Consider the following 72,089-nt stretch of genomic DNA (forward strand, 5'->3'; position numbering starts at 1 on the left):
GTTGCAGCCTGAGCCAGCTGAGAAGCCACGGGTTTCATCGAACTGTTATTAATAACTGTGTGTTGTCATTGTTAGTACACTGTCCCACCCTGTGCATGACTCCTCCAAGATGAAATCTCTGCACTGAGGCTTTGGAGCTTATCATTCTATCATTTTGTCACTGCCTGAAGGTGTCAGTCTGTGAAGAAAGTAGAATACAAACCTACCTCATTAGGGTGTTGAGAATTAGTTAGGCAATGGCCAGTGACTAGCTGTCCTCAGTATGAAAGTGCATTTAAGCAAGCATGTTCTATGTCTGTTCTAATTACATCCCATGTGTGAGCAAGGTGACTAAGACCCAAGAGCTTTGCCAGGGCTTTGAGTGTGCTGCAAAGCCTGTCATCTCTACATATGAAGTGCCACCAGGAGGCATTAAAATGTCAACACCCTTTGAGGGCCTTAACTCATTAAAACAGCTGCAAAAGCATCCTCTAAGTATAGATCATTACAGTCTAAGCTTAGCACAAATAGGGGCCTCTAGAGAGTTCCAGAATATTCCAGGAGTGCAAAGAACTGGGGTTTTAAATGGTGGATGCCATGATGAGAGGGTGCTGGTGGAGAATCTGAGTTTGCCCAGCACTCCAACCCCCAAACACAGCAGTAGATCATCTTGACACTTCCCAGCTCTAATTTACTTCCTCCTCATTTTATTTCACGGCATTCCCAATTATGCAGCTGCCAGGAAAGGAAGCAAAGGAATTTCAATACAGAAAAGACCAGGCCACTTCTTTGTGGACAAGATGTTTTGCACAGGGATCAGTGGGTCATATCTCCTGCTGGTTCTGAGACACTTCCAGAACAACCTAGCAAGGTCAAGCAGCAGTACCAGCCCTCTGGCTTGGCTCTTTCTTCAATGGCCACAGGTTTCTCAGCTGTCTGGGAGACCCATCCATAACAGGCCATCTTATTTGGTAAATGTTTCCCTACTTACTGAAGACTGTTCATTATTGATGACTAGAAAGGAACTCCTGCCTCCCGTGGCAGAAGTTGATACATTTGCTTTGTATAATTGCTGTGTGTAGTTATCCATGTGGTCGTTCTGCTAAAATAAATTGCCTTCTTCCCATAAGAGTCTCCCCCAGTGTCATAGGAGAGCTGGGGGGAACTTGGCTGCAGAGACTGAACTCTTTGCTAACACCACAGGCGGGTCCAGAAGCAGCAGGCAAATGGCAAGTTGGAGATGAATAGTGTTTTTAATGGCTGCGGGGAGCTATGTCTATAAACTGCCCCACTGAATGGCACCATGAAGTGAGCTTTAATTTATCTAGACTGCTGTCAGTGCAGGATCTTCTGAGAATGTCTCTCCAGTTCCTCTAACACACAAAACATGATCTTCCTTCAAAGGGAGGTGGTTACAGTGGTAGGGAAAAGAAGCAAACAGGGTAGTTGGGTAAGAAGAAACCTTACCTAGATGCAGGTGTTCTACCACACAGAAAAAGGGATTCTGTGTTGGACCTAGTGGCAGAAGTTGAACTCTAGAGTGAAATGATCAAGACAGCCTGCCCCATTCTGTCTCTAATTAATAAGAATTCACACTCCACTGGTGAGATCAATCCCTTATCAACCAAGAAAGCAAGTTCAGAAATACTGCTATTGATGAAGGTTCTCTGTATGCCATCAGGACAGAACCCTGTAAAAGGCAAGCGGTGTCAAAACTAAATGAAGAGATAACTCCAGACCTGTGATTTCCAGTTCCTACAGGGTCTAACAAAGGGAGTGTGTCTTATAAGAAGCAGACTTTGCCCACACACGAGTGACTAACAGAAAATATAGAGCAAGAGCAAACAGGCAACAAAGAAAGTTGAGCCATGCTTCAGTAAAACGAGGTAGAATGCCTTTTGAATTAGGTTTATTCTTTTTAGAACTAGGCATAGTAATTAGTGATCACAGGAAATGTATGTTTGCTATCTTAATAGAGCATTATCTTAGATTCCTCTGTCTCTCTGTCTCTGTCTCTGATCTGCAGTTCAAATCTGAAATAAGTTTGATTGTTTGACTTATGTTATCCAAGTCACTTGTTTAGATAGTTATGGATTACCTGCAGTTTTCAAAGCAGTTTTATCCATTGATAGCACTTGGAGGGTGTGAACAAGGTCAAGTAATTAACTCATATGGGGCAGGGTAGGTAATTGAAATTGAAACAGCACTGGTGGATGCCTCTGATCCCAGCTCTCTGGTGGCTGAACAGGAGGATCAGAAAGGTAGTCTCCAAAGTGAGACCTTTTCAAAGAAGAATGGGGGAAAGGAAAAGAAATAAAACTGTGTGTGCTCACATCACACACTTAGTGACAGCAATGAACAGGAAAAAATTCCTCAGGAAGAAATATACAGAGGAATAAAATATATTCAAAAATGTATAGTAAATAGGCAAGATACCAATTCCCAGGAAGATATAAATAAAGCTGCTAACCCAACGGCCATTTCTGCCAGGGCAACAAGTAGGCTGACAATGAATCCACACCTCCTCTGCTCCTCCAGATCTAGTGCCCTCAGTTTTCTCCCCAGATCTATAGCAGGGAACCTATGGCTGTTTCCATTTCCTCTCTGACCCCATCCCCAACAGATGACAAAGATCCTCTTCTCCAAACTCCCTTCCCCAAACTCATCCCAGTATCCCAGTCTCCAACACCAGCAGACATTCACTGTGAACACACAGCTGAGTAGACCAGGGAAACAGGTAAGGCTTCACCACTCCCTCCTCTCCTCCAAATCTAACCCCCAGCCTTAAACCTAGCTCTGCAACAGATCACCATATGTAGCCTTCCTTCCCCTCTGTCCACATCTCCTGTAGATGCCTCTGACTTTCCCTGGCTAACCCTCCTCTCCTTACTTGTTACTCTACGCCAGCCCCCAAGTCCAGAAGGCACTCCCTTCTGTCTCATCTCCAGGGCTCTGGAGTACACCCTCTGGAGTGACCTCTCTTTACTATCTCCCCCATTCCAAGGAGATACAAATAAGCAGGTCCTCCTCTCTCCTGTGAACCCCTTCAGATGCCTAGCTGAAATCCATTTCCAAGTGTCAGCTCCCAATACCCAGAAACACATTTTGCCTGGGACCTCCAATGGCTACAACTATCAGGTCCAGAGAAAATTTCCTACCAAGCAACACACAGGGATCAGACTCTCTGAAAACCCAAACAGGAAACAGAAACCCAGGAACAAAACACCCACCCAGCAAAGACAAATCCAGAAATCATCACCTAGATCTATAATCATTAGATACCAGCATAAAAACACAATCAAAACAGCCAAAGCATTATGTCTCCACAAGAGACCAGCTATCCTAGTACAGTAGGTCTGGAATCTTCCAACATAGCTGAAACACACAGACACACAGACACACAGACACACACACACACACACACACACACACACACACACACACACACACACACACGGAGGGGGGGATGTTAAGTCACCCCTATGGAGATGATAGAGGTCCTTAAGGAGGAATTAGTAAATCCCTTAAAGAAATCCACGAGAGCACAAACAGTACAATGAAATGAATAAAACTGTTCAAGACCTGAAAATGGAAATAGAATCAATAAAGAAAATCCAAACAGAGAATTCTGGAAATGAAAAATTTATGAATATGAACAGGAACTACAGAGGCTAGTTTCACAAAAAGAATAAGAGATGTAAGAGAGAATCTCAGGCATTGGAGATACAATAGTATAAATGAATACATCAGTCAAAGAAAATATTAAATTTAAAAATTCCTGAAGCAAAATATTCAGGAAATCTGAAACACTTTGAAAAGACCAAACCTAAGAATAATAGAAATAGAGATAGAGAAGAATCCCAGCTCAAAGGCCCAGAAACTATTTTCAACAAAATCATAGAAGAAAAATTTCCTAACCCTAAAAGGGAGATGCATATAAAGGAACAAGAAGCATGCAGAATAGACTGGACCAAAAAAGGAAGGTCCCTGGGCACATAATAATCAAAACACTAAAGTACATTAAAAAGAAAGAATATCAAAAGCTGTAAGAGAAAAAAATCAAGTAACATATAAAGACAGGCCTATAAGAATTATACCTAACTTCTCAATGGAGACTTTAAAACCCAGAAGTGACTGGACAGATGTGCTGCAAACTCTGAGACCACAGATGCCAGTCCAGAATACTGTACCCAACAAAATGTTTAATCACCATAGATGGAGAAATAAGATATTCCATGATCAAACCAAATTCAGACAATATCTACAAATCCAGCCCTACAGAAGATGCTAAAAGGAAAATCCAACCTAAGGAAGCAACTACAACCATGAAAATACAGGGAATAAGTAATCTCAGACTAGCAAAATCAAAAGAAGGGAGCACGTACACACACCACCACCATCACCACCACCACCACCACCACCACCACCACCACCACCACCACCACCATCACCACCACCACCATCACCACCACCACCAAAAACAAAATAGCAGAAATCAACAATCACTGTTCATTTATATCTCTCAATATCAATGGACTCAATTCCCTCAACAAAAGGACACAGACTAACAGAATGAATGCAAAAAACAGGATCCACCCTTTTGCTGCATACAAGAAACACACCTCAGCATCAAAATTAGACATATGTCTATTTAAAAAAATATAAAGAGAAAAAGATATTCCAAGAAAATGGAGCCAAGAAGCAAGCTGGTGCAGTCATTTTTAATATCTAACAAAATTGACTTCAAACCAAAATTAATGAAACGAAATATGGAGGGAAACTACATATTCATCTAAGGAGAAATCCACCAAGATGACATTTCAATTCCTAACAACTATGCCCCAAACACAAAGGCACCCACTTCTGTAAAAGAAACATTACTAAAGCTTAAATCACAAAATGACCCTCATACACTTCAATGCCCCACTCCTACCAGTAGACATGTCATCCAGATAAAAACCAAGGAGAGAAATACTGAAGCTAACAAATATTATCCAGATATTATCAACCAAATTAACCTAACAGATATCTACAGAACATTTCACCCAAACACAAAAGAATACACCTTGTTCTCTGCACTAATGGGACTTTTTTCAAAATTGACACAATTAGTTTTCAAAATTTGGACACAAAATTTAAATAACTCCCAGCTTCTTGTCAGAACACCACAGATTAAAGCTGGATATTAACAACAACAGGAGAGAAAAAGAAAAAAAGCCAGGTTCAGGTGGCTCACGTCTTTAATTCCAGCACTGGGGAGGCAGAGGCAGAGGCAGGCAGATCTCTGTGAGTTCGAGGCCAGCCTGGTCTACAGAGTGAGTGCCAGGATAGGCTCCAAAATTACACAGAGAAACCCTGTCTTGAAAAACAAAAAACAAAAAAAAAGAAAGAAGGAAAGAAAAAAAAGAAAAGAAATAACAAAAAGCTTGCAAATGCCTGGAAACTGAGAAACTCTTTCTTGAATTTTTAAAAAGTTAAAAAGTATCAAGACATAAAAAGGAAAGAAATTAGACATTTTCTAGAATTCAATGAAAATGAATACACAGCCTTCCCAAACTTATGGAACACAATGAAAGCAGTTCAAAGAGGAAAGTTCATAGACCTAAATGCCTACATAAAACAGACACAAACACACAAAACAAAAAGCTGAAGTGAACTCATACTAGCAACAGCACACCTGTAAGCTCTAGAACAAAAAGAAGTAAGCACACCCAAGAGAAGTGGACATCAAGAAACAAATGCAGAGCTGAAATCAATAATGTAGAAACAAAGAGAATACAAAGAATTAACGAAACAAAAGTTGATTTCTTTGAGAAAATCAACAAGATAGAAAAACCCTTACCCAAACTAACTTAAAGACAGAGAAAGAATATCCAAATTAACAAAATCAGAAACTAAGAGGGGTACCTACCAGATATTGAGGAAATCCAAAGAATTATTAGGTCATACTTCAAAAACCTGTATTCCACAAAATTGGAAAATCTGAAAGAAATGGATAAATTTCTTGATAGGTACCACTTAATAAATTTAAGTCAAGATTGGATAAGCAATTTAAGTAGATCCTATAATCCCCAATGAAATAAAAGCAATCATTAGAAGTCTCCCAACCAAAAAAAAAAAAAAAAAAAAAAAGCCCAGAATCCTACCCTACCAGATTTTAAAAGAAAAGTTAATGCCAGTACTCTTCAAATTATTTCATAAAATACAAACAGAAGGGGCATTGCCTAATTTGTTTTCTGAAGCCACAGTTACTCTGATATCCAAGTTATATAAAGACTCAACAAAGAAAGAGAGTTACAGATCATTTTCCTGTATGAGCATAGATGCAAAAGTACTCAATAAAATATCTGCAAACTATGTCCAAGAACACATCAAAAAGATCATGATCAAACAGACTTCATCCCCAAGGTGTAAGGATAGTTCAATATACAAAAATCAATAAATGTAATTCACTATGTATACACAAACTTAAGGGGAAAAGTCAAATGACCATCTCATTAGATGCAGAAAAAGTCTTTGACAACACCCCTTCCATAAAAGTCTTAGAGATTATGGATATAAGCAGACATACCTAAACACAATAACAGTAGTTTGTAGCAAGCCTACAGCAACATCAAATCAAATGAAGAGAAACTCAAAGCAATTCCACTAAAATCAGGAACAAGACAAGGGTGTCCAATCTCTCCATACTTATTCAATATAGCGCTTGAAGACAACTGAAAGAGATCAAGGGTATACAGATTGGAAAGCAAGAACTCAAAGTATCTTTATTTGCAGATGAAATGACAGTACACATGACTTCCACTGGGGAACTCCTACAGCTGGTAAACACTTTCAGCAAAGTAGCTATATATAAAATTAACTCACAAAAACCAGTACTTCCTTCCTCTATACAAATGACAGGCTGAGAAAGAAATCAAGGAAACAGTGCCTTTCACAATAGCCTCAAAAAATATAAAATATCTTGGGGCAACTCTACCCAAGCAAGTAAAAGACTTCAATAATTGTCTTAGCTTTGAAGAGATACCACTACCATGGCAACTCTTATAAAGGAAAACATTTAATTGGGGCTGGCTTACAGTTTCAGAGGCTTAGTCCATTATCATCATGATGTAACATGGTGGCATGCAAGCACACATAATTCTGGAGAAGGAGCTGAGAGTTTTACATCCAGATCATCAGGCAGCAGGAAGAGAAAATGACACTGGACCTGTCTTGAGCATCTGAAATCTCAAGGCTCACTCCCAGTAACACATGTCCTCCAACAAGGCCTCACCTACTCCAACAAGGCCACACCACCTAATAGAGTGTGGTGGTTTGAATAGGAATGGCCCCCAATAGACTCATGTGTTTGAATGATTTGCCTATAAGGAGTGGCTCTATTAGGAGGTGTGCCCTGCTGGAGGAAGTGCGTCATATGCTAGGCCTAGTGTGGCACACAGTTCACTTCCAGTTCCATGCAAATTAAGATGTAGAACTCTCAACTACCTCTCCAGCATCATGTCTGCCTGCAGGCTGACGTGTCCTGCCATGGTGATGACGATGGACTAAATCTCTGAAACTGTAATCTAGCCCCCTGATTAAATGTTTTCTTTTATAAGAGTTGCTGTGGTCATGATGGCTCTTCACAGTAAGAGAAAGAAAAACTATAACATAGCGCCATTCCCTATGGGCCTATGGGGACCATTTTCATTCAAATACCCACATTACACTCTGTGGCCCCCAAAGACTTGTAAATTCAAAATGTATTTAGTCGAACTTCAAAAGTGCCATAGTCTATCAGTCTTAACCGTTTAAAAGTCCAAAGTCTTTTTGTAGATTCATGACTCTCTTTTACTTATAACCACTATAAAATCCAAATTTTAAAAAAGATCACAAACTTCCAACATATAATGGCACAAGGCATTTCAAAAGGGAGGAAAGGGAGCATAGTGAGGAAATACTGTACCAAAGAAGACCGAAAACCAACTGGGCAAACTCCTAACACTGCATCCCCATGTGTGATGTCAAAATACTCTTCAGATCTCCAACTCCTTTCAGCTTTGTTGACTGCAACACACTTATTTCTCTTGGACTTGTTCCACTCTCTGTTAGTAGCTTTCCTTGACAGGTATCCCATGAGTCTGGCATTTCCAACATTTTGGAGTCTCCAAGTCAATCCATGCTTCAATTTCACAGCTTCATGCAATGGCCCCTATAGGCCTCCATTCAGGGATACCCCTGATACAGGCCTGGACCCAGAGACTTTTCCCAACCACAGAGGGAGATTCCACAAGTCCTTTTTTACATACTTGATTCTAAAGCTGGGACCATGTGACCAAAGCTGCCGAGTTCTTCTGCTTGCTGGGATTGGGGCATGGCCCCCTCATTCAATTATATTTCATCAGTTTTCTCTTTACAATGGTTTTCTTCACTGCCTAAGCTTTGGTGTCCTGGAATTCACTCTGTAAACCAGGCTGGCCTTGAATTCAGAGAGCTGCCAGCCTCTGCCTCCTGAGTGATGGTGTTAAAGGCATGTGCCATCACACTTGACTCAGAGATTTTCTTTAGTTCCTTTTCAGAAGTTGAAAGCTTACCTGGGCAGGATCTTGCCCTGAAGTCACCACTCCCTTTATTCCATTTAGCCTCAAGCTTTTCTTTAATCTTCTTACCTCCTTGAACACGGGATTTAGTTCCATTAAACTTCTCAGTGCCTCCTTTCTCCTCGAAGTGTACATTTTGTATTTTTCCTTGCTTAGCTTGTTCCTTTTAATTAACAGATCTGCATAAGCATGGCCACTAATAACCAAACAACACAGTCAATACTAGGCTGACTAGAAATCTTCTCTGCCAAAGCTGTTGATCCATAACTCTTCAACTTAGCTTCAGGCAGATTTTTTTGGACAAGGGCAGAAAGCAGCCACATTCCTCACAAAATATTACAAGATTAGTCTCTAAGTCACATATTAATATTGTTCTCCTCTGAAATCTCTTAAGTCGGGCCCCCTTAGTTCAACTCATCCTCAGCACCACTGTCTTCCAAGTTCCCACTTGTTTTGCCCATTAAGCCCTGCTTAAAGTATCCAATCCCTTTGCTAGTCTAAAATCCCAAAGTGTCCCATATTCCTCCAGACAAAAACATAGTCTGGCATATCACAGCAATACCTCCAATCCCTGGTACCAACTTCTGTCTTAGTTGGGGTTTGTATTGCTGTGAAGAGACACCATGACCACAATTATTATAAAAAATCATTTCATTGGGGCTGTCTAACAGTTCAGAGGTTTTAGTTCATTTTCATCACGGTGGGAATCATGGCACTAGAGAAGGAGCTGGAAGTTCTATGACCAGATCCTCAGGCAGCAGGAAGAGAAAGTGACACTGGGCCTGGCTTAAGCATCTGAAACCTTAAAGTCCACCCCCAGTGACATACTTCCTCCCACAAGACCATACCTCCTATTAGTGCCACTTCCTGTGAGTATATGGGGGCCATTTTCATTCAAACCACCAGAATGATAAAATCAAGTGTTTGAAGAAAAATATCAGAAGAAAGATATTGAAAAAGATATCAGAAGATGAAAAGATTTCCTACGGTCATGAATTGATATGAATAACATAGCAAAAGTAGCCATCCTACCAAAAGCAATCTACAGATTAAATCCCTATTAAAATTCAACACAGTTCTTCACAGATCTTGAAAGGACAATTAACCACATCATTCAGAAAAACAAAAACATCCAGGGTAGCTAAAACAATCCTGAGCAATAAAAGAACTGCAGGAGGTCTCACTATCCCTGATTTCAAGTCATACTACAGAGCAATATTAATAAAAAACTGTATATTATTAGGATGAAAACAGACACATTGGTCAATGGAATTGAATTGAAGACACAGACATAAATCCATATACCTATGGACACCTGATTTTTGATAAAGAAGCCACACTGGAAGTACACACTGGGGAAAAAAGGTCAGTATCTTCAATAAATGGGGTTGATTAAACTAGATGTCTGTATGTAGAAGAATCTAAGTAGATCCATACTTAGCAACTCACGAAAAATTCAAGTCCAGATGGATCAAACAACTCAACATAAAACCAGATACACTGAACCTAATAGGAGAGAAAGTGGGGAATAACGAACTCATTGGCACAGGAGACAGCTTCCTGAAAAGAACTCCAATAACACAGCACTAAGATCAACAATTAATAAATGAGATCTCATGAAACTGAAAAGATTCTGTAAAGCAAAGGATACCATCAAAAGGACAAAACAGCAGTCTACAGAATATGAAAATATTTTATCAATTCCTCACCTGATAGATGACTGTTATGTAAGATATATAAATAATTTAAGAAACCAGATATCAAAACCCCCAAATAATCCAATCAAAAATGGGGTACAGATCTAACAGAGAATTCTTAACAGAGGACTCTCAAATGTCAGAGAAACACTTAAAGAAATTTTCAACATCATTAGCTATCAGGGAAATGCAAATCAAAACAACTTTGAATTCCATCTTACACCAGTCAGAATGGCTAAGATCAATACACAAGTGTCACCTTATGCTAGAGTAGATGTGTAATAAGGGAAACAATCATCCATTGCTGGTGGAGTGCAAATTTGTACAGCTACTATGGAAGTCAAAAAGCTGGAAAGTCAGAAAGTTGGAAATCAATCTACCTCAAGACCCAACTATACTGCTCTTGGGCATATACCCAAAGAACAATTCATGCTACCACGGGGACACTTGCTCAGTCATGTTCACTGCTGTTCTATTCATAATAGCAAGACACTGAAAACAGTCTACATGTCTCTTAACAGAAGAATGGAAAAAGAAAATGTGGTACATTTACACAATAGAACATTACTCAGCTGTTAAAAAATGACATCATGAAATTTGTAGGCAAATGGATGAAACTTAAAAAAAAAGCATACTAAGTCAAGTAACCCAGACCCAGAAAGATAAATATTATATGTATTCACTTATCATGGATATTAACCCTTAAGTAAATGATAATCAACCTATAAGCCATACACCCAGAGATGTTAGGTATAGAGGAAGAGTCTAAGGCAGTGTTTCTCAACCTGTGGATTGTGACCTCATTAGGGGATTGAAGGACCCTTGCACAGGGGTCACCAAGGACCATTGAAAAACACAGATATTTACATTATGATTCATTACAGTAGCAAAATTACAGTTGCAAAGTACCAATAGTTGGGTCATCACAATATGGCGAACTAGGGGGACACATGGATCTCCCTGGGAGGGAGAAATAGAATAGATTTTACAGGTAGACTGACGATGGGTGGGAATTGGAGTGAGAGGTTCAGGTGGGAGAAGGGAGGGGAGATAGATTGAAGAAGAGAATTCAGGGAGAGACAGCTAGAATTGAGGTCATTTGAGGGATGATGTGGAAACATAGTATAGTGGAAACTTTCTAAAATATATGAAGGTGATCCTAATGACCTAATGACATCTCCTAATAACAGGGGATATGGAATCCCAACTGGATATCTTTTGTCACCAAATAAGGCTTCCAATAAGGGGACTAGGTTGTATTCAACTGAGTTGTTGGCCAAGGGAATCCCACGAATATCCCCAAACAACCCAGGCTGTTCCTAACACCATGGGTTACTCTCTGCAAACTGACAGATATAACACATTGTGGAAGAAAACACCACACAACTCATGAACATGGAGAGGTATTGCCTACATGAAGCCTTCACTCCTATGTCCTAGTGTCTTTAGCGGGGGAAGGTATTCTGCAGGCTACCAAAAGAGTAATGGAAGCACCAACCCCGCCATTAAACTTTTGCCCTACAGTCTGTCCTGTCTTAAAATATACTAGGACGACAGTGGCCCAGAACTTGTGGGAGTAGACAACCAATGTCTGATTTGACCTAAGACCCACTCCATGAGATGAAACCCATGCCTGACACTGCTTGGGTAACCAAGAACCAGAGAATAGATAGCCCAGAGATTTATAGTAAAACCAAACATGACAGGCCTAAAAAAAAGTACCAATAAAATGACTCCTAATGATATTCTGACATACTCATAGATTGGTGCCTTATTCAGTCATCATCGGAGAAGCTTCCTTGGCAGCAGATGCAGAAATCCACAGCCAGACATTTTGAGGAGAAAGTCTAAATGGAATGTTGTCATCAAACCCTTCCTTCAGAGTTGAGGGAAGCCCTCAGAAGAGAAGGAAAGACTGTAAGATCCAGAGGGATTAGAGGACACCAGGAGAAAAGACCCTCTGAATCAATGACACAAGGTAGATATGAGCTCACAGAGACTGAAGCTGCAAGCACAGGGCCTATATGGGTCTGCATCAGGCTCTCTGTGCATATATTATAGCTTTCAGCTTAGTGTTTTTATGGGACTCCTGCATGTGTAAATGAGTGGGCCTCTGACTCTTATGCCTGTTCTTGGGTCTCTTTTTCTTCTGTTGGGTTGCTTTGTCCAGCCTCATGTGATGCTTTTTTTATTTATTTTGTTATATTTCATAATATGCATTATATTTTGTTATATTTTGTTGTTATATCTTAGAAGCATGTTCTTTTCTAGTGAAAGACAGAAAGGGAGTGGGTCCAGAGGGGAAGAAAGGTAGGGAGGAACTTAAAGGAGTACAAGGAGGGGAAACTGTAATCAGGATATATTATATGAGAATTAGAATGCTACAAATAAATAACTATCTTGATTTAAAAAACAGCTGTTCAGAGTCATGAGCCTACTACTCACTCACTGCTCACTGTGTGACTCTGGCTAGATGCCTGGAGCATGGGGAAACTTGGTTTGGCATAGAAAGGGAGAGAATGCTATCCCATCAGAGTGTTGTAAGGATGTAATGAGATCTAAGAGTCATGTCTGCAATGTAAGAGCTGCTCTAAAGGCCACCTTGGAAATGCATCCTGAATTCCATGGAACAATCACACTAGACTTAGAAAGACAGATGCTTTGCTTAGTTTTTAATTGTCAATTTGCCATCACCTAGAATCACCTTTGAAGAAATTAATGAGAAGTTATCTAGATCAGGTTGGCCTGTGGACATGTCTGTGGAGGACTGTCTTGATTGTTAATTGATGTAGGAAGTCCATTGTGGGAATCACCATCCCCTAGGCAGGGCTTCCTGAACAGTTTAAATGAAGGGAAGGCTATCTGAGAGCAAACAGGCGGCATGAGTGCATTTGTTTCTCTCTACTCTTGGCTGTGGGTGTGATATGAATACCTGCTTGAGTTCCTGCTTTGACTTCCTGAAATGATAGGCTATCACTGGGGAATGTAAGCAGAGATAAACTTCACTTTCCTCTCTTTTTTGCCAGGGTACTTTATCACACAACAGAAATGAAACTAGAAAAGTAAACAAGGAAAAGGTAATTTTTTTAAAGTTGGTGTTTGAGAGGTTTGAGGGGTAAGTTTTTCATAGCTGAAGGCTGTGATGAAGAGAAAGGGCCTGCTCAGAGATGAGAAAGAGGTGAGCCAGGGATATATCTCAGTGCTCAAGCATTTGTTGGTGTAAAGTTCTGGATCACACCCCTAACACTGAACTGTGAAAAAGGGAGAGAGTAGGACAGAAGACTTCGGGTATTCCAAAATCGTTAGGACATTTTAGGACAAGCAGTCAGCTGAGGGAAACAATTAGGAAAATAAGGAGGGCCAAGAACAAAATCTTGGACAATGCTGATATTTAAAGGAGGAAATGTGGACCGGAAAAACATAGATACAGATCTGAGAGATTAGAGAAAACTTGACCAGATCAGTGCCACAGAAGCCAAGATAGGAAAGAATGTTTAAATGGAGCCTAGTTCTTCAGTGAGGTGGAGGAGAGTGGAAGCCCAGAGTAGGACAGTGAATTTCTCAAGTCAGTGGTTAATGGGTCTATGACTAATTCTATAACAAAATTACTTCGTTGTTACTATACCAGAATCTCTTTCGGAGATGTGTTTATAATGCTAATGTTCCTCGGGCCATGCCTGGGTCAAGGCCTTCCTCTTGTCTCTCAGGAGGGAGTAAATATGTGAGCGTCAGTACATCTGGTTATTAGGTGAAAACCTCGGGACTTGGAAGCAAACATAAGAAAGAACTCTAGGTGTTTAAGAGTCAGTAAAGTGTCAGTCATAGAGCCCCTCATACTGAAAGCTCTAGAAGAAAGCTCAACTTTGCTGAGTAGATAACTGTTTGTTTAACCCGAATCTTCAGTCTTATCTGACATAAGGGTTTCTGGCTGGTTTGACATACATCATGAGAAATTATAAAAGGTGTGTAACTTCCTCTATACTGAAGAGAAGAAAAGAGCATGGTATTCCTTGAGTCCCCTGGAACCCAACCAAGAGAGAGGTTGCTCTCTAGAGGATGTCAGCTCACATAGACCTTGAAGGGAAATGAAAGGCTGAAGAGACTCGTTCTTTGCTTAATGAGGGTCCTGCACACCTGGAGGTGAGGATGCTGGAAGTGCTTATGGATGGGGAATTCACCTCTGACACATGACTGGATGGAGCTGGGGCTTAGTAGTAGAGGGCTTGCTAACATGTGAGGCTCTGCATCAATTCCTTTGATCATAAAACACAACAAGCACAACAGTTTCTGCCATGTTCTCAAGAAGCCCAGGAAAATAGCAGACTGAGGAACCATCCCACAGATGCATGGGGAGGCGGCATGTGAGTCTGCAGTGAGATGGAAAATGTGAAATGAGGATGAGGTGGGTGAAGAACCAGAGAAGTAGGCTCTGGGACTCAGGTAGGTAGGGTCTCTCTTACAAATTCTTTTGTAACATGAAGAAAAGCTCACTTGAGAAAAGTAGAGTTTTAAAAAACTATAAGAAAGAGGAAGTTAAAAATCACCTGACAATGGCCCTCTATGCAAAGCAAAAGATGAGACCCTGCAAAAGCAGGGTAGGGTAGAAGGCTGCAAGTGCTGCTGGGACATGGCAGGGAGGGAAGAGCTGCTGCATGACCCCGGGTTGCTGTGCACTGAGTGACAGCTGCCAGAATGATGGGCATCAGGCTTTCGGAGAGATGCATGTGGCTTGTGGCCTGTCTACTGACTGAACTAGCTTAAACCCATGAGAAGAAGCTGCTCTCAGGTAGTGACTAAGGAGAGAGTGACATTGACAGACCAAGACTGGCATACTGGACTTTGTTGTATGCAGGGAGCTGCCTGGACTACTTCTCAGACACTTAACACATTGTTATTCACCCATGAAACATCGAGTTTAAAGACCAACTCCATGGTCATGGGTTAAATTTTCCTACTCTGCCTGCTCCCCACCTATGCTCATCCCCTACTGTCACTGTTTTAAGTATGTTTCATCCCTTGAAGATGGGTAAGCTCCTTAAGTGCAGGGGCCACATCTTCTCTCCTCTGTGAATGAGTGTGGCATAGCCCAGATGCTTCAGTCTAGACTTCAAACTAGCACAGAGCTACACTGTCAGTGGGGCTAGGCCTCCATGCAGACAGGTCTAAGACACCGTTTCTTCATTCAAGTTCTCCTTCATTGCCATTTAAATTGTCCCCAAAGAACCTTTTCTTAGCCTCCATATAGTACAAACTCATTTAGTATGTCATTCCAAACTTACAATAAAGCTTTATTTAGATATAACGATGAATACTTTATTTATGGAAATCACAAATGAAGATAAATATACTTCATTTTGATTTGGGAAAATTTTATTTCCCCCTCGTGTCCTTATATAATTTTGGTAGATATGATAATAGATAACAGACAATGATGACAATAATAGGTAAACAATGGATAGATGGATAAACGGATAGACAGAGAGATGGCTGGTATATGGGTGGACAGGTAGATGATAGATTAATGGGTGATGTCTTAGGGTTTTTATTGCTGTGAAGAGACACCATGACTATGGCAACTCTTACAAAGGAAAACATTTAATTGGGGATGGCTTACAGTTTTAGACATTTAGTCCATTATCATCATGGTGGGTGGAGTGCAGGCAGACATGGGGCTAGAGAAAAAGCTGAGAGTTCTCCATCTTAATCTGGAGGAAAGAGGAAGTGAAGTGTCTCAGTGAGTGTGGCTTGAGCATGTATGAGACCTCAAAGCCTGTCCCCAACAAGGTCACACCTAATTCAACAAGGCCACACCTCCTAATAGTGCCACTTCTTTTGAGGCCGTTTTCTTTTAAACCACCACAGACAGATAGATAGATAGATAGATAGATAGATAGATAGATAGATAGATAGATAGATGATGGATGGATAGATAATAGATAGATGATAGATAGATAGATAGATAGATAGATAGATAGATAGATGATGGATAGATAATAGATAGATGATAGATAGATAGATAGATAGATAGATAGATAGATAGATAGATAGATAGATAGATAGATGCTCATGAACTCTAAAGACTATCTGATCAAATGGGATTCACAGAGCAGCAACCTTCGTACTGTACTGCATTCAAAGTAACAAATTCGAGGCCCCCATCACAGATGTGGGTCAGAAACGTCACTTTAACAAGATCCCAGCTGATACCTTCGGTGTTCAGAATTTAAATCCTTGATATCATTGGTTATAAACAAAACTTATAAGGCTGGAAATATAGGTCAATGGTAGAGTGCTTGCCTAGTATGTAAGATGCCCTGGGTTTTATCTCCAGTACCCTGCTGGGAGAGGGGAGCCTGACAGAAAAGGAAAGAAAACTTACTGAAGTCAATTTCTTATTGTGAAATACGCAGTCTGACAGTTTAAATCCAATTTTCAGAAATCCTTGTGCTGACACCTTGAATTTACTTGGGTTTTGGTAAACACTGTAAACTGATGACTGAAAGCTCAATATTAGTTTACTTGCCTTGATTAAAAGTCCCTGAACCTCTGAAATTATACACAAGAGACAAGACAGTGGCCCCAGTACCTCTAAATGCCTTACATATAAGAGCCTGCACTGCCAAATTGAAAATGTGTCACACTCAGTACTAAATGGAATGTCGTCATCAAACCCTCCCCTCAGGGCTCAGGGAGGTATGAGGAAAAGATGTAAGCCAGAGGGGATGGGTAAGTCTGAGTGTCTCCCAGACACAGCAGGACTGATGCACATATGAACTCACAGAGACAGTGGCAGCGTGCACAGGACCTGCACAGAGTCAAGCCAGACAGCGCTAAGAGGGGGACATGGACACAGGCTGGCTCCCTAACCAAGAAGCTGTCCACAATTGATGCTTGCAAAGGAAAAACCAGCTTTCTCTATTGGAGTCTCACCAGATATGTTAACCACACTTAAGAGTAGTTGGCCAACACAAAACAAACTCAAAAATCTTTTGATAGAATGTTTTCTGATTTTGTAGGGGTTTGTGTTTTGTGTGTGTATGTGTGTGTGTGTGTGTGTGTGTGAGTGTGTGTGTGTGTGTTTTGTGTGTGTGTGTTTCTTGTGTTTTTGTTTGCCTGTTTGTTTTCTAAAGAGAGAGAAAGAAAGGATGTAGAGTTGGGTGGGTGGAAAGGGGGGCTCTGGGAGGATTTGGGGGAGGGGAAACACGATTAGAATATAGGGTATGAAAAATCTTTTTCAATAAAAAAAGAGAAGAAATGTGTTGCAAATGTGTTTGGTTTTGTAGTTTTATGCAAATTCTGCAAACAAATTGATGTAGAAGCTGCTTGCCCTCACTTAGAAATGAGGCTTTTTATGTGGAAAACTTCGAACACACAAATAGAACAATACAAACTCTTTTTATTAATCACACAATCTCAAAAATTATTAAATTTTTTCTTTCAAATGTGGTACATTTACACAATGGACTACTACTCAGCAGAAAAAAAACAACAACAACAACAGAATCTTGAAATTTGTAGGCAAATGGATGGAACTAGAAGAAACCATCCTGAGTGAGGTAACCCAGTCACAAAAAGACAAACATGGTATGTACTTACTCATATATGATTTTTAGACATAGAGCAAAGGATTACCAGTCTATAATCCACACTGCCAGAGGAGCTAGGAAACAAGGAGGACCCCAAGAGAAGATTGCATAGTCCCTCGAAGAAGGGGAGGGGGACAAGAACCCCTGAACAAAGTGGAATCACGGGGCATGGGTGGAGAGGAAGGAGGTGGGAGGGGAGGAGGAGAACAAGAGGCCTGAGCCAGGGGAGGAATAGAGGAGGAAAAGAAAGGAGATGCCTTGATAGAGGGAGACAGCACAGGTCTGGAGAGAGGTCTGGCACAGGGAAAATGTTAGGGGATCCACAGGGATGACCCCAACTAAGAATCCAGGCATTGGTGGAGAAGATGCCATTGATGCCCTTCCCCTATAATGAGATTGATGACTACCTTGGTTACCATTCCTGGAGTCCTCATCCAGTAGCTGTTCAAAGCAGAAACAGGCACCCATAGCTAAGCACTGAACCATACTCCTGGAATTCAGTTGTGGAGAGGGAGGAGGGATGAGCAAAGGAGCCAAGACTGGGCTGGAGAGACCTTCAGAAACAGTGGGCCTGACCTAGTGATAGAATGGAGACTCTAGTCATAAAGCTGGGGAAGCAGCATTGGACTGAACCAAGCCCTCTGAATGTGGGTGCCAGGCTAGGAGGCCAGGGCAGTCTATGGGACCTCTAACAGTGGAGCCAGTCTTCAACCCTAGAGCACAAATGGACTTTGGGAGCCCATTCCCTATGGAGGGGATATTGTTGCAGCCCAGATATAGCAAGAAGGGCCTGGGCCCTCCCCCAAATGATATGACAGACTTTGAAGGTCCCTGGTGGAGGGCCTCACTATCCCTGGGGAGGAGTTGGGGGATGGGTTGGGGGGTTTGGTGGGGAACATGGGAGGATGGGAGATCAAGGAAATAGGAGGGATGGATATGTAAATATGAGTGGTAATTAAAGAATTTAAATTAATTTTTTCTTTCAACTCTCCACCCTTATTGTGCAGAAAGCCACTAAGACACCCTGCATATGCACTGTAACCGATTTGTAGTTATTTAAACATAAGTCCAAATCAATATGTCACCTGAAATGTTGATATTTAAGAATCCTACTTTTTATACACATGTTGATATCATCACCAAATCAAATAGAACTCCAGGAACTCCTTAACATCATTTTACTTGCAGTCTGTCTTCAGTTTTCCACATTATTTCAAAAGTTACTTTAAGGGACTGTATTGTTTGGGGTATCCTAAAACATCTGCCTGGTGCAAATGTTTGTATATGTTTAAGAACATCTGTTTTGTTTTGTTTAATTGCCATTTATTTGGGGGAACAAAAGGTCTCATTGCTGTAAGAGGTCCTTTATTCTACCAGATCTGGGTCACTGAAACCTCATGTCATCATTAAGGACATCCACTATCCTTCATATTCCCCTGGCCCGAGAAGTTGAGACTTGATTGGAATCAGGTAATGCCATACAGAAGTGTCCTTTCTCTGTGTGTCTGAGTAGTGTGCGCATGTGCACTCAGGCTCATGCATGTGGAAAGTTGTCAGTCCTCGCCTTTAACCCCATTTGAGACAGGGTCTCCCTTTTTTTGGTTGCCACTGCTTAATGCCCAGCTCACTGGCCTGCAAGTCTCAGGGTTTCTTGTGTCTCTGGCCCCATCTCATCTTAGGAGCACGGTAGAGACATGCCACCATGCCTGCTTTCAAGTGGGCCCTAGAGATTTGAACTTGGGTCCTCACACTTGCATGGTGAATGTTTTGTCCAGTGAGCCATTTCTTCAGGCCTGGTTTTTCTTTTTTACTGCATGTCATTCAGGGGGACATACTAACGATTCTCCCCCAGTGAGGAGTCTTAAACTGACTTAAACTGTGGATTCACGTGGTGTCCTTTGGATTCAGGGACAGCAAGACTACAATCCACATTTATCTAGCGGTGAAGGGGATTGTCACCTGGACCATGTGTCTCCAGCAGAAACAATGGATGATTTGCTTATTTTCCCTTACCATGTGAAAAGGAACTTCCCTCTGCCATTTGCCAGCCCTGAGATACACAAAAGGAAAGCAGGCAAGCTGCTTGTCTCTTTGCTGGCACTGGCCACTTTCAGAAGGGTTAGCATCTTCTCAAGGTCCAGTGGAAACATTCACTACAGCCCCATTTTGCAGAAGCTGAGACAGAGCACTAGCTGGGAAGAAGACAGAGGTCAGCAGGAATGGGGACGTGATGTGGAGTAATAGCACGATGAATTTATACATATGTCAGATTATTTTTTAAAAAATAAGAGAAAACTTTTAAGGGTAATTTGTTTATTTCATGTGCATTGGTGTTTTGCCTGCGTGTATGTCTCTGAGGATGTCAGAACCCCTGCAACTGGAGTTACAGACAGTTGTGAGCTACCATGTAAAGCAAAGTTTCTCGAGAGAATTCACTCCTCCTGACTCAGCAACAGTCCTCCGTAGAGTGATTTTAATTCTACACCCGGTAGGGTGGCTACCAGCAATGAGGGTTGATGAGGATATGGGGGAATCTTGATTCTGTCTGCCGTTGATGGGCCTGATAAATGCTGCAGTCCCTGGAAAACGGCTCAAATGCACCTCAGGACATTAAAATAGAACTGCCCTTTGACCCAGCCAGCCTACTTCCGGATCTTTACTCGGAGTCCAAGGCAGTGTCCAGAGAAGGCAGGAGCACTCCTGAATTTGCTACAGCATCAGTCACCATAGCCAAGATGTGAAGGTGGGGCCTGCAGCGATGGCTCAGTGGGTAAGAGTACTTACCTACAAGCAGGAGAGCCTGAGTTCAAACCTTCACCATCCATGTAATGAGGATGTATGTGCCTAGAACCCCAGGATTGGGGACTAGCTAGCGTAACATAAATCCAAGTTTCAGGTTCAGTGAAAGGGCTGTCTCAGTAGAGAGTGACAAAGGAGGACAGAGCCCTTTTTTGGCCTTCGCATGTGTACACATGGGCATAAGCACATGCACATACATATCCTCACACACAAAATTCACATACATTCATACAACCACACTCAAAATGTATTTGCACACACAGAGACATACAGCACTCAATGTGAAAGTAACCTAAGTGTCTATCAACAGATGGATAAAGAAAATGTAATATATTCAAATAGTAGAATATGATTTGACTTTTATTTTTTCCATTTTTATTTAAATTAGAAACAAGATTGTTTTACATGTCAATTCCAGTTCCCTCTCCCTCCCCCACACCCTACCTATCCCACACCCTTTTTGCTCCTTAGGGAGGGTGAGGCCTTCCATGGGGGTTTTCAGAGTCTGTCATATTCTTTGAGATAGGGCCTAGGCCAGTGTATTTAGGCTGAGGGAGTATCCCTCTATGTGGAGTGGGCTCCCAAAGTCCATTCCTAAGCTAGGGATAAGTACTTGATAAGTACAAGAGGCCCCATAGATTTTAGAGGTCTCCTCACTGACACCCACATTCAGGGGGTCTGGATCAGTCCCACACTGGTTTCCCAGGTATCAGTCTGGGGACCAAGAGCGCCCTCTTGTTCAGGTCAGCTGTTTCTGTGGGTTTCACCAGCCTGGTCTTGACCCCTTTGCTCATCACTCCTCCCTCTCTGCAACTGGATTCCAGTTCAGCTCAGTGTTTATCTGTGGGTGTCTGCTTCTACTTCTATCAGCTTCAGGATGAAGGCTCTAGGATGGTATATAAGTTAGTCATCAATCTCATTATTAGTGGAGGGCATTTAAGGTAGCCTCTCCTCTGTTACTTAGATTGTTAGTTGGCATCATCCTTGTAGATCTCCAGACATTTCCCTAGTGCCTGATTTCTCTTTAAACCTATAATGGCTCCCTCTGTTATGGTATCCCTCTCTTATCTTGCTCTCCTCTGTTCTTCTCCCAACTCTATTCCTGCTCCCTCATGTCCTCCTCACCCCTTCTCCTCTCCCCTTCTCATTCTCCTAGCTCCCTCTCCCCTCCCCCCATACTTCCAATTGGCTCAGGAGATCTTGTCTCTTTCCCCTTCTCTGGGGGACTATGTATATCTCTCTTAGAGTCCTCCTTGTTTCCTAGCTTCTCTGTCAGTGTGAATTGTAGGCTGGTAATCCTTTGTTCTATGTCTAAAATCCATATATGAGTGAGTACAAACCATTTTTATCTTTTTGTGACTGGGTTACCTTGCTCAGGGTGCTTTCTTCTAGTTCCATTTGCCTGCAAATTTCAAGATTCTATTGTTTCCCCCCCTCCACTGAGTAGTACTCCATTGTGTAAATGTACATTTTCTCCATCCATTCTTCAGTTGATGATTTGACTTTTAAAACATGAACTTCTAAAATATGTGGTAACATGGATGACTCATGAGGTCATTATGTCAAATGAAATAAGACACAGAAAGAAAAATATGCATGGTTCTCTTACACAAAATAACTTAAATAGTCAAACCCAAGGGCTGTGGGGATGCAGAAATTAAAAGTTCCTGTTAGCGGTTATGAATTTTCAGTTGTGCATGACAAGTAAGTTCTAGAGACCTACTGTACAACAGCAATACAGTTATGCTTAAAAAGTAAAGAAGAAATATTCGGGACTATCCTTTCATAATCTAAGCTTAGAGGTGGGGAGGGATGGAAAAAAAGGGAAGCCTCCTGCCCTGAAAATCCAAGTGGAAGACTAAGCTACAGAACTGTTTCTTTTCCAATAAGCTTTGGGAAGGCATCCAGCTCACTGTTGCTGGTGTTAGCAGAGTGCCCATAAGAATGAATCTTCAGCAGTTACCTCTGTTACCATGGCAAGAGCATGCTTTTTCAGACAACACCTGGATGGTTAGTATTACTTCAAAACACCTTATCACAAATAATTGTCTAGTGACTTTCTAACTAGAACAGGCATGAAGGCTATCATGAACTCTTGGTACATGTCCACCTCCACATACCTTTAAACTCCTGATGACAGTAAATTCAAAGCAACTGCTACAGATCTCCTTGAAGTGTTGAGCAGAAAACTATTGAGGCACTTGCCATTGAAGAGGTTCAATGTTGAGGAAGTGTCAGAGGCCATAGAAAGCCATTTTCTAACCCCATGAGCTGTCCCAGATGCTATGGATGCTTGTATGGAATAACTATAATAAGGACAATGTGACTAACCTGGAAGACAAACCTGGAGGGATGCCAAGGGTCAAGGCAGATGACCAAGGGCAGCAGAGACACCTGGAATGCTTAGGTGTCACTAGAGAATCACAAAAGTGTGAAGCTGGTGAGGTAGCAGTGCAGATACCTGAAGGTTAGAAACCAGAGAAATGAGAGGATCTGTGTCCTTTAAAAACAAGTACTTGCTGTATATAGCAAGAGTGTGTTTTCAGTTTGGTACCCTTGGTACCACCTGCCTGCCTTGATTCTTTTCCAGGGCGTGGTCTTTGCCTGGGGAGAGCCTGTTTCACAGAGAAAGCTCCAGTGTTGAGATCTGTGTCCCATATTCAGTAGGATGGTGGCATGTGTGCCTCTGAGTACACATGCACACACATACAATTTATTTTAGTTTTAACTACATATAGGTGTATGTCTGTGTGTGTGTTTACATGAGTGCAGATGCCCATGTTAGCCAGAAGAGGACATCTGATCCCCTGGAGCTGCAAATACAAGGAGTTGTAAGCCATCCCACATATTTCTTGTATCAATTTCACTCATGGTAAAATCACTTAAAATGCATGCTCTGGGCTGGGCCCCAGACCCAGTAAATCAAAGTCTCTAGAATTGGGCTCTTTAGTGAACACATTGTACCACTACCCATGTGAGTCAGTACATACTGAAGTCTGCAAAGCAACCTGCAAAGTGGGAATCCTTTTAGCAGATTCATATGAAAAGGCTTATCTCTTGTTTGTGCCCCGAGTTCTCTACAGGCATTTACTATGCTAAGTGGTGGTCCAGCAATGATGCAGCCAACTGCCTTGTGAATTTTGAAATACAGCCACCTTCACACAGGAAACAATAGAGGCCATTAAAGTGACCCGAGTTTCTCAACAGGAAGACCAAATACCAATTTGAAGTCAAACAAAACTCTCATGAAAAAATATTCATGTCAGTCAGTGGTTTTAGTATAAACTTGGTCATTGTAAGCATTCATTTAAAAAGAAAACTGCAAGATCTATTTTATTTTTATATATATGCTTGGGTGTTTTATCTATATGCTTGTGTGTGTGCGCACACACACACACACACACACACACACACACACACACACACACACACACACATGCAGGTGCCTCCGGGTCCTGAAAAGGGCATCAGACCTTCTGTGGAGCTGGAATTACACTTGGTTGTGAGTCACCCAACAAGATGGATGCTGGGAACCAAACTCCAGTCCTGGGCTAGAGACACAAGCATTCTTAACTCTGAAACCTCTCTCTAGCTCTCTCAGTATACATCTTACTGAGCTTTCCAAAGTGAACATGGCTGTGCAGCCACTATGCGGCCAAGCAACAGAACACAGTATGGCTCTGCCTGCCCCTCCTGCCTGAGGAGAGCTGCCAGCCTGACTCTGACACCACAGATGTGTGCTGCTGCCTGGCTCCTCAGATTCACTCTTGCCTTTCTGCCTGGCTGTCTTCTTGTCTATTCATCTGCGTGGATTTCCACTGTTGTGTGTGACCCCCATCACTTGACTCCATCAATCTGTCTTTGTCACTAGAAATGGGTATTCATTGAGGCTATTGTAACTGCTGCATATATATTAATATATATATATATTATATATTATATATATATATATATATATATCTTAGTAAATACATGTACCTTGTATTTACATGTACCATTCTGTTGGGTACTTAGTAAAATTTCTGGTTTCTAGAATATGCACGTCTGTCTGATTGGAATAATCCTGGTCCAATTTTTCCTGTTTCTTTGTGTGCATGTCATTGACATGCCCTCCTGCCCTGAGGCTGGGCTCTGGCATGTGACTTGCTTAGGCCTTGGAGAGTAGAAAAGCAGATACAAATGGATACAAACACTTTCTGGGTTTTGATCTGTCTTTTGCTTCTCTCTGAAAACATATCCAGGGTGTCCTGCTCCAGGATATGAACTACAAGAGAAGAGTGAAGTCATTTAGATGAGGTCATCCTAGCACCCAACACAGGGCACTACCAACTGCCCACAGGAATGAATGAGATTAACTTAGTCTAACTCAAATAAGTAATACTGCCTGCTTGACCCATAGACTTGTGTAAAATAAGAAATGGCAGGGTTTTAGGACACTAAAATTCAGTGTCATTTGTTACACATTAACCATTATTATTTGTTATACAGCAATAGCTAACTGCCACACTGCCAAACAGATTCCCAAAGGATTATGTCAACTGACACCCCACTGACAGTGTCTGGAGTTCTGAAGTTCTGTGCCCTTATCAATAGGTGGTATGATTAAACTATATGGAAAACAAAGTATTTGATCTTGTTTTCATTTTAAGCATCCCCAGGAGCATGTGACTGTATCAAATAATAGATTCAATTTACATTTTACTAATAATTAATAGTGTTGAGCACCCTTTCATATGCCTATTAGTTTGTAGCATATTCTCTGAAGTGCCTTGGTGTTTTCTTTCTGTTAGATGCATTGCTTTCCAACTGCTGAGTTTTACAAATGAACACATATATACAGACACATTAGACAAGAGCACTTCTATTACATTTGTTTATTTGGTGTTTGGGCATATATGTGGAAGTCAGTGGACAACTCTAGTAGTGTGTTCTCTCCTTCCAACACACGGGTCCTGGGACAGAGCTCAGCCTGTCAGTCTCGGCAGTAAGCACCCTTACCTGCTGAGCCATCCACTGGCCCCAGACAGGAGCCCTTGGTAGGTGTATTTATGCAGATATCGCCTGCTCTGTGCCCCCATTTTACTGCAGCTAAGGTAACCCCTATGGGTGAGCATTTTGAATTGTTTACACATCTTATCTTTTATAGGCCTTGGTAATATTTTGAGATCATAAAGCTTTTTGTTGGTTTTTTTTTTTTTCCTAAAAGTCTATCATCTTTTATGGTTAGATCCTGGAATTGATTTCCCACTCATGATATGAGATGGAGGTCAAAATATTCTCTGGTTCCTAATGGGTATTCAGTAAGCCCACACATTTCTGTAAACTGCAGTTAGCTGTAGAATTTGGTTTGCACAGTTCTCAGTGGGAGGCAGCATGGAATTATGGGAAGAGTTACTAGCATGGCTCTAGTCTCATCTGTGGTACCAGCTCACTGGCTCTGTCCTTGGACAGGTCACTAGAGCTGTGTCTGTCCATTCATAAAAAGAGGAGGTAAGCTTAGATTGTTTTCAGTGTTCCATGGAGAAGTGATGTCATATTCCAACAATGTCCCTGTTAGTTCAAGGATCTCAGGAGAAGTATTCAGCATATTGGAGACTGAATTTCCCCTACCTGTTAAGATGGAAAAATCACACCCATATGTCAGGTTATTGGTAGAATAAGAAAAATGTATATGAAGTTTTATGTTTGGTACATTATGTCATTCACCAGGAACATAACAGAGCTGTTGGCAGTCGTCATTTAATTTCACAAAAGACACAACTGGTAGTTTTAACTTAACAGGTATCACAGACTCACTGCCTCATCCTCTCCATTCCTGACATTATTTTGTCAAGATATAAAATCAGATTTCTAGAAATCATTCTCTATCATCCTTGATGTTGAAAGTTTGCCATGTTTATTTGTAGAGCCCTGAAAAGGACAGAATGCCACAGCAACATAGCTGCAAAGGTGCCTGCCAGTGGTGAACTGGGAGGCCTATGTCCTTAAGTTTCTACAGGGATCCTCGGAGTTTCCCTGATGTCCAGACTACTCCACCAAGGTAGTGCTCCTCTGTCCTCTGGATTTAGCCCTCCTTTCTTCACAGCAGTTATGGTCGCCTCACAGATCCCTACCTTTGTGTTATTCATTTGTCTCCTTCAATGAGAATGTAATCTCCAAAGAAACAAAGTTGATTAGTTCACCATGTGTCTTCAGCACCTCAGAGAAGGACTTGCTCATAGTAGTATACCAGAAATATTATCAAGTAAAATGAATGACAGCAAAATAAGAGCCACATAAAATAGATATAAAGAGCAGTAACTATATTCAATTTGCTCCATTCTCTACATAGTATGACATAGAAATAAATATGAATTTTGACTCTCACAGTGTCAGTCCCATACTCCAACTACTGCAGGTGTTCAGAACCAACTTTTAGATAAAGAATATTAGCCCTGCTAATAAACGTATATTTCTGAAGTGTGCCTTTGGGAATGATAAAAAGGAAATTGATATTTCCCACATACATGTGCTGTAATTGTTTTTATAGAGAGGAACTGTTTAATAAATACAGTTGCTGAAGGCACAAATTATCCTGAAAGCTATTGTTCTTCCCTTTAAATGAAAGCAGACACCAGAACCGTGTTTTCACTATAAACAAAAGCCAAGTTTTGAGTGTTGATTACTAGAAAGTTTCCAGTTTTGTCCTTTACCCAAATAAGTTGTTAATTAAGATAGACAAAAACCAGGAAGCATGGACGTTTAGTCATTTAATTTCCTTACCCTGAGCTGCCTGGAGTCATTTCCTGCAGGAACCCAGCAGCTGCTAAGAAAATCATCAGCCCTGGTGGGTGATGCTCCAGGCTTTGGCTACAAATCGGTGTTTTGTTCAGACGTGGATGGAGCCAGGTCAACTTCAGAAATAAATCTAAACACCTCCATGAATGCTGTTTCTGCATTCCTCTAACAAGCACATTGGTCTAGTGGGAGAAACCGTGGACAAAGAAACCCAACTTCTGGGTTTGGCTAGGCCAATAATTAGTTGTATGACCTTAGATTTCATCTCCTGTCCAATATCCTTGTCCATGTGAGAGTAACAGCACTTAAATTCTACAACCAAGTTTGTTTGTTTGTTTGTTTTGAAGAGGGAACAGCCAAATTCAAAACATAACTAATTTTGTGCAAGTTCATGATTTTAACAAATCATAAGGATGGAGCCTTTGGCAGGTAGTCAGTCTCAAGGACCTACGCCTTCCAAGAGACCCACATGGCCATGCTAGTGTATTACACTTAAAGTAGCTAATGGTAAATAGAGAATCTGACATCTTTTTCAGTGTTACACTGGTTTGAGTAATTGTTTCTTGCAAGTGTTACATGTATAAGCTTTACCCCATTGCTACATTGCCTGTCCCCGCCACCAAGCAGATACTAGTAGGTTAATCACAAAAGGCAAGAGTCAAATGTGTATAGTCTGAATTTGGGGTGGGTGGGTGGAGGGGACTAAAATACCATCCCCCAATTCACAGTTTCAAATCCCCAGTGTGAAGGTTATGGAATGCGGGCATTTGGGAGGGGCGAAGGCATGAGAAAGAAACCTTTAAAGGCACACCCTCTGTCTCTCACCTCCATGTGGTGGGTTGGGGCACTAAGAACTATTATTGGTCTGGATTATAATCCCGACCTAGAACCTTAGTGCTTGCTCAAATAGTCAGTCATATTTACCTTACCTTACCTTTCCCTTCCATGTAAATCCTCTTTAAGAGTTTATGTTGTCTAGTTTGGCAATCAGAAGAGATAAAGCAGACATCATATTTCTTGGATTAGTTTTGGATATCCCAAGTTTGGGAATGCTTGAATCAATAAATTTAAAGAAAGGTCAAAACTTATTAAAATGGAAATTCTTCTGTGTTGTGAGCCAATTGTGTTCTATGCTGTCCCCAACAACTTTTGCTGTAGATAATCAATAAGTAAATGAATTTCTGAATATAAAACATAAGTGTAATATATTTACATTGACCTACAATTAACTTATATACTTTCAGCACTTCATGAATTACACACACACACACACACACACGTATGTGCAGTTTCATGTGACCCATCAAGTGTCTCTCCAAAAGTCTAGTCATATGAAAGTTCACTTTTGTTTTTCACAAAGTGGCTAGGAGATGGGGGGTCTATGTTATCTGTCACTCTTAGAAACTCCCAAGCAGCCTAGACTCTTGAGAACTCTCTTTTATTTTGATTAGTGAGCATGGCCCACATTGGTACTACAGTGACACAGTTCAAACAATCAAAGGGTTTTCAAATGCCATGTGTTTACAGCATAACTTGCAATTAGATGTGTTTTTCTACTGAAAGGGGATTAGGGATTCTTTTTCTCAGATTGATGCAAATTGAGTAAATGTTTATATATTTAATGTTCTCTCTATGTAGTACTCTTATATGCATGCCTCCTGTTATGGGCCTGCTGGCAAATTACAACAGATAAGCAATGGTATAACATAAACCCATAAAACATCAATTACTATATTTAATTTGTGTGTGTATGTGTGTTTGCTTGTCCATGCTGAGTTCCTTGTAAACACTTTTCTGCTGTGTTTGGAATTAATGCCGGGATTCTGTGGTGCTCTACAGTAAGTGTGGTGGAGACCTTTCTGTAAGGAGTATCATTATTTCCAGAAACTTCTTTACTTAAATATTGAGAACGAGATAACCTTCCCAACTTTAAATGGAATGATAAATAGATGAATTTGAATGCAGCATCAGAGATGTGTTTTCCAAACCAAAATATTTTGGCATATTGATCATGCTTTTCTATCAGTTACCGGAGAAGAGGCTAAGCAGAGCAGATGACAGCTCCATTTCCGCTGCTCCCCGAGAGCACCAGCCATGGGAGAGGGTTTCCTTATGCCAACAAAAGATGCTTTGTAAACCAAAATGTGACATGCATACACTTAAAAACACAACTGGAAGTACGCTAGTATGGCTGCCTCAGAAATTACATACAAGTAGTGCTGCCCCCATGTCCCTTGAAGTGTCTGCCACAGCCCCTCAGAAGGCCCTAGGATCCTGTCCATTTGTCCTCAGAGACACCTTCATTGCTATTCTTTTTTTTTTTTTTTTTTTTTGTGGCTCTCTTTGTCATTGTGTTTCCTGCCCCTGGCTTCCAAACAGGCACTGCACTCAAATGATTGTACTGACAGGCTGCATTTGGGAAATTCAGAGCAAGGTACTAGAGTTCCCAGATCACACATCATCAATCCCTGGAGTAGCTCAGGGGATGATAATAGTAAGCATACACTTATTAAAAAATAATGTGCATCTTACTGAGTGTTTACTAAGTGCTAGGCATAGTACTAACAACTGTACATGCACTGTTTAATCTCCAGAACAATCATATGAATTATGTAAGATTATTTCCTTCTCACAGGTGATAAAACCAAAGCATGGGAGGTTATGTCAGCTACTCAAAGTGACTGGTTAATGACAGGGCTGGGATTTAGGCCTAAGGCCTTTGTGCTTTTGTTTACTGTCAGCTCGTGCAAGAGTGCCTGTTGTTGATGCATCCATACCTGCATTTCAATTATGATAACCAATGGGTTGACACCAATTATCAACCCACAGAAACAGGGTTAGTAGATCTAGTAGATCAAGTGAAATAAGAATCCTGTGTGACTACTTCCATCTTCCAGAGAAAAGGTTCTCAGTGTTTTTTCAGTCTCAAAGAAATAGTAAATCAAGAAGTTAGTAATTGAAACAAAATCAAGATTTGGCTTGGACTAATTTCATTCTCATCCCAGACATCTCCGATCTTTGAATCATAAAAGTTAGTATTAAAGGATTTGATTTATTATTTAACGCCTGTTTTATTTTCATTTTGACATAATGCTTTCATAGTTGCTTATGGGGAGTTATGTGATATTTTTGCATGTACACAATGAAGAATGAGCAATCAGACCAAGGAGACTCACTCTTCTCTACTGCTATATGAAACACATAATTCTTTGTCAAATCTCAACTACAAGGCTAGAGTCTAAGACACTTCTGTGTCAGCTCAGCCTCTGGGTCCTCTGGTAGCCCTGCCCACTGGTCACACTAGCATTTGTACCCAGTGGATCCAGGAGCTGATTTGGAAGAATCCAAACAAGCAAATGCCAGTCTCCCTCTGGCCATGAGATTCAGCCTCAATGGATCATGAACCTCCCCAACCCCCACCTGTCCTTGCTTTCTCCCTTGTTGGAGGGCTGCACTCTTCTGGTCTGATACATAGCCTTATTCCCCCTCTTCTTATTGCACAAGTGAGGCAAGAACATACTGTGGACTGAAATAATACACAACTCTGTAGACTACATTGTGTCATGGGACATCTACTATTAACATTAGCTTTGCTTTGTTTTCACATGGAAGCTTCTGGTGTCACCAGTTTAATGTGTCTCATTCTACCCTTTCCCGATGCAAGAAGCCTTTGTGTCTTAGTGGCTTGATATCACAGAGTCTCCAAAGACTGACCAGGTTCCAGATTGTCTACACATTGTCTTCTACAGGCTTGGGGGAAAGGGAGCCTGGCACAAAAGAGAAAGTGAGTTACTAATTGGATTTATGGCCATTACTCCCAGAGCAGCCCTCTGCCCTCGGTAATCTTGATAGCAGTTCAGATAGAATCTCTCTACAAAAGATGCAGGAAAAAGCTGGCACGTCTCCTACTCACCCAATAAAAAGTCAGATTGTTATTAAAATGTCCTTGAAGCTACTGTGATTTACATTCATGTTAATGGCCCTCTTTGTAGCCCTGTCCCTTTCATGGGGGCTGCCCTCTCCTTACTATGGGTTGCATTTAAAGTAAATATTCCTCCAGCTTCAGCTGTCAGCTCTCCTTTCCTATTTTGACTTGCCACTGAAAACACACATGGGATATTTCCCTCTGAGAGACTCACTGTCCAATGATGCCCAGCATATTATTTGTGTAGCTTGGGTCTCACGGGCAGAAGAATGTTGAGATCTTCTGTGAAGTAAGATGTAATATATAAGAACATGAACTAGACAGATATAAATCAATACATGGGGAGTTTCACATCATCCAGTAAGAAGAAATGGAATGAAATGTGACTGAATGCTGTATATGTGCATACATTAGTTAAATGACTAATGTTCTCCAGAACGATACCTATGTAAAATAATGCTTTATATATTTGCAAAGATATATGTATACCCAAGGCCGTACACACAACAGAGTGATGTGGTACCTCTAGGTAAGGAAGAAAACTTATAAATTAAAACTTGAGGTATCTCACAAGGAACAATGAATTGAGGGAGATGCTAAAACCCATGCGTAGTTTCTGAGAGGGAGCAAATAAATGAAAAGTGAATGAAGGTGTAGTCAAAAGTGTTCTTTCTATGTGACATGATCACAGTTCTGCTCTGTGACCTCAGGCAAGTGACTTCTGAGATTCATCTTCCTTACTGAAAACAAAATCAGAGAATGAAATGGCAAACAAGGTATAGAATAACCTATGTCCACACGGTAGAAGGTGTCTACATTTTGTAAGATTAAAATACAGTGGAGTCTGAGGCCTGGTGCCCAGCTGGCACTGGATCAGAAAATGGTTTTAGTCATGTGTGGAGAATGGAATCCGTGTTGAGCCCAAGAATAGAACCATCAAGCTCCTTATTGTGCATTCCTAAATTAACTGCCACTGGGATGATCAGAGCAAACATGTATGCCTGTTGCACGATGCTCGGCTGTTACCTGTTCATGTATGTGACAGAACTATCTGCCCAAACTGCTTCATCACCCATCAGTTACCAGAAGTAATCTAACACAGCAGTGGCCACCTCCCTACCTAAGGTGGGATGCTTATTATTAAGTCAATGCTCCTAAGATTTGAGGGCTGAAGTCTAAGACACAACAGAAGACATCACCATCACCCCCCAACTTGTTGGCCCCAGGTACCTGAAGGCTCTGTACTTGTCCCAAGCCTTTCTAAAAGCAGCCTTTTGTGAACTGGGAAGGAAAATGGCATGTGTGCCTGTAGCTGCTGGCCAGCAGAAGTAACAGGCTACAAGAATCTGAGGGAAAAGTCTCTCCTACAGATTGAGCAATTGGAGGTTTCTGCTGTAAACACAAAGACCCAGGACAACAAGCAAAGCAAGGGACCAAGCCTGGGGACAGAGGTAGTCCCAGATCCTTGCTGTCTCTGTGTGTTTGAACATCAGGTAGATTCTGGGCCTGACCTCTTCATCCATGGAGATGTTAGGTAGCCTGCAGGAGTGGGATGATCAGGAATCTCTCATAGGGCTCCTGGCTCTTCCCTGACAAATGTATCATTAGGCTAGGCACAAGAAGGTCAAAGAACTATCCCTAGCCTCATGGTCAAGTATGAGCTGGTGGCTTTGGATTCAGGTTCAATTTTCAGTCAAATAAAATAGTTTTGGAAAAAACTAAGATCATTGAGAGAGAACTCAAAACCATGGTTATATGTAGGGGAAAAGTAGGCGTGGCTACAGCTTCCCCTACAGTTATATTTTTCCCTTCCTTTACTAGGTTGACAACAATCCTCCATCTCCAATGGAGCATGCACGAGCAGTCAGCAGCCACAATGTGTTTGCTACATTCTGTGTGTCCCAGTAGAAGACTTCACACCTGGCTTGACCAGATTAGCCTGTGGTTCAGAAGAAAACCTTTGGTACTTCATCTTGCATGGGGAAGGTACCCAGGAACTACAAGGAATGCTGCCAGATTCCCACCTCCTTACCTAAAAACATCAACTTCCTCATCTCCACCAGAGCATTCAGACTCCAAGGACATGAGAAAAGTACCACTTCTCAACCTTCCAATAAAAACAAGGTCCAGTCCATTGACCAGATAATGTCATTTTAGACGGTCAATCCCCTCCAGACCTGAAAGTGAAAGCAATTTGGAGGCCTCCTACCAGCCACCCTAGTTTTCTTTTGGAAATATTGACAGACAACACGAGGCTTTGTTTCTTTCTGACTCTGTCACTGGGAGTGAGACAGGATAGTGTGGTAGTAGCCAGCATTTGTTGTGTGTTTATGAACTAAGGAGGAAAGAGAAGGTATTTTGTTGATAGGGTAAGAAGCTGTACCATGACAAGCCCAAGACAAAACTAAATGAGGTTAGCTCTATCTGCTAGCTTCCTCCCTAACTATTAGGCTTTCAAGGAGTTCAGCATCTGGGGAAGGGTAGAGCTAGGTCATGGAATAGTCGCTGTTGGTCAAGAGATGTATTATTAAGGAGATACTAGATAATTCCAACATGCCGAAATGAACAGATAGCCATTGAAGAATCCACTAGCAAAGCTTGTGAAGCCTCTGTGGTGTGGGTTTCTGTAGATATAAAAACCTCACTGGTGAGAAGGAGAAATAGTCAGAGATGCTGAACACTCGGTAGCTGGAATCTTGTACTCCAGCACAGGAAAGATACAGCATAGCTTCCATAGTGGAAGGGCTTTGAGGACCACTGATGAATACACCAGCACTTTCTGAGCATTTACTTTGTCTTAGTGACAGTGACAACCTACAGAAATATCTAAGACCCAGTCCCCGATCTAAAATGAGCTTATCTGGTGGGAAAACCAAATTAAAAAATACAGTGCCGACTATGTGTGATCATAGACTTGTATATTTAGAGGCCACAGAGCCAAGGCCCTCCTCTGGTGAAGTTCTAGGGTGGTTGACTACATTTGATTTGGTTTCCTGAGAATGAGCAGAGATCTTGCTGTTTAAGCCAGCACTCTATTGTTCATCACTATGGAGTTCTATTTTATACGTTGAGAGCATAGAGACATCTGTGCATCTTTATGAGTACATGGAACATGCAAAGAAAATTGCAGAGGTTTTGGGAATCAATAGCCATTTGATGTTTGCAAACAGTGGCTGAGAGTCAGCATTCCTGCATGGAGGTTAGCCAGGCTCAGGAGCCCTGACCTGATCTGAAGAGGAACTGAAAACTCTGGACTGGAAATCTCATGCAACTTTTATCCCCAACTCACTGACTAAAAGTGGGCACATACTCCACTCATCACAAGGAAGCCAGGAAATGCAATAGCACTATATACATGGAATGGGAAGAAATACCTAGTAACAAACAGTATCATGCAAGGTAAGCAATAGGAAAATATTCATGCAATCTGTTATGGTCAATCTTGATGGTTAATTTAATTGGGTCGATAGTTGCCTAGGAGATTAGTAAAGCACACATCTGCTGTCCCCTGTGAGGACATTTCCATAGGGACTTTATTAGCCCTGATGTGGGGAGCACTGTTGCATTGGCTGAGCACTCAAAAGGGGGAAGGGGAACAGGGGAAATGGTTTAGCCCATGAGGTGCTCTTTGCACAAGCTTCAGGACCTGAGTTCAGATACCCAGCATCCATGTAAAAGCCAGCACGCAAGCATACATCTGTCTATCTGGGGGCGGGGGGTACAGAGTCAGGTAGCTGATTGACAAGCAAACCTAGCCAATCAGTAAGCTGCAGATTCAGTGAGAGACACTGCCAAAAAAATAAAAAAAAAGAGGGCTAGAGAGATCGTTCTGTGAATAAGAGCTCTTGCCACATGAGCATGAAAACCTGGGTTTAAATTCCCAGCATGCCATGGCCACATATGCTATAACCCCTGCATTGTCGGGAAAGAAACAGGAGGGCCATGGGGCTTTCTGGCCAACCTAGCTCCAAACAATCTCAAACAATATGGCAGAGAGGGATAGAGCAATACACAAGACATCCTCCTCTGGCCTTCATGTGCACAGGCACATACACTTATGCATATATTTGTATGTAGACCACACACAATGTGAACACATGTGTAAGTGTACCTGCACACACATGTGTACACATACCGTATGCCTCTCACACATGCCCACAAAAGGGGGAGAGAGGAGAGGACACACTAGTGCTGCCGAGCAGGCATATTCTTCTGCCTCTCTCCATCCCGCTCCTTCCTGGCCATATGGTGTCATGATGTGAGTTGCTTCTCTTTGCCACACCCTCCCATGTCCTCCCAGCCCTGAAGGATTGAGACCTCAGACATTACAAGCAAAACAAATCCTTTTTCACTGCAAAGTTCTGTCAGGAGCTCTGTCAGTGTGATGACTAACACAAAATTCATTAGGTGAAAATGTCATGTGGCAAAAGACTGCATTATCCCAAGGAGAATGTGGTGGTATAGTTAGGGCATGCACTGAAATGATGCCGAAATTACCTGATTTTCTTTTCCAGCATCTGATGACAGTGACCTCAAATTGGTGAATTTGCTCCTGTACAAAGGTCCCCTTCTGAACACTACTCTTTAAAGTTAATGGCTTCATTTTCTAAAGAAAGTATCAAATCTAAAAGTAAAATAAACTTTAAAAAGAGTCTGAGTCAAAGTACAAAGCTATGCTTACAGGGAAGTGTGTAACCTTTATCCTACAGTCATGAGTTGAATTATTACTCTTGGGAATCTTCCTAAGACTGTTTGAATTGGGTTTTGAGGGCTGCATAAGTAATTATTACAAGGTTCATAGCATAAAGGAATAGTTCTATTTTTCTTGATAGTGGTCTAGAGTCCAGAAGTCTAAAATCAAGGTATCTATGGTGGTTTGAATGAGGTAACCCCATAAGTCTTGGGCAGTTGAGTGTTTGGTTCTACATTAGTGGAATTGTTTGGGAAGGAGAAGGCGGTTTGGGCCTTTTGGAGGAAGTACATTGTTGGAGGCGGGCTTTGAGGTTTTGTGGCAAGAGCTGCTGCTAAGAGGCTGTAACAACAACAAATAATTCCAAACTCACTCAAAAGCTTGGGGGAAAAGAGAGAAAAGCCTAGCCAGTGAGGTAGTGATTCTAGCAGGAGCCCAGTGTGCATCTCTGCTATGTGCCAGTGGCTGCAAAACCACATACTAATGGCTTTTTTTGTGAATTCATGCCCCAAGAGTTGGGCATCAGATGTAGCATGAGTTCTAATTGGTCTTAATAATAAAATCCCAGAGTCAGATACTAGGGGGTGAAAACTGAAAGATCAAAGAAGCAGCTAGCAACTAGAGCTCTTATTACAAAATCCTCATACTGAAAAGAGCTCCTGCCTCTCCTGCCGTCTTACTTCCTGTCTGTCTGTACAGACCTCCAGACATCTATGGTTAACTAGTGGCCAGCTCTGCCCTCTGTACTGTAATTCTTGATTGGTAACTGCTTTGTTGTATGTAATTTTACTATGTTAAAATTGAAACCTTCCTTTTTAATTAGACAAAAGGGGAAAATGCTGTGGAATAATCCTCTTGGTACACTGTAAAGATTTGTCACTCAATTGGTTTAATAAAATGCTGGTCGGTCAGAAGCCAAGCAGGAAGTATAGGTGGGGTGACCAAACTAAGAATGATGGGAAGAAGAAGGGCAGGGTCAGAAGTCACCAGCCAGACGTAGAGGAAGCAGGAGATGAATGTGCCATACTAATAAAGGTGCCGACATATAGCAGAGGGTAAATAAGAAATACAGGTTAACTTAAAGTCTAAGAGTTAGCAAGTAACAAGCCTGAGCTACTGGCCAATCATCTATAATTAATATAAGCCTCTGAGTCAATTCTTTGGGGAGCAGGCACTGGGTATTTGAGAATAGTCAGGTGGGAAAGAAACATCTGGTTAGAAGGCCTCAAAAGACTTGTGCCATTCCCAGTATGCTCTCTGCCTTCTGCTGGAGATGGAAGCTCTTAGCTGTTCATGCCACTGTGCCTTCATTCCAAGATAAATGGACTCTAACCCTCTAAAAGCACAAGCCAAATTAAATTCTTTCTTTTATAAATTGCCTTGGTCATGGTGCTTTATCATAGCAATATAAAATAACATCCATGCCTGGGAAGCTTCTAATTTAAGTTATTATTCAGCCTTATGCATGGTCTATAGTTGATAATATTCATTGTTTTCAAATTAAATTGCCCTCTCCCCCTTTTGTGCTAGGGTTCAAACCTAAATTCCCATGCAAGCTAGATCAGTGTTTTATCACTGAGCTACAATCCCAGTCCTGACTTTTAAATGAAGTATTTTTTATTAGTAATCACATTAAATGGGGCTAAATACTTGGTTTTAAAAGTATTTGTTCTGAGAATGCCTTCCAAGGCTGTAGAGCAGTGATTAGGATACTTACCTGAACATGTTAATAATTGTGAAAGGATCCTGTCTCTTTCCTCATTATTCTTCCATGCATACTCCATATTACCCTTGCAAGAACAGTGTGTACAGGCCTAAGTGGTAAAAGTAACTGTGCTGGGGCACGAGCAGCTCAGAACAGCTAATTTCTTGTGGGCCGTGGTGGCATTTGATACTACTACCCTAGCTCATTGATTCTGTGCCAGTCAATTTGCCCTGTCCTGTCCTGAAGCCTATGAGACACACAAACCTTATTTATCACAGATTTGCATCATTTGAAGTAAACAAGGCAAATTTTAGGTTTGGTGGATGTGAAAAATGTGTGGGAAGCATTGACTGAGTATTTCTTTCATGGGACACAGTCCAGCTGCTCCTGTTACCAGAGTTTGCTACTTATTGCATAGTGTGTGTCCCAAAGAGGGCTCCATTTTTACTGCCCTCTAGATTTTAATTTATAAGTGATTTTATAAGCAAGGGGCAAAAGATCAAGTACACATTGAATACAATATTAAGCACTAAATTCTACTAAATACTTCTTAAGTATTGATGACAGCACAGCTGGCACACACATTGACAACCCTCAAATTCTACAGTGACAATTCTCCCCGAACTGACACATATGAGCAGCAATTTCAAAGTCAGTAGCTACAATCAACGCTGTAATGAGTTGAACGGTAGTCTTTCAAAAATGTCTAGGTGGACCTTGTAAGTATGTCTTTGTGGATGCAATTGAAAATCTTGAGATGAGTTTATTCTAGAAGATCAGAGTGAGTCTTGTATCAAATCGCAGGTGTCCTTAAGAAGGGGAAGCAAGGTGACAGAAACATCTGAGAGCGCATATCTTGAGAAGAAGGTAGAGAATACCCTGGAAATATAGATCATTTTGTGCCTAGAATCCTCCTCATACACGGTTTTTTCAGTCCCCATTGGCTAGCCCTTTACAGAATACCATAGCAAGTAAGTCAGTCTTCCAGTTCAGCTTCATCAACTTGGAAGAATGCATCTGGGGTCCCACTGCTGTTCTGTAAGCAACAGCTCATTGCTTTTATTGTGGAGTATTTTTATCTGTATATTGCTATGAGTATTTGCTTATCCATTTATCCACTGAAAGATTTTTGTTTTGTTTCCAATTTTTTTGTTTTTTTGTGTGTATCTGAAAATATTTTCATTTCTTTAACTGAAATGTCTAAGAATAGAACTGCTGAGTTATCCTCTGTCTTTTAGTGAATTGTTTGATTTTGTCTAAATTGTTAAAATTATTTAAAGTTGTTCCTAATATTTTCTTACATGTATTTTAATTTCTGTGGGGCTTGTAGTAATGTCTCTTTTTCATTTTGCAGACTTCTGTCTTCTCTCACTCATCCTTTTTCTTGGTCAGTTTAGCTGAAGGTTTTTATTTTTCCCGTAAGGAGGAAAGGAGGGAGAAAGGAAGGGCAGAGGGAGGGGAGGGAAATGAAAAAGAGGGGAAGGGAAAAGAAAAGGAAAGGAAGGGAAGGGAAAGGCAAAGGAGGGGGAGGTAAGGGGAGGAGACAAGCGTCCCCCACCTTCTCTGCGCTGATTTCTCTGTTGTTGCTCTTTTCCATCCTGTTTGTTTCTGCTCTAATCTCATACTATTTGGGGGATGGTTTGCTTTTCCTCTTGTAGTTTCTTAAAATGAAAGTTCTTATATTTTTCCATGGGTGTTTGCTTTTCTGAGCCTTGGATGAGTCTCCTACAGTTATCATAGAGTTAAGTGCTGCTTTTCAGTTAATGAATCCTTTTACCACCTTAAACTTGCCATTGAACTATGCTGATCTTGATTCCTGTTTTGTGCACTGAAATTCTGAATTACCATTTAGTGTATGTTATAACTTCTGACTCACTGGATTTAGAAAGCAGACTTTATGGCAAGTGCTCCCCTTCCATTACTGCTGGATACACAGGCCAGAACTCCAGAATCCTATTCTCTCCTCTGTTTCTGGCCCTATGTTAGTAGTTGTTCAAATATAAATGTTTCCTCAGTCATCACCATATGCCTTTAGCCAATTCCTAGTGTGTGGAATGGCTTTGGTTTTGTTTTCCTTTTCCCGTGCTTTTTAAGGGTGGAACTTGCCATGTTCTGTGCTATTCACAGTTGGAGTTGCCACTAACTTTCTTTTGAGAGACACAGAAAGGACCCAAAGCCTTAAATTCTTAACAACATCATTGTGGGTTCTTCTATTGTCAGTGTTATACATGAATTGTAGATAATGGGAAACGTCATGGACAGTATTATTTTAAGCTCTGCTTCTCTTTAAATAGTTATTTCATGTAACCATTTTGACACCTTGGCGTAACTCGTGGAATGCCATCATGTTCACATTCCATGGATGACAGCTAGCTTTTAAAGTCCACCAACACATGATCCTTCTAGGTCTGTATGTCAGTTTGGAAACCAACTTCGTTCTTTACTGGGTGCACATGCTGCTTCTCCCAAACTTTATGAAATAAATATTCCTGACACCATCTTGTGGCTTCTTACAGATTCAACAAGAATAATGTCTTACAGATCGTGAAAAAAAATCCTAACATATTCTTGACAAGCTTTAAAACCTGTCGGTCTCAATGGTTACAAAGTCACTTTCTAGTTTGTAACTATGATTCACGGTGCTCTGGATACAAGGCATCCAATCTGCATATGAACTCTCATAATATGTCCCGCTGTCATCTATAACCTAGGTCTTTCTACATCTATTTATGTGTATACAAAATGAAATCAGTGCTGTCTGACAACTTTAGAGATAACTAAGTCATCTACATGCTGGTTTGCTCAAACCAAATGTGACCATCAGATTACAGTCATTACCACTTTTAAGACGTACTAAGCCTGTAAATATATATATATATATATATATATATATATATATATATATATATATATATATATATGCTTTAGGCCAAAGAGTATCCTAGTACCAGAATTCCATATTTTCTAAAATTTCAAGAAGAGGTGTATTTACATTTCACGATTACTATTGAACATACTAAAGTCATTGTGCCTCGCTTTCTACTTACAACTCTGTTACAGCATAAATCAACTTGATTTGGTGTGCCCTAATGGTAGCACACAAAAAGGCACCAGGAAAAAAAAAGTATTTGGAGAAAAGCAAAAAGAAACATAAAGAGGTGACAGTTTTTCTCTAAGTCCACATGTGGTAATAAATATATCAATACTACCTGTGGGTTTTAGAGAAAATTTTTAAAAGTTCTTTATAAAAGCCATGCTTTAGTCCTCTAACATATTTCATTAGTGAACAGCTGTTTAAGATTAACCAAAATAAAGCCTCACTATATTATAAAGCATTGATTTCCCCACATCAGCACAGTGTAGGTTTGAGGGTTTTTTTTTTTTTTAAATCAATTACACAAATAAATGAACAGAAGATAAGACTTGCAGGCAGCTCCTATGAAGCTGAAGAGCTGACCACAAGCTCTCTAAGCGCCCTCCCATGACAGCACAGATGGAAATGCCGACTATGACCACAAGGGGATAGTCCCACTGACTGGCTGAGTAGCACCAGGAACATCAAAACACAGGCTGAGTGCCAGGCACATGTCACAGCCATACACAAGAGGCCAAAATGTCAGATGGAGGACTATATAAGGACATTGTAAATCTCAACATCAAAGAGGAAAAGATACAGGGGTGGAAAGCAGTATTAAGTGTCGGTCATTCAGGTTCTGACCCTAAGGCTTGCCACTACTCAGGCTCTCCACCACACCCTTACCCTCCTTCTCCCTCATAACCAAACAGGCTCTTCTGGGCTGCCACAGAGAATCACAGTAGGCCTAACCTTGTTCCTCAAAGTGAGTACTAATTCTAGCTATGGAGAAATGATAGTAATTGGAACTTCAGGGAATTTTGATTCCTTACAAGAAGGGTACCATTTATGGGCACAGCCTTCATTCCCTAGTTCTTTCTCCTTTTTGTTTTCTGAGCACACAGCAGCCAGCTCGTGTGGAAAAGGTGATCATTATGAACTCCAAATGTGGGAACATTGAGGATGGCAATGTAGAAGGTGCCTGTGTGCTTGAGGGATACACCAATAGGAGTGTCTCCCTGAGAGCAACTTTGCCTCTGGAGCAAAAACAAGCTCCAGTGTTCCTAACTGCCACTATGGGGTCTTCTGCTCGCTGCAACCAAAAATACACACAGTTGTGTTAGAAAAGACAGTGTATCTGTGGTTTTCAGATATTCTAGAAGGTGAAAGGGAAATTGGGTGAAAGGTTACAGTAAGAAAGATTTAAGGGCACTATCAGAAATCATGTCCAAGAAGCAGAATTGCTGGAGGGGTAAGTTAGCTTGGGAATTGAAGACAACCCTACTGTAAGCACACTCAATAGGAAATTGCTGATGGCCTGTGAAGGGTGCAGGGAAAAGATTCTATGTATCAATCAAGAAATTCCAAAACCCCCTTTCATCTTTAGTTACAATTCCAACCTTTTCTACTTGGGAAAGGCATTTCTGATGTCTGCTAGTCATGTGATCCAAAAGAGTGGCAGATACCCAATGATTTGTCTGGACGTCAGAAGCAACAACTCTGGCATGCTAGTTGAGGATTTAGTTCAAAGGTAAAGTGATTGCACAGCATGTCTAAGATCCTGGGTTTGATCTACAGCATCGTGTGTGTGTGTGTGTGTGTGTGTGTGTGTGTGTGTGTGTGTGTGTGTATGAGTGTGTGTGTGTGTGGTGTGTGTGTGTGTGTGTGTGTGTGTGTGTGTGTGTGTGTGTGTGTGTGTGTGTGGTGTGTGTGTGTGTGTGTGTGTGTGTGTGTGTGTGTGTGTGTGTGCACGCTCAGTGCTTTGCTCTGAATTACTCAATTTGTTTCTCATTGCAGATGCCAGAAGAGCTCATTTTCTGTGGGACTGACATCCCTCCAACAGCTCCAGACATCCCATGCATTGCTTCGCTCTGCTCTGAAGGGCCTCTCAGCCTTACTCAAGGATGCCCCATGAGCAACTGATTGTGGAATTGTGACCCAGGCTCCACACATAGACAATATGGTAGCAATGACATTTTCCTGGCTACAGTCTGGCTTCCTTCTGGAATTGTACTGTAGATGAATTAACATTCACTTTGACTTATAAGGTGTGACACAGAAAATTAGTCATTAGTTCATCATGTTGACTAACTATCCACACTGACATCTCACACCATTTCTTAAGTGCCAGTGATGGGAAAGGGGGGATCCTTATAGAGACTCATGAACAATTGAACTATAAAGCATACTGGAATACATAAGACAAGAGAAGCCATAGCTATGGTGACCTAGATTTGTTTGTAACACTTCTTAGTTCATGTGTCAAGGCAGACATGATTGTCCCCATTTTAGAGGAAAAGCTCCAGTAGCTGAGAGAGATACACATGATTCTTACAGGCAGAATGAGACAGAGTGACTTCATACAGTAATGCACAGACCAGACTCCAAGCAGGTTTCTGTCATCAACATATGAATATCTTCCTGTAGCATCAATGTGTGAGATAAAATAAAAGTAAAAAGGGGCATGGAAAAGGGATGGGGAAATGACTCAGTGGGTGAAGAATTTGCTGTGTAAGCTAAGTCCCAAGTTTCAACCCCCAGTGCCCCAGGCTTATAAGTGAAAGTTTTAACCCCAGTTGGATGATTGTTGGGACTTGGTGGCCAGCTGGTCTAACCTAATTGATGAGCACCAGGTTTGGTGAGAGCCCCTGTCTCAAAAAGTAAGGCAGGATGCTGGGTGTTGATGGAGCACGCCTTTAATCCCAGCACTTGGGAGGCAGAGGCAGGCGAAACTCTATGAGTTCGAGGCCAGCCTGGTCTCCAAAGCAAGTGCCAGGATAGGCTTCAAAGCTACACAGAGAAACCCTGTCTCAAAAAAACCAAAAAAAAAAAAAAAAGGCAGGAAGTAATTGAAAAGTAAAGCTCTGACCCCTGTGTTCATACGAACACACAGGAACTTGTACTAAACACACACACACACACACACACACACACACACACACACACACACACACACACACACAAAGCAGGGAGGAGACAGGGATATAGCTCAGTAATAGAGTGGTGGAGTGAATATTTGTCTAGCACGCACAAGGTCCTGAGTTCAATCTCCAGCAGGAGGGAGGGAGGCAGGCAGGGAGGGAGGCAGGGAGGGAGGCAGCAGGGAGGGGGCAGGGAAGAAGAAAGAAGGAAAAGGAAGGAAGGAAGGAAGGAAGGAAGGAAGGAAGGAAGGAAGGAAGGAAGGAAGGAAGGAAGGAAGGGTGAGAGAGAATAGGGCATTAGGAGAATAAGGATACTATCTGGAAGATGGAAGGTCTGGTTTGGCAGACAAGTAAGTGGCATGTGCTCTTTCCAACTTCCAGACTCCTCGGGATTTCAGGGTACAGACAAAGAGCCACAAGCCAGTCCTAGCTGTTAAGAACACTGGAGGATGCAGGCTGGGGAGATGTCACAAGAGTGTCACGAGTGATATCTCGACCAGACTTTGGAAGCCTGATTAAGTACACCAGGTTGGTTAGTAACCCTAAGCAAAAAAAGTCTATAAAGGGAATACAAGAAGAGGAGACCTTCAGCTACCACCATGCTTCGTGTGGTGTCAATCAAGATCCCAAAAGGGACAGAGTGCTAAAGTCCCATGTCCTGGGGAGCTCACCACCGCAGTTAAGCTGGGACAGTTGGTCACCTGGGAACCTCCTAGCTCACTATCTTTGTTAATGGGGAAATCTCTGTCAGCAAAACTCAGAGTCGTCATTTGGATTTGTGTTGTCCAGTATTTATCAAGTGTCATAACTGTACCAAGCTGAAGATTTCAGTGTCTGTCCCAGAGGAGGGGTCCACAACCCCGGGGCAGCACCAATCTTTGTTATGCACCTCTGGAGTCAGACCCAGAGCCCACAGATGAGCACTCAAGGATCTCAAAGATAGATGCAGAAGGAAGGCATTTTACGTCTTTTTTTTCTCTCCAAATAACTTACTCTAGATTAAACAAAAAGGGGGGAAAAAGCTAAGAAAAGTTTTGTTTGAATAACACCTGTTTGAATTTGTTGTTGTTGTTGTTGTTTTCAATGGTGCTGTTAATTGAATAGTAATGTGTTTAGGGGATCTAGCAAACGCAGCCCTGAGTGAAAAGCTGGACTGTTTGTGAACACACAGACATGCCTCGGCCTTGGTGCTGTGATCACTTGGAATTAGGCTCACAGTATGAGGCAATGTGCTTGCTTAGAGCATGTCACACACAAAAATGTAAAGCTGGATTTAATATAGAAAATGATAAAGAGCCAAATCCAGATAACGTGTCCTCCAGAAGAAGCAAGCAGGCCCGGACAACTTGGCCGACACCTCTTTTCAGCCATAAGGATTAGATTAATTGCCACCAAGTGGTCTTGTCCTCTGCTAATAGGACAGTGTGTGGTGTGTTTCCTGTCTCTGGCTTCCCAGAGGACAGAGAAAGAACTGCCACTATGCTCAGTCCAAGCCTGCTGGAAATCCAGATTCAGGCAGGCACACAGCTCAGGCCAGCTCAAGCACGGACCTGACAGAGCCCAGCCAAACACCTCCCTAATCCTAATGGCATCAGGGAATGTGTTGATAGGAGCTGTTTTAATTCCAATGGTTCCCAAGCTGTACATACTCTTTACGTGACACAACCCAGGACTGACAAATGTGGGTGTGTCAGCCTTGAAAGATCTTTGTAGCTTTCAGAAATAATCATAACCACAACCTTGGGCAACATAAATAAGAAAAAGTGAAAGATATAAGATACCCCAATAGTGCACTGCATCAGGTCTTGTGTGACCGGTATCTTCTCGGCATGCTGAGAGAAGCATCCAGCCTTACGACAAGCAGGTGTTTGTAACACTAATGCTTCGTTGTGGCCAGTAAGGGACATCTAAAGCATCTTTTATTTAGGCACTTGGTTGCTGTCACTTAAATGTCGATGCTTTATTTGTTTTGATAGCGGTTCAGGTGGTGGTTGGTGGTTTGGGATTCTCTTTTCCTTGCTGTAGCTGTGATGAAACACTCTGACCCAAAGCACCTTCAGCAAGGTATGAGTTTGTTTCAGCTGACAGGTAACAGTCCATCACTGAGGGACGCCAGGGCAGGAACTCAATCAGGAACTTGACAGCAGGTCTGTTTGTTATTACCTGTGTTACCACTGATCAGGGAATTTACTCACAACTGAGGAAGTTCAGCCAAAAACTGTAGCTCGAATTCTAATTGGCCTTAATAAAAAAAACCGCAAAGTCAGATATTAGGGGGTGAAAGCTGGAAGATCAGAGGAGCAGAGCAGCCAACACTAGAGCTTTTACCTCAACAAAATCCTCAGACTGAAAAGAGACCAAGCTCCCATCTCCTCCCACCTTATATTCCCCTCTCTGCCCAGCCATATCACTTCCTGTCTGTCTGTACAGACCTCCAGACCTCTATGGTTAACTAGTGGCTAGCTCTGCCCTCTGATCTTCAGGCAAGCTTTATTTGTTAGAGTAGAAACAAGATATCACCACACACACACACAAAGAAAAGAAAAGAACATGGGGAAAGGATGCCTGATGACTTATTTACATGTCCATGGTGATTACCTAGCTTTCCTATATAGGCCAGGACTGCTTGCCCAGGGAAGGTACTGTCCCCAATAGGCTGGGCCCCCCTGTTTCTATTAATAATCAAGACAGTCCCTCACAGACATGGCCATAGAACAACCTGATAAAGACAATTACTCAGTGCAGACTCCTTTTTTTAGTACTATGAATCAGCCTCTTCCCCCATTTGAAGTCATGGAAAGTAACAGATCGGCTGTTTGCATTTGGAACAACTGAAACATACACAAAGCAGGCAATACATACTTCTGTTAAGCAGTGCTTGATAGTCATTTACATTGTCTTTACTCTAGTTTGACTCCTGGATCATGTACTGGCTTCTCATCCTAAACTGGATATTTTTTGTTTCCCACAATTCAGTGTTATTTCTGAGAAGTCTGTTTTTACTCTAATTACCACCTCCACAGATGATCTGTCTTAGTCCTCCAAATGTCTTTACTATTTGTTTTTCTTTCAAGAAACTGGTCTCAAACACTCTATGTAGCTCTAGATGGCTGGTCTTGAACTCATGTCAATCCTTCTGCCCCAGCCTCTGGAAGGCTGGGGTTAAAGCTATGATCACTTCACTCAGCAGAAAGTCCTTTTGGATAAGGTGGCTCTGGGGCAGATACCTGAAGAAAATGAGGACAGCAATCACAGAAAAGCACTGAGGCATTGACCAGATCACAAGCAGGAGCCCAGAGGTCAGAGTGTGCCCGGTTAGGTCACAGAGTAGCATGTTAGTTAGGGTGGCCGCACAGGAGGAGGAAGGCAGAGGGGAGGTCAGTCAGCTGGAGAGGTGGGTCAAGCTGAGAAGCCATGGACGGACAGAGGGGCTACTTTCATCTTCTATGCATCCTCACAGACTGGCTACTGTGAGGAGACAGGTGGAAGCAGACAGTCCAGCAGGAGCTCCTGACGCAGGGAGGAGGATGCTGAAGTCACAGGAATCTCGAGCAGAATCACTCAACAGCTTTGTTCCCATACGTTGAAACAAAGCATCTCCTTTAAACGTCACAGTCATGTCTCCTGACCATGTCTTTTAAATGTTTGTTGTCACGATCTACAGGGAAAGGATATTGTTTTCCTACTCAGAATACTATCATTTGGATATCCAATTTTTCCTTTTGTCACTGAAATTTTATCACACAGTATATTCTGATCTGATTCTCACACCCCCATTTCCTCCCAGACCCTTCCCATCTCCCCATATATCCAACCGCACGCCTTCTTTTTCTGTCTCTTTAGAAAACAAGCCAATAAACAAACAAACAAACAAACCAGAGCACCCAGTTTCTTAACGAACCCATTTCCTGACTTGGGCATATGCTAGTCTTTCCATTTGGGCCATCATCCATGTTATGCAGGGCTTAGGTTTGTTTCTGTTTTGCTTTGTCTTGTCTGTTTTCCAGAAGTGGAATGGTATCATTCATTACATACAATTGCTTGCAGATTGTCTCCATTAATAACCATATGGAAATCCCTTGCACTCACCTGGCAGAGGTCCATTGCATTCTCATTGGTGGCTGCATAATGTGGTGTCATGGGACAGGACCCTCTCACCAAGCCTTTATTGTTGGGCTGTGGGGTTTGTTTTATGTTTGCGTTGCTACTATGAAAATCTAGTACTTTAATGTGTTTCCAGCTATCCCATTCCTAGAAATCTGTCTCATGCAAAAGGAGAAGGAGGAGAAGGAGGAGGAGGGAGAAAAGGAGAAGGAGGAAGAGGAGGAGGAGGAGAAAAGCAATAAAAATAGAAAGAAAAGAATTCCTAAAATGGACTTCTGGTTCAAAAGGATAGGAACTTTAAACGTTAATAGATTCTACTAGCTAGCCTTCCAAAAGGTCTAAAATGACTCATATTTCTGTCTGAAAAATTCTGGAAAGTATTTGGTCAGGCTTGAATGATCAGCAACCTTGCTCACTGTAAGTGTGTGTGGGTGGTTGGGAATAGAAAATCTAAGAGGAAGAGACTGTGTATGCCTACTGTGGTTTTCCGTTGAACAAAATATACCTGTTGTTAAATATTTAAAAAAATAAATAAGGCTTTCATAAATAGCCTGAGAAAAGGAGACTTTAGAAAAATCATGAAAATGTGTGCAGACATATCTGCTGCGTTTAAATACATTATAAATACGATGCACTACAGTACTGTGAAGAGTTATTCAAAAATTTTAAAGTAGGCATGTATTTTTTTAGTGAAACTATTTTAATGATAAAAGAAATCCTTCTATTCAAAGGCCAAGTGGGGTGGTGCATGCCTTTAGTCCCAGCACTCAGGAAGAAAAGGCAAGTGGATCTCTGAATTTGAGGTCAGCTTGTCATACACAGTGAGTTATAGTTCAACAAGGCTACACAGTTAAACTCTGACTCAAAAAACAAAGAAACAAACAAACCCCAACTATTTGCTAAAAGAAAAATGAAAACACACTAAAGTGCTGATGGTGGCATGGTGGTTTTGTGAACTTTTGAGTATTCCTTACCTGTAATGCTTTGGATTAGAAGTGTTTTAAGAATGTTACCTACAGCCAGATGGTAGTGGTGCATGCCTTTAATCTCAGCACTCAGAAGGCATTGAGTTGGAAGCCAGTCTGATCTACAGAGTGAGTTCCAGGTCAGCTACAAAGAGAAAACTTGTCTCGAAAAACAAAAAATAAATAAAATAGAAATAAATAAAATAGAAATAAATAAGAAGAATATTACTTATACATAATGAGATAGTTAGAACTAGAATTTAAGTACAAAATTGGTTTTGTTTCATATACACCTTACATATTCACCTGCTTTGCATTTGATGTTATAAAATGTTCGACTGCACTTGTGCCTTGACTCTGAGCTATCCATGAGTTCAAGCGTGGCACTTTCCACCCATGGAGTCACTGTAGTACTCAAAAGACTCCAGCATTTGTACTGTTTAGATTTCAGAGTTGGGGTTAGGGATGTTCAACCTATATGTTCCAACTGGGATTTGAGTCTTTGAATAAAGGGGAAGGGAGAAGAGGAAAATAAAGGAGGAATAGGGAGAGGAGGAAAGAAATACTCAAGTGAAGGAAAAGAAGAGCGGCGTGGCGTGACAATGCATTCCGCTTGAAAGCACAATAAAAGTCAACTTTGAATCATTGGTTTTCTACAGCGATTCTACATCAGTGGTGTTTGTCTAAGGGTAGTTTCCTTCGCAGTCTTTAGCAACTCATGAATCACCATTCTTATCCTCACTTAGAGACAGCTATGGGGACAAATTAAATGAACATGGGGTGGGAGTGAACAGACCGGAGCTCTCCTCTCAGTCGTTCTCAAGCTCCCACAGGTCTTGTGCTCACAGTTGAACTTTATCCTCTCATGGGAGCTTCAGGGAGCCAACGGAATATCATTTCCAGGTGTGAGGAACCAGCCCACTGTTACCTCTTCACCCCAATACTCAGATGTTAGCTGGGTCCCCATTGTTCTCAGACACATTGTACATTCAACATGCAAACCCAACTGGAAAGTCCGTGTTGCATGAATGTGCTGGAGTTGGATCCACCCTAATCTCAAACTCACCTCTCAGACTTAACGATTCTGAAACTGGAACAGAGCCCTTCGCTCTGAAGACTGCTTTTGTCTGTAGAATGGATGTCACAGAGACTGTGACCCACCTACATCTTGGAGCTGCAATGAAGTCTGTGAGACCACAGGCTTAAAGTCACACACAAGGTTTTGTATTTATTTCTAGAATGGAAAGAAACACAAGACTTACTGAATTTCTAACACTGAGGAGGTGGCCTGAATACTGTGTCATATGGGCCTTGAGGATTCCAGGAACAGCTCCTTGCTCTGTGTAAGTGAGCCCACCCATGCTCCATCCCTTTAGCTAATTCACACAGACCATGACTTTAAAGGTTATATGAAGTCTTATCCTCAGCTTGCTAATTGACACATTGGGATGGGATGGTTGATAGTGGCAATATGAGCTCTCACTTAGAAGTCTGAGACAAAAGGATTATGAATTTGAGGCTAGCCTGAGCTACATAGTGAGCTCTATCTCAAAGACAACAAACGAGTTACCATGTTAGCTTCTCCTAACATTTCCTGTTCTCAGTGTACAGGGAGGAAACACCATGCACTTTTTAGAGGACATTTTCAATATCGGAGTGACACATCCCTTTCCCTGGGTCTCTATTTTCCCCTCCTTCAAAACAATAACCTCGATCCTAAAACTGTCTGACAGGCTAACATCACCTGGAGGCCTGGTTTGTAACGATGCTTGCAGACAAGTATAGAAAGTTCAAATCTGGCAGTACTGTGAGGCGCATGCAGTTCATAGCCACATTTAATACAGCTGTTTGATGTATTAACTTGTGTCCACAAGACCAGAATTTCATCTGTGGCCACTTCCTGTTTCCCTTTTTGAAGGACCATTCAAATCCCTGCGATCACACCAGCAGTGTGCCTGAACTGACTCTGCTACTGGGAGAGTAGAACTGTAAACAGCCCCTCTGGACTTCTGGAAGACCCTGGCCTGTCATCAGGAGAGTGGGTGGACGCTCAACTAGGGCTGTGGATCCCAAGTATGCACTGAGGGACAGCTTGCACAAGACCTAGGGTGGCAAAGCTTGTTTCTTGAGGTTCAGAGCCTGGAGCTACCCTCTGGTCTCAATGGGACTTTCAAAAGAGCACAGTTTGACGCTTGGACTCGGTCCTGTGCCATGATGATCATGAGGAAGAATAAAAATTCCAAGGAAGGGGGAAGGAGAATGAGGGAATGAAGGGGACAAAACAGAGGGAGGAAGGGCAGATGGGAACGAAAAAGGGAAATTTTGTATACTTCAGAGCTTGTTAAGACTAGAAGTATTGACCTTGACTTACTTGATAGGAAGGTCAGACCCTCACACATCAAGTATATGACAGAGTGGTCTGGGGGAGTTGGAGCTGCACTCAGTTCAGCTACTTGCAAAAGTCCTGCGTTATATTAATGTTTGAGGTTCATAGTGAAACTAGACCCCTGGGATTAAGGGGGTGCTCAATCCCAAATTCTCAATGACTTCAAGCACCTACGATCCGAGTTTCTTACCAAGGACCATGGATGAGCTGTCTTCAAGGTAGTGAAATACAAAGCATAGAGCATGAGCTGGGGTGGGGAGAAAGCACTAAACATCGCCTCACCATTATCGACAGCCTCACTGTGGAGATGGCTCTCCAGGTATAAACATCTCTTACCTGTGACATGAAGCTGCTAGATACAAGACAAACAAGCAGAGCGCAGAGAAGGGGGCAAGGCACACAGCAGTCATGGGAGAGAGACAGCACAAAAAGAGGGTGTCTCAGGCTGAGTAAGGAAATTCAGCTGCCTTAATACACCTTGACATTTAGTGAACATTTATTTGCCAGGTTTTGTGCCAGACACAGGGCAAGGGTAGCGTCAATGATGAACAGACACAAGGTCAAGCTGACCTACAGTCCTTAACCTGAATCCTGGGTCAGCCACTTCTTCCTTCCACTGCGCAGCCTCTGTGTCTACCATTTGTGAGGTCGATGTCCCTTCTGTCATCCAAACCTTACCTGTCCTTCAGGTACAATCCTCAGACCTCCTGTATCCAAAACCTCCTGTCTGTCTTACTCTTGCTGTTCTCAGGGCAACTGTAGCCACGAGACACATTTCAAGGAAGGTGGCCTGTCATTACATAAAGGTGGCATTTCTGGATACTTACCCAAGTGAATATCTCTGTTTTGTCACTCCTAAACATACAAATGTGTGCATACACACAAAGGACACAGGCAGGGAGTAGGGGGGCAAGGGAGCTCACAATGTCACAATCAGGCTAACAGCACAGGCTGAAGAGTAATTAGAGCAGGCTTCAATGCCACCTTTACCCCCATATGGTCTTGAGACTCGGGTACACTGCATGTCACTGGGCTAACTCCAGTGCTCTTTAGGGGCTGCCCTTTATTTGTTCATTTGTTCTTCTCTCATATTACATCCTGATCACAGTTTCCCTTCCCTCCTCTCCTCACCCCAGATACACTCCCCTTCCATTTCCCTTCAGAAAAGGCAGGCCTCCCAGGTATACCAACCAAACATGGCATAGCAAGTTTCAATAAGACTAGGCACATACCCTCATATCAAGGCTGGATGAGGCAACTCAGTAGGAGGAATTAGGAGTCCCACAGGAGGACCAAGCCACACAACTATAATATATATGTAGAGGGCCTTGGTCAGTCCTGTGAAGGCTCCCTGATTGTTGGTTCAATCCCTGTGAGCCCCTATAAGCCCAGGTTAGATTATGCTAGGCTCCTGTCTACAAGTATAACAGAATATCATTAGGGATCATTTTATTGATTTTTTTGCCAGTCCTGTTTGGCTCTATCCTTAGTCTCTAGGCAATCCTGCTTCTGGGTCCTGGTCCTGCATCTAGTGTTGGGCATGGGTTCCCTCTCGTGACTAACAATGGATCTCAAGCTGGACCAGTTCAGTCTCTATATGCCTTACTGCTAGGAGTCTTCACTAGGGTCATACTTATAGATTTCTGAGTGTTTCCATTGCACTAGGTTTCTACCTTGGCCCTGAAATGCCCCCCAATACCAACTGTCTTTTCCAATACTCCCACACTCCCACTTGATCCTTCCTGTTCCCATCACCTCACCCCGAGTCCACCCTCGAAATCTATTCAATTTTTTCCTTCCCAGGGAGATTCATGTTTCCCCCACTTGAGCACTCTGTTACTTAGCCTCTGTGGGTCTGTGGGTTGTAGCATGGTTATCCTTTCTTTAAGTAGCTGAATAGTACTCCATTGTATAACTGTACCACATTTTCTTTATCCATTCTTCTGTTGAGGGACATTTAGGTTATTTCCAGTTTCTGGCTATTATGAATAAATCTGCTATGAACATAGCTGAGCAAATGTCCTTGTGGTAGGATGGAGCATCCTTTGGCTATAAGCCCAGGAGTAGTATAGCTGGGTCTTGAGGTAGATTGACTCCTAACTTTCTGAGAAACCACCATACTGATTTCCAAAACGGCTGTACAAATTTTCACTTCCACCAGCAATGGAAGAGTGTTCCCCTTGCTCCACATCCTCTCCAGCATGAGTTGTCACTTGTGTTGTGGATCTTAGCCATTTTGATAGATGTAAGATGGAATCTTAGAGTTGTTTTGATTTGCACTTCTCGGGTGGCTAAGGATGTTGAACATAACATTTCTTTAAGTGTTTCTCAGCCATTTGTGAGTCCTCTGTTGGGAATTCTCTGTTTAGATCTGTACCCCATTTTTTATTAGATTATTTGGTTTATTGATATCTAGTTTCTTGAGTTCTTTACGTATTTTGGATATTAGCCCTCTGTCAGATGTGGAGTTGGTGAAAATCTTTTCCCATTCTGTAGGCTGCCATTCTTACACAGAATGCAAGACAGCTTTTGTGGTAGATGGAGCTGAAAGAACAACATGGCATTTGTCCCAACAGCTTTCTCCGAGGAGTTCATGTGTGGAGCTAAAAACCAAGCCTTCCATCTTACAAAATGTTCTAAGATGGAGCTGGTTTCAAAATTTGTACTAGGGAAGCAACTAGCGGAATTTAGCGATGAGCAAAGATGTGGGTGTGTTATTCTGGTCATGCCTAAGGAACTTGAAAAAGAGAGTCAGAAAATGGGGAAAAGTCATGTGGTGAAAACTTGGCAACCAAACAAAAGGAAACCAAGGAAAACAACTCAGTCTAAAAGAGGATGGAGGAGGCCCCTGGAGATGAGGGGCATCAATTTGACAACTTAGCCAGAAATCTGGACACTGTAAGAGACAATTTAGTGCTGGGTCATGCCCTAGGCAGAATTTACTGTTGCTTTCCTTGTTAACTCGCCTCATGTTTAAAGTCAAAACTGCCATGGCTCCAAGAGGCTTTTATCTTTGTCATTTGTATAATCGGCCTCAATACATACTGGAAAAGCGAGGGCCCTAACACCCTTCCTCTAGACTTCCAGGATGTTGAAGATGACCCTTTAAAGGTTGTGAGTTTGGGGAGATTCTGCATGAGGTTTGTGCACCAAGAAAAGGTGGAGGGATGACAGGAGCGGGGATCCACGTTGAAGCACTGTGGTCCTGCAAAGCGGCTCATAGAAGGACACACATGAAAGTGGTTTAAGGACCCAGACCACTGGGAGTTCATGTGGACCTCACTCACGCCCCCATCTGTCCTGGCTTGCAGGCAGCCCAACAAGGAGCAGCATTTCACTTTCTGAAGCTGCACAGGCAGATGAGTTAATCTCATCCTGAAGCCACCTTTAGGCCCAGTCCAGGTGAGTAGTGAAACTTATATTTGAGCCAAAGATAACATGACAAGTGGGGTGCGGGAAGAAACCAGCGCGAGGCCCACACGAGAGAGAGAGAGAGAGAGAGAGAGAGAGAGAGAGAGAGAGAGAGAGAGAGAGAGAGAGAGAGAGAGAGAGAGAGAGACAGAGAGAGAGAGACAGAGAGAGAGAGACAGAGAGAGAGAGAGAGAGAGAGAGAGAGAGAGAGAGAGAGAGAGAGAGAGAGAGCAGCTTCTCTTGGTGTAGCGCGGGAGGTGGGGAGCCTGGGAATATCACCGAGCCGCCAGTGGCCAAGGTCTCTCTCCTGTCCCGCCGCCGTGCCGGGCGCGCCTGTGGAAGCGCAATTAGCAGAGCCCGGCGTGCCGCCCAGGCTAACGATGTTTATCCAGACATACCGCACGGGTGGAACCCGCCCCACATTCCGTGCGGAGCTCCGCAAGGACGCCACCGGCGGGTGCGCGGCCCGCCGCCCCTCCCCCGCCGCCTTCCTGCGCCGCAACCTGCACTTGACCCCCGCGAGCCTGGCGCGGCGCAGCCCTGCAGCCCAGCCGGAGCCGAGCGCACAGACCGGCCGGGGCCGGGGCCCGGGCCCGACGGCGTCGCAGCTCGAAATTCGCACAAGTCTGGACCTTTGCTATGACCGGAGGGGACATGGGCCGGGAAGCAGAGATGGGCCACAGCAGAGTCTTTTCTCCAAATGAGGAGCTGTGAAAAAGGAGGCCCAGGGCGACACCATCGGCCTCTCTGGGTGGTGACAGACGACTCTGAGGACCCTGGGCCTCCCAGGGGCCTGGGCCTCCCAGGCAGCATAGGGTTGACTAAAGCTCTGTGCCTCAGTGTCTGTCCAGCCACGTTAAGTAATCTAAACCCGTCTGATGTGTCCAAGAAGAAAACCACGGTGTTCAGCTAGAGAAAAGCTTAAAGAGAAGTTCTAGAGAACCCAGAACAGTAGAACACAATGTAGTTTATTTACTTTTATCACGCTTGCTTCTGGAGTTGTTTACTTCTTTAGAAATGCAGCTGATGACAAATGCTGGGCGGTGAGCGTTTCCTCTTGTCTCTAAACCATTTCCAAGTACAGTCTGCAGCTCTTCATGTCTTCCTTCTTTCTAGAATGCTGCTCTGCTTCCCAGCACCAGTGGCCTTTTCCTCAGATCCACAGACAGAGCCTAAATAAAGCCCGGGAAGAGTCCCGCTTTGCTGCTGCAGCCTGGGAAGAGAAACTTGGATTTTTATGTTGAGATTTTTAATCTGAAACGATCTCTCATGTCTTAAAAGTAAGATCATTTCTAAACTAGGGACTCCACACCCTTAAAACTGTGATGCTTACAGCGTTTCTAACTGGGGAGAAAGCACACAAGCTCTTCCAGGCACACCACGAAAATATATGTGCATGGAGTCACAGGCACGTTCCCTACCCCCACCCCCCAAAACAGTAACATTTGTGACATTTGTCATTTTAAAATAATGCGTGAAAGGTACTGGATTCCAGATCATTCCAAAAGAAGGTAGATCACCAATGTGCAGCTTCCAAACAGTCTATCACACCGTCCACTTTCCACGTCACTCCTGCGGTTCCCAGTGTTCCCTCTACAGTCTGGAGCCCAGGGCAGGAGTGCAGAGACCCAAAGCTCAAGCAGCTCCTCTCCAGCTCCCCGGGGATCGTCCTTGCAGTGGGATGCATTTGTTGTTCTGACCTCATGAGCCAGTGACCCAGGGAGAGAGACACTGTGTGCTGTCACCGGAGTCTTCTGTCATTTGTCCCCATTTATTTCCTGAGAAGACAGCCGGCAGGGAAGAGGAAGAGGAAGTGGAAGAGGAGGATTCTGAGGATGTGCCTGGCAAGGGATTGCAGCTGCTTTGGTGACAAGGAATAATGAGACTTGGGTTTCCTTGAGGAAATTGTTTTGAGTTGAACGTAGTGTTCAGAGCACTCCAGCCAACCTCTGCTCTCAAGTCCCTGGCATGGCCCCGGGGCACTTCTTTCATATTGAGAAGTTCCGATCCAATTCTAGGGCCATGTGTAAGACCCACATCCCAGGGTCAGATGACTTGTGGTCAAATCTCACTTCTGCATCATCTCTGTGAACCTGTTTTGGGTACCCGCAAATCGGATTTGATGACAGCTCCATCTCAGAAGAACCTGGTGCTGTGTAGCTTTCTGGGGACATCCTGCCATGGTTTTGTTCTGGCTTCATCTCCCCCAGAACTATCTGCTCTACTCTGTAGCTGGAAGCTTTTCTGTAATCCACCCAGTCCCACAGCCACTTATAAAATAATCACTCAGAGGCTTAAAATTAATTATAATTGTTTGGCTGATGGCTCAGGCTTAATACTAGCTAGCTCTTACATTTAAATTAACCCATTTCTATCAGTCTGTGGATTGCCCCATATCCCCTGGCTTACTGGTGATGCTCTGATATCTTACTCTTCTGCCAGCTGCTAGTGTTTCCCGACTCCTTCTTTCTTCCTGTATCTCTGCTTGGATTTTCCACTTAGCTATGTTCTGCCCTGCCATAGGCCAAAGCAGCTTTATTCATCAACCAATAAAAACAACATATATCCCCAGTGTACAGAAGGACCTCCCATATCACTACTCACTGCAACTTCTTGCCTTTCTAAACAAGGATCAGACTTTGTCTTCTCTGCTCCCAGGCTGGGAGCCTATCCACAGCATATGCTCCTCCAGCCTGAGTGCTTACTCTGGAAAGGAAGCCCCAGCCTCAGTGACTCCCACTGTCACAGGCCAACATTGAGGACTAAAGATCTATTAAGAGCCTATCTCATGGGAAACAAAGCCAACCACAGGTCATTGCTTTTTGCCCTTGAATCTTTGAAAAATAATAAGTTTTTCTTTGTTTTTTATCTGGTGGTTTTCCCTTCCAAGAAAGGTGGTTCCCTTTCAAGAATGGTGGGACAGTGCCACCATTGAGACAGAGTGGCCTTCTGTCACTTACCAGAGGTTCTTCCTCTCTCAAATGGCAGTTTTCTCCCCAGCCTGAGTGGGCTTTCACCTGGGGTCTGAGTGAGTCCCCCAACCCCATGCAGAGCCCACAATGAGTCTTCCCCAGGACTCATAGAAAAGAAGTTCCTGGGGCCAGGCTGGCGTGAAATGGGGCAGATGCATCCCTGGTCTGCACAGGCGCAAATATGTTGTCCACTCTTTGAGCCACAAGCCCATTGTCAACACCAGTCCCCCAATTATCCTTGTACCTTAATCTTGAATGTGCTAATGTTCGAGGAAAGTTAGTTACTGGAGCTTCTTGTTGCTTTTATGCAAAGGCAACCATGTTCATGGTTTTCCCCTTTCCACCAAACAGAATCATATCTGGAAGTTATTTAAAGCATTAACCTTTCAAGGTCATTCTTCTTTATTACCTTAGTAATCATCTGAGGAGGTCAAAAGAATTTTCTTTGGGAATGATCAATAGTGTGAATTCTGTCTTTATTTTTAGCACATCAGAACATTGGTGCCCTTCATTTGTTGCATGCAACCACGCCTTAGATAGGGTTTATGTTGATGTGATAAAAAACCATGACCAAAAATCAAGCTGTGGTGGAAAGGGTTTATTCAAGCTTACAGTTCCAGGTTATACTCCATCACTGAGGGAAGTCAGAACAGGAACTCAAGAAGCGCAGGAACCTGGAGGCGGGAGCTGACACAGAGGCCATGAAGAGATGATGCTTACTGGCTTGCTTTCCATGGCTTGCTCAGTCTGCTTTCTTATAGAACCCAGGACCAACAGCCCAGGTATTGTCCCACCCATAATGGGCGGGGCCCTCCCTCTCCCATCAATCACTAATTAAGAAAATACCTTACAGTTAGATGTTATGGAAGCATTTTCTCAACTGAGGTTCCCTCCTTTTGGATAACTCTAGCTTGTCTCAAGGTGACGTAAAAGCAGCCAACACAAACTACTTCCCTATGTGTGGAACAACTGTTTCCTAAGTGTGAGAGTCACCTGGTCATATGCCACCCTCCCCCAATAGTGTGGCCCCTGATCTGACCCTAGAGCTTAATAGAGTTTGTTAGACTCACTACACTCTAGTGAAATAAAAATAACGGTCCCAGCTATCATTTCCATGAGCCTGATTAAGGCCTTTACATGCATTAACTCATCCTTGCCACTATTCTCAGCAGCCACTGTTGCTATTCCATCCTACAGATGAGACCAAAGCACAGAGACATTAACTAACTCACCAAATGTCACACAGTAACTAAGGATTAAAGCTGGGATTTGAACTCAAGCGTTCAATGACTAGAGTCTATGTTCCTAACCACCATAAAATCCCGAAATTCTTAGTTTCAGCAGGAAAGTCATGTCCCCGTAGAACTGAAATGTAACAGAGACATGGCAAGAGAAAAGGCCCAGACTGCCTAGTCTAGCCTTGACTACTACACACTTGTTCAACAAGCAGCCTTGACTTAGCTTCTTGTTTGCTTGTTTATTTATTCATGTATTTCTTTATTCAAAATGGTCTTATTATTATGTTATGAAACTGGTCCTCCTGCTTCAGCCTCCCAAGGGCAGACCCACACATGGCACACAGTCATCCAGACACACACTCTACCGAGATGCTGAGTCCGGGTATAGTTTGGAGCCCAACACCTTCTCTGCCGCTGTCCACAGCCTATCATCAGTGAATACCAGACTCACAGCCAGAGAAATCTGCTTGCATTGTCACAAGGAGCCTTCCAGATGCCAGGAGCTGTTACCTGGGGAAATGATTTACATTGAAGTGGATTTTGGTGAACACATCCTGCTCCCCACCCTTTCCCCTGCCTGCTGCATGGGAATCCAAGAGCTTGGCTGGCTGCAAGTCTGTGCTATGAAGCCACTCCTGTGCTCAGAAGGCATAAGAAGACACTTCCTTCTGTCACAACGGCCTTGATTTCCTCTCTGTAGAGCATTTCCCTTCCTGTCTTTCCCTAGTGTTGGGGACTGAACTCTGTTAAAGACCCTACTATACTGTTGCCTATCTGCCTGTTACTAATAACTCTTTTAATAAACTCTTCTTTCCCAACAATCTATGTCAGTGTCACTTTAGCACTTCTGCCTGAGACCTTTAAATTACCACTACCATTCCCATGGTATGGATTAAGGACTGTTTCGTGAGAATTTGGGCCAAAGATCTCAAAGCTGAGAAAGGAGAGCCTGAGTTCCAAGTTCATGTTTCTTGACTCTCTTATCTGGAGCCCCTAAGCATTCTGGACTTGCCCCAGAGTGTGTATAAGACTTTGAGGTATACAACAGAGGCAAAGGCAGGGTCTTGGGGCTGCTGTGAGTAACTCATTTCAATCTCAATTACTGTAATTCAGCCTCAGAAGATCATGCTGCCCTGCTGGTGACAGAAAACCCAAGCCCCAGTGCACACAGCCTCCATTTGCAGTCAGATATGCCATGCCTACAGCCCAAAGGGGCCATTCTGGATTGGAGAGTCAGGCAAACAGAAGCTCTGATTATTACAGTGAATTCTATTTAATTAAAGCCATAAATACAAACCGCAGTTCTGCAGTGGCTACTAACCATTCTGACTGCTTGGAGGAGACTGCCACTGTCTTAACAGATGGGCAGGGACCCAAGTTGCTACACCCCAGCCTGGTTGATCTCATGCATTCTGGTTGTCTCTGGGATAGGGGGTGATTTCTGGGGGTTCTTTTCACCTATAGCCAGAAATTGACTCTATTCCCCCTTTCCCGAGCTGGATGAACTGTTTTACCTTTTTCCCCCCCTTTAAGTATTTTTCTCCTTGCCATCTCTCAGTAGTCTGCCATTCTTCCCTTTTTCACTTTTTCCTGGTTCCCTTTTGCCAGCCACCTGGAACTCATCAAAACCTCAACATGCTAGGAAACTGTGAGGCTTCCTGTGCTAAGTGCCAGATCTTTGTAATGTCAGGTTATTGCAAGTGAGCTATGGTATGATAGCCTTGCTTAGCTGCTTACAATCCCCTGTGTGGGGGATACGCCTCCAGACCCACCCCTTCCAGCCTCAGCCACCCCCTGCAAGACCCACCTCTATCTCCTTCCAAGTTCATCTTTCAAACGCATGTCAAGTTGTTCTTACCTGTTTCAGCCTTGGCACCTGCCATCTGGAATTCGTCCCATGCTTCCCACCCCTTACCAAACTCATTCTGACCTATCCTCCGGGTTTCCAACTAAATGTCTTTCCTCTGGGGCACATGCTTGTCCCATTAAATCTTAGTGGAATCCCATTTGCTCATCCCATTGTACCCTGCACTAAGTACTTGACATCGGGTGACATTGTTATCACTCTGTTTGCATTCCACTAGGTACCACAAGCTCTATGGAGGCAGGAATGGTGTCTTTCTTATTTATCTTTATATCTCAGTACTAGAAACCATAGTCGGCACATAACAGGTGCTTATCCAAGTGGCTGGGGCAGTTGGAGAAAACAGTGAATTAGTGACTTTTCCTGTTGCTATAACAAAACACCCGATAAGAGCAACTAAGGGAGGATTTATTTTGCCTCATAATTTGAGAGGCTATAGTCCATCATGACAGGAGAAGCATGGCAGCAGGAGTGTGAGCAGCTGGCCACACTGAGTCTATAGCCAAGAAGCAGGACTACTGATGTTCTGTCAGCTGCTGCTGCTCACCAGGATGGTGGCCCATGGGATGGCGTCACTCGGCTTTAGTTGTCTTCCTTCCCCAGCTAAGTCTCTCTGGAAATACTCTCACTGATATCTGTAGCGTGTCACCCAAGCAGCTCTAAATCCTTTCAGGCTGACAGTCAGGATTAACCATCACACTTAAGGAAAGGTGGCTTGAAGGCTAGGCGGTGGTGATGTATCCCTTTAATCCCAGCACTCAGGAGGCAGAGGCAAGTGTATCTCTATGAGTTCAAGGTTAGCCTGGACTACAAAGCAGATGCCAGGACTGTTACACAGAGAAACTCTGTATCGAAAAACAAAACAACAACAACAACAAAATGCAATGGTGTGTTAGTGGTTTATGTATAGTTGACACCAACTAGGATCATTTGGGAGATGGGAAGCTCAGATGAGAAAATGTCCCCACCAGGTTGGCCTGTGGGCAAGCCTGAGGTGCATTTTCTTGATTGATTATTAATTGGGAGCAGGGGAGGGGGCTCACTGTAAACAGTGCCATCCCTGGGCTGGTGGTCCTGGGTGCTATAAGAAAGCAGGCTGAGCAAGCCATGAGAGCAAGCCAGTAAGCAGCCTCCCTCCATGGCCTCTGCATCAGCTCCTGCTTCCAGGTTCCTGCCCTTCTTGAGTTCCTATTCTGACTTCCCTTGGAGATGGAGTATAACCTGGAACTGTAAGCTTGAATAAGCCCATTCCTCCCTGAGCTGCTATTGGTCATGTCATAGGAGCCCTAATTAAGACAAGGAGTGTGTGGGATCAGATCATGAAGCACTCTGGATTCTGTCTTGGAAGACAGATGGGACAGTAGCAAGGAAGATGAGGAGCAGACAGACAGGGCATGGCCTGAGAGAACACTCACTGAGAAAAGCAGCGGCATGCCCTCAGGCCATTCCCAGAAATCAGAGAAGGCTGGGCACCCTAATGAGACTGAATTCTCTTTAAGGAGGAAGGAAAGAGCTCCAGCCAGCCAGAACCATCTTGGATCCTGGTGTAGCAAAAAGACAGCCGTCACATGGAGCTGGCAACACCTCTGTGTCGGTCATTTATTCATCTGCAAATGACCATAAGTGGCATCTCTTTCTATCTTGAAGCAAATGAGACACTTCTGGAGACATGAAGCGACATAAGAGCCACAGAGAGGCCCAGGCTGTCCCACCACTGTGATCACCGAGTGTCTACTGCATCGACTACAGCCTGGCACTTTCCTTCCCCACATTGGTACTATCACATCTGTGGAGGCTGCTCTTAGTGGCCAGGGCCTACTGCTCCTGCCCAGAAACTGTGTCAGAATCACATTCCAGAAGCAGACTCATATGCAAGGAAAAAATCTTCCATCCCTTGGCTCCTGAGCAGGATAACCTGGATATGTGCCCTTCCTGTCCCCTTGAGAGGCGCTGCTTCATGTCACCTCTTTTCTTGGCACTTTTCCAGGCTGATCCCATGCTCCACGCCCCTGGTTGCTTTTCTAGGAACACTCATACAAAAAGGGAAGAAAGTACTTCATCTCTGAGAGGTACAAGGAACCCAGCTAACTGCAGACATCATCCCCAAAGCTCACAGCAGAAGCCTAATATTGCTGCAAAGACATTGTCTGGTCATGCTTTGCCCCAACTGTCACATACCTATTTTTTCCATTAAAACTGTGATCAGAGTCTGGGTGTGGTGGTGTGCAATCCAAGAACTTGGGAGACCAAAGCAAGAGGGCCATGAGGCCAGCCTGGGCTATAGAGCAAGACCGTGTCTCATTCCACCCCAAGAAAACCGTTATGATCGCCAGAGTGATGGACACATCCTAAGAATAACTTCTAACCCTGAGGGTCTTTTAAAGACCAATTTTTATTACTTTTAAATTATGTGTATGGGGAGGTTTGTACACGTGAGAGCAGATGACCATAGAGGCCTGAGGCATTTGATTTCCATTGAACTGGAGGTACAGGTGATGGGAGCTGCTAGCCCTGGGTGCTAGGAACTGACCTTGGGGTCTCTGCAAAAGCAATGCATGCTCTTAACCACTGAGTCATCTCTCTAGACCCTCTGAGGTGTGTGTGTTTGTTAGTTTGTTTCTGAAAGATGTTAAATGTCTCACATCCAAGAAAGAGAGACTGCCAACAGAGATTTAGAGGCCTGGGGCTCCTGAGTATTTGCGATTGGAGCCCTCATGTGGCACCCTGGGCAAATGAAGGTTCTCTGCTGAGCATGTCTGGGAAGTCCAACATATGATACCATGCCAGCTTCCCCAAGAATGGGGCTGAGTTTCAAATGCTCTTGGGGAGAGACAGTGGTGTTTGGGGTGTGTCTATTTAATCTCAAGAAAAGCTAGAGCTGTTAACCGGTCAGCTTCTCTGATTTTGTGTGCCAGGTGTTTACCAAAGGAAAAGTTTCATATATCCAGGTGAAGAGAAGAAACCACAGACTTCTGAGCCAGCAACACTGGACTTGTGGGCATTGATGACAAGTTCTGGAGACTGACATTTGTCAGGGCTCCCCACAGCTCCACTGCCTTCTTAAAAAGAAACCAACACTTGTGAAGCCCATGCCCATTGGAAAGTCTGTAACTTCTCCTTTTCTTAAGGTTCCACCTTAATGCGGGACCTAAAGCTGTACTGCAATCATTTCCTAACAAACTCCAGCTCCATTCACAGTGACTAGTCTTCTCAGCAGTGCAGTTGGAAGTTAAGGTCACTGAAGAGAACATCTCAGGCTGCTGCAGGCAGCATCAAAGGCCTGAGTCTCCTCCTGCCACTGCCACTGCAGTCCCAAGTCAAGTCTGAAATCTATAGAAGATTCTTCACATCCCTTCTTGCCTGCAGAGGTCCCCCAGTGATCTCTGTTCTCCCTGGACAACCCTTCTCACCTGGAGAGAATCCTCCAGTCATCTCTTATTCTTGAGGGACTGATTTGCTTTGTGGCTGTAACTCTCAAGTTCATCTTTTCTATTAATTTCTTGTGTTTTCCTAAAGCTTCATTTCTTTACCTTTTGTTGTCATTGTTGTGTGTGAGTTGAGGCAGGAGTTCTTGCCATGGCACATGTGGAATGGTGGAATCCATGTTCTCCTTCTCTAACCCTAGGTTAGAGGAGATGGGAGGGGAATGAGGGGCAAGAAGGCTTAGAGAAGAGAAAAGGGGTAAATAACAAAAGCCGACCTGAGACAGGAAGGCTAGGCTATGAGTTAGGTGCCAGCCTGGGCTATAGTGACAGAGGGGGGGGGAGGGAGAGAGAAAGAGAGAGAGGGGGGAGGGAGGGAGAGAGGGAGGGAGAACCACCATGTCTTAAGGTAGCATCTCCCCTGACACTGGACATCACAAGGTTTCCAGAGAATGCAATGCTTTCTCCAGACATGACACAGGGGCCCTTGGCCTGTAGAATGTGGCAGGAAGCTGAGACAGGGAGGTGGGGCAGTGGACCTGAGCCTACAGGAGGGCCTGAAGCCCCTCTCACCCTCTTTCTTCAAGAGACAGGCCCTCATCTGCTCTTTTTCTCTCAGGCCCAGCCTGGCCCATCAGCTGAAGCCGTTCCTCTCTACCAGATCCCTGACCCTCACAACACCTCTCCAGCTCCCTCTGCTTGTTCCTGGCCCCCAACACAGTCCAGCTTTTGGGGTCCCACCAAAATAAAACTCTTGCTCTTTGGTGGGACCCAGTCACTTGGCCTGTTCCAGTTTTCTGTCTCCACTCTTGCTCCATCTTTTGAGGCTTCCTTCTGTTGCCTGTGGTTGGTTCTCATCCTCCGTGCTGGTCCATCTTGTCCTGCTCCACACCTATGGGCAGCTCCCCCAGCAATACCCAGCTGTCCCTCTAGACATGGGATACTCATCTTCCAGCCCCCAAGACTCCTCAGGGGAGAATTCATATTCTCCATTTTCAGAGAACAATGACTCTGTCACACTGCCTTCTTGTTTTCCTCTCTGCCTAAAGCAGGAAGGCAATGTCTGTCCCACCAGGAGCAATTGGATTCTCCAGGGTGACTGGCTGAGGTGCTCTAAGGGGTCTTGTGGTGTCATTAGAGTGTCAGAGATATCTCTACCTCTCCTGTCCATATCAGTTGAGATGGCAGCTGTCCCAGAAAGGGATTTCTGGCAGATCCATGCTCTCCCTGCTCCCTCAGACTTTCCCATGCAAAGCTAAAAATAGAAACCTGTTTCTGTTCTTAAGCTAAAGTGCAGAAGCAGCCTCCCCAGGGCCTTCCTGCTCATTGTGCGGCTCATATCCTGGGAGGCAACAGAAACAGCATGAAAGGAACAGGAAGGTTTGTGATGGTTTCCACGTCACCAGAGGAGTAGAAGTGGAGAATTCTCAGATGATCTGGCAACCTGTTGGGGCTTTCCAAAAGGCCTCATTAGTCTCCCAATGAGTGTGCCTTTGCAAAGTCAGCTCAAAAGAAGAGTTCCTCACATGGGCAACAGCAGTCCCTAGGAGGCATCCACAGACTCTAGAGATGTGGGTCAACTTGAAAGTCACACTTGGAAGTTCTTGACCTGTGCTAAAGATCTTTGATGTATGCAGCCTCATAGTAAGAGGCAGACTGTGCATTTGCTCCTATCCTGTCATTTCTTCATTTGTCTTCCCTGTGAAATCCTCCTGGCAATTCTGTCTACATGGACCATTGGTATTTCATTAGGCGTGACTTTAGTGTCTATCTGCTATGCTGTTTTAAAAGTGGATATGTGAGTATGCATGCATCTGTGTGTGTGTGTGTGTGTGTGTGTGTGTGTGTGTGTGTGTGTGTGTTCGTTCTCCCTCAGGAGTATGGTGGTCACTGCAGTGGAGGAGAAATACATGCTTGAGTCAGAGAGACTCAGCTCCTCACTCTGGCAGGGACTCTGGGTCTGTGATGTGGCTCTCTGAGACTCACCTGGAAGATGTGCTAAATGAAGAGAGAGTAAAAAGAAATGTTCCCTTCCCAGATTTGTCTACAGAAGACAACTCCTGTCTATTCAGCCAGGAAAAGTTACAAGATATTAGAGCAAGATTCAGAAACACATTTTTTTGAGATTCTTGGGAAAAAGCAAGTAAGCCCAGATCTTGTGATCAGGCAAGTATGCGGGTTGAATAAAGCTATAGATGAGAGATAGGAACATATAGACGAATAGATGATAGATAGATAGATAGATAGATAGATAGATAGATAGATAGATAGATAGGAAGATGATAGATTGATGATTTAGATAGATGATAGATGATGGGTAGGTAGATAGATGATAGATAGATAGATAGATAGATAGATAGATAGATAGATAGATAGATAGATTCTGATCAATACTTACATGCATGCATACACAGACAGTTTTAAGCAGAAAATTAAGAAAGACCCCAGCTTGATGGGGCTGGAGGAGCCAGCTATTAAGGAACGTTTCCTGAAATGACCCATGAAAATCTCCAGTCAGTCATCGAGAAGTAATGTGATAGTACAAAGGTCCTCACCAACATGTAAGGGGTGTCTCATCACAGCACAACTCTGTAGGCTTGAGTCTAAAATGCCACGTGTTTGAACACCCAGCCCTTAGCTATAGAAACTGACTTGGGAGGCTGTAGAAACTTGGGAGGACATAGAACATAGCAGAAGGAAACTGAGGATGGGCCCTTGGGAGCATATAGTTTCTGACGCTTCCTGTCTTGGGCTCTGTCACATGCTGCCATTATCAATGAGACACTGTGCTCCACCTTCTCTGCTAGAAATCATGAGGCAGAATAAACCCTTTCTCCTCTGTCAAGCCTTTTGTCACAGTGACGAGAAAGGTAACTAATGTAGGCAGAAAGTAAGATGAAGCCACTGCAGTTCCTAAAGAGCCCCCAAGGAGGGGAGAAGTCCCCAGGTGTAGTTGAACATTTTTCTCTGTCCCACTTGTCCCCCTGGACCGGTTTCTCTCCTGCTGGTCTGTCCCCACAGCCACTTATGAAATAATCACTCAGAGGCTAATATTAATATAATTATTTGTTTGGCCAATGGCTCAGGATTATTACTGACTAGCTCTCTCTTATAAATTAACCCATTTTTAATAATCTATGTATCACCATGTGGCTGTGGCTTACAGGTGATGTTCTGGCATCTTACCCCTTTGATGGTTACATTGGTGTCTCCCTGACTCTGCCTTCTTTCTTTCTCTATCTCGATTTCCCACCTGGTTCTATTCTGCAATGCCATAGGCCAGAATGGCTTTATTTATCAACCAATAAAAACAACACATATTTGTAGCATATATAAGGACATCACCCAAGGCTGTGAAGAAGTCCTGTACATGCGTTCAAATAAGGAAACAGGCATCTATATCTTGCTTGTATGTGTTTATATATGCAATCTCCCTGCAGAAAGCTCTGGCTGACAATGCTAACTGATCTCAATGGCCTCCCCAGATTTCCACTTACCAGCTCCTATGACTCTTGATGATATCAGCTTATACTGTTGAGTTACAGTTGTGGACATACTCTGTGTTGATCAGTCTGCCTCCTAAGCCCCACTGAGGCTCTGAGAGTACATTTAAGGCCTTGCGCTGCAGATACCTGTCTAAATTAGCTGGGTGGACCTAATCTAATTGTATATGACCTTACAAAAACATGCTAGTGTGGTGGCCCACACTTCCCATCTCAACACTCCAGGAAGCTGAGGCCAGTCAGGGTGCAGTTTCAGATCTTTTTTCAAAACAAACAGAAAACAACAACAAGGCACCACCAACAAAGAAAACCTAGAACTGTTTCTGTCTGTCCTCAATAAGCCAGAAGTGAGAGCAGAAGGTCAGAGAAATGCAGCCGTGCTGATGTTGAAGACAGGGGGAGGAGCTCTGAGCCAAAGAAAGTGAGAAGCTTCTAGAAGCTGAAAAAGCCTAGAGAAATGGATTTTCCCCCCAACTATCCCAGCCCTGCCCACATCTTGAGTCTAGAGAAAAGCTGTGGCCACTTCAGACCTATAGGGCTCTGGGGTTCCCAGCTTGAAGATAGAAACCCTGTCTAAATTAACAAACCTCTATCAGGCTTTTCAGAAATCTTTAAACATTTCATAAACAACTTAAGTCAGTTTTGAGCTATCAATTGGGAAAAATCCAGGAAATACACTAATTCCCAAGTGGACTTTCCCAGATGAAAACTAATGCTGAAAACACTTATATGACTGAATTATTAAAGATAAAAACAATTTGCATAAGACAATAAGTTGGAGAAAAGGACAATAGCAATAAAGTTTATGATAACTTAAAAAATTCCTATTTTTTAAAATGAGCCCATTAAAAATACCTGCAAGTATTTTACCTGCAAGTGTGTCTGTGTACCTCGTGTCCATGGAAGCCAGATGAGGGCACTGGACCCCTGGACCTGGAGTTACAGATGGTTGTGAGCAGCCATGTGGGTGCTGGGAATCAAATCTAGAAGAGCAGTCAGGGCGTCAGCCGCTGAGCCTTCACTCTCACTCACATAAACTGTGGTTGAGGAGAACGAGTTCCCCATGCAGGTCTGGATTACAGATGTCCATCCTGGGTTGGAATACAGGTGTGCCAAGTTCTCTGCCACTCATTTGCTCTCTTCCTTGCTTTGAATGGTTCCACTTGAACACAACAGACAGGCAGGGAACCACACACCTGTGATGGCAAATGGAGACGATGATAGGGTGTGATCTCTTCAAGATAGCTGGCCCTCCACAACTTCTGACCTCTGGGATGGAGGTGCTCAGGGATCTAGCACAACTATAATGGGTGTGACCTCCAGCCTTCTCTCTCTGAGGGTTTTGTTTTGTTTTAATATATGTAGGTGTTTTGTCTGTATCTCATCTTTCATCAAAAGCCAGGCATCTCCTTATGGATAGCAACAGCCTCTTTCTCTCCTATTCATTCACTGTCACTGGTGGCCCTGTGGGATGCAAGGCTATAGAATAACCCTGGACTCAGGAAAAAGTATTCTGGTATCATCTGTGTCCCTAAGCCCTTGGTCTTTATATACCCCATGTCAGCAGTCAGCACTGAGCTCTCTGGGGACAGGCCATGGAAGATATATGTACATGGGTAGGCACACTGGAATATGGGCAGTACATTGTGCATGGGGATTGGCACAGTGCACTTCTGAAAGACAAAAAGAAAAAGAAAGAAAGAAAAGGATGTCTGTACCATGTGAGTGTCTTGTGCATGTGATGGTCAGAAGGAACACCAGATGCCCTGGAAATTCAGTTGCAGACAAGTGTAAGTCTCCATGTGCGAGCTAGGAATTAAACCTGTGTCCTTTGGAAGTTCAGCCAGTGTTCTTAACTACTTAGCCATCTCTCCAGGCATTCTCTGGTTTTGATGGGAATGATACCTGGGCCCATGCTGGAAATGACATTATAGGTTGAAAATGAGAGTGTGCCTGTCCCTTGCAAGGATGACCTTCCACAAGTTACATAGTAGGTACTCCCTCAAGTAAGAATGTGCCAGGCAACTCTAGTGACAAACATCTTATGCTTGTAGGGCCTGGGTCTTGCCACCTCTGAGAAAGGCATGAGTAGGGAGCTGTGGCATCTGAATCTCCCTTCTGTAATGACCTCCAGGATCCTGCACCTGATCCTGCACCTGCAGGTGGCATTTGGGCCTGGGGCTAGAAGGAAACACCCTTCCCCCAGAAGAACGCATCAATTTTATACCTCCTCGTCAACAAGACACCATGCGGGGTCTTCTTCCTCTCTGGCAGAGGTACAGCTCAATGCCTCACTCTGCCAAAGCCCTGCTTTCTGAGGGTGGGGATGCTTATAATAGAAATCATGCTCATTCGTTGCCTCCTTACTTACCTGAAGCTCTGAGGATGTCCTTGGGCTCTCTGCAGTGCACTCAGCCACCACCACCTTATCATTGGCAGTGGAGCTGGACCTCACTGGGGTGAGAGACTGTACCTCCAGTGCCTCTGACATTCCCATGTTTCTGACTTCTAGTAAGTACCACCACATCCATCATCCAGACAAAGACTTACCAAATGTGACATCACCCAAGTCCTCTGACTCTTGGTGACGTCACCAAATCCATCACTTGACTTCAAGAGAAAGTTGAATTAAATGAAAACAGAGCAGAGCAGCTCGGAGAGAGGCTGAAATGAGTCTTGGGAGCCCAGCCTTTCCCACGGGGCTCTGGGCTGTTCCCGAATGAAGATGCTCCCACCAGGCCATGGGCACCCTAGTGTCATCGCTGCTGGGCTCTGTAGTTTAAATCGAGAGAGGCTCTAGGAAGGCCCACACTCCCCAAACCACAACTAACTTCCCCATGGAAGTGACCTAATGGTCACTGTCCCTCATTTGGGTAAGTATTTATTTGACTGTGCTCATTGCCCTGCTATTCTTTCTCTTTGTCTTGGTTGAAAATGCCGCACACAGTCCTGGATTCTGAGCATTTTATTGACATTTGTACCATGATCATTTTTCCAATACAGAAGAATGTTCTTGCTGAAGCTTATTTCTCCATGCTTAGTAAAGCATTTTATGGTATACCTTTTCAGTTTAACATCCCATTGTTCATCATGTCTTCAGTGGACTCTATATGCACAGAGCTGGCATTGATCTCTAAGTATCTGAAACATAAAGGACCAAGGTTCCATTGCATGTTCAAAGGACTTGTCTCCTATGATCCTCAGATCCTACTGGTCTTTGGGAGGAAAGGACCAAAACTTCTGTGTCTGCACACAGTTCCACTAGTTCACGTGGATGCTGCGTCTGCACACAGTTCCACTAGTTCACGTGGATGCTGCGTCTGCACTCAGTTCCACTAGTTCACGTGGATGCTGTGTCTGCACTCAGTTCCACTATTTCACCCCATGTGCTTTTTGCAGTCCCCCTCACTGGTGGCTGTGCATCCATTTAGAGGATGGCTGTCTTCTAAAATAGGTCGTGACAACCTTCCAAACACACCAGCTTTTATCTCTCAGCCAGAAGACATCAGCTCGCCTCTTAGGACACTTTTACCTTCTAGGCTCAGGCCAAAATGGTCCCACTGCTCCCTAAGCATGTCTCCCTCCTGGAGTATCACTCCCCATCTCCTTTCTTCCCTTGGCTTAGCACTATCACCTCCTCCTTCCAACACTTACGCTTCACCATCTGAGCAATATTTTAGCTCAACTGAGAGCAATTCTGCAGCTGACAGAGTCTTTGAAGTGTGCTGGCTTACGATAGCTAGCAGCTAGCGGCTGGCTAGGGAAATAGCTCCCTGGAATGACTTAGAATGATACTTTCCTCTCGTTTCCTTCTCTGTGTTTCCTCACAGATGTCAGGGGCCCTGAGGGAAAGTACCTGTCACCCAAGGATGCCTGTCTCTTGCTCTTTTTTCTCCCATCATCGTGTCCCTTTCTCTCTACCATTTTTCATTCCCAGATGTCCCTCCTGAGCCTCAGTAGGACCCCTGCTTGGCACAAGTTTGAAAGGAGTCAATGCCAGGTGTTGCCACCTGGTGAGGAGTGCCTGAGCAGGACCCCCACTCCCCACCCCACCCCAAGGAGAGATCTCCTATGGCTTTACCTCTCCACAGCCTTGGCAAATTACAAATACCCATGGAGGCCCTGATGGGTTACAAGGGGATTTGTTTAACTGCTCCAAAGTTATTATTTGCATGCAGAAGACCTTAAGACAAAAGCCTTTGTGTTTGAATATGAAAGTGCATGGGATTAAGCCTTTGACTGGGTCCCTCTGATAAAGAAGCCTGCCCATACAATAGCTTAGCCATTAGAGCTCGGTGAGCTATCCAATGACCCAACAAACTGCTGAAGAACCAGGTCAAGCAGGAAATCCTCAGTTGCTGCTGCAGCGTGGCACCCGGCCTCAGCCTTCCACTGTAGCCTGGTTTGCTCCCACTCCACACACCCTCTGTGGCAATCCGGGACTCCAGGTTTTCTCCCTCACCTACATGCCCAACATTCATTAGTAGGTT

The sequence above is a fragment of the Cricetulus griseus genome, chromosome 2, assembly GCF_003668045.3.
Source record: "Cricetulus griseus strain 17A/GY chromosome 2, alternate assembly CriGri-PICRH-1.0, whole genome shotgun sequence".
NCBI classification, from domain to species: domain Eukaryota; kingdom Metazoa; phylum Chordata; class Mammalia; order Rodentia; family Cricetidae; genus Cricetulus; species Cricetulus griseus.